Source organism: Phyllobates terribilis, unplaced genomic scaffold (genome assembly GCF_046119375.1).
Source record: "Phyllobates terribilis strain yellow unplaced genomic scaffold, ASM4611937v1 Scaffold_173__1_contigs__length_4020020, whole genome shotgun sequence".
Classification (NCBI taxonomy): Eukaryota; Metazoa; Chordata; class Amphibia; order Anura; family Dendrobatidae; genus Phyllobates; species Phyllobates terribilis.
In genome coordinates, this window is record NW_027362933.1 from 1,349,325 (window position 1) to 1,421,413 (window position 72,089).

At 47.0% G+C, this 72,089-nt stretch overlaps 1 protein-coding gene across 1 annotated transcript; it reads right to left on the reverse strand.

Annotated features, from left to right (window-relative positions):
• Positions 1 to 12,404: 12,404 nt before the first annotated feature.
• Positions 12,405 to 36,023, reverse strand: LOC141212398 (dynein axonemal heavy chain 12-like). The gene is made up of 6 exons (XM_073664937.1): positions 35,932 to 36,023; positions 24,246 to 24,430; positions 23,834 to 23,954; positions 22,416 to 22,698; positions 17,608 to 17,725; positions 12,405 to 12,990 (listed from the first exon to the last, which is right to left on the reverse strand). Exons 2-4 carry the CDS (start codon positions 24,384 to 24,386, stop codon positions 22,667 to 22,669), a joined length of 294 nt encoding a protein of 97 aa, XP_073521038.1. The 5' UTR covers positions 24,387 to 24,430; positions 35,932 to 36,023; the 3' UTR covers positions 12,405 to 12,990; positions 17,608 to 17,725; positions 22,416 to 22,666.
• Positions 36,024 to 72,089: the final 36,066 nt, after the last annotated feature.

A 72,089-nucleotide genomic window follows, 5' to 3' on the forward strand; every position in this document is an offset into this window, starting at 1 on the left:
CTTCCTGGGCTCCTGCACCTTCCTCACTAGTTTGGCTGCTACCATGCGCCCTGGTAAAACCATCTCCCCCACCCTCACATGCCTGCCGCCTTGGTGCTGCCGACCTTCTGGACCTTGCAGATGTTAGCCCTTCCGCATACAACTCCTCCTCCTCTACTTCCTCCACCTCCTCTTGTGCCACCACCTGACTCCGAATTCTGTTTAACATGTGCTCCAGCATGTAAATCACCGGAATAGTCATGCTGATAATGGCATCGTCAGCACTAAACATCTTCGTCGCCATTTCAAAACTGTGCAGAAGGGTGCATAGGTCCCTGATCTGAGACCACTCCTCCAGCGTGATTTGCCCCACCTCTGAATCTCGTTGGCCCAGGCTATACGTCAGAACGTATTGCACCAGGGCTTGTCGGTGCTGCCACAGTCGCTGCAACATGTGCAGAGTTGAATTCCACCGGGTAGGCACATCGCATTTTAGCCGGTGAAGTGGCAGGCCCAACGACTTCTGTAGAGATGTAAGTCGCTGAGCTGCGGGATGCGAACGGCGGAAGTGAGCACACAGCGACCGTGCCCTCTGCAGAAGGCCATCTAGTCTGGGATAGTGGGCTAAAAATTGCTGGACAACCAGGTTCAACACGTGAGCCATACAAGGCACGTGTGTGACATTGCCCCGGCGAAGGGCCGCACCCAGGTTTGCAGCATTGTCGCACACGGCCTTCCCTGGTTTCAGGTCCAGTGGAGACAACCATTCATGAAATTGGTTCTCCAGAGCTGACCACAACTCCTCAGCTGTGTGACTCACATTTCCCAGACATTTCAATGTAAAAACCGCCTGATGACGTTGAGCCCTACTGCCAGCATAGTAAGGAGGTGTGCAGGATCCCTTCTGCGCAGTTAGAAAGCTTGTGGCATGACCAGACAGGCTTTGGGTGCAGGTGGAAGACCGAGAGGAGGTTGAGGAGGCAGAAGCAGTGGTGGAACTTTGACATAAAGAGGATTGACGCACAACTCGTGGGGACGGCAAGACTTGGACAGCAGCCCCTTGTCCTGCTGTCACCATAGTTACCCAGTGCCCAGTCAGCGACATGTAACGCCCCTGTCCATGCCTACTCGTCCAAGTGTCTGTGGTGAAATGCACCCTGTCACACACAGAGTTTCTCAAAGAAGCGGTGATGTTGTGTGCGACATGCTGGTGGAGCGCAGGCACACCTTTCTTTGAGAAGTAGTGCCGACTGGGCATCTGGTACTGGGGCACTGCGACGGACATAAGGTCTCGAAAATCCTCTGTGTCCACCAGGCGGAAAGGCAGCATTTCTGTAGCCAAGAGCTTGCAGATGGTGAAATTCAACCTCTTAGCTTTCTCATGGCTAGGAGGAAATGGTCTTTTACTTGTCCACATCTGAGGGACCGAGGGCTGGCTATTGTGCTTAGACGGGGTTGATAAGGGTGTCCCCGGCAAACTGCCGGTCTGTGAGGAAGATGCAGGCGGACATGTTAGGTTGCCTTCATCCAAAGGTGGTGCTATCGATGTCGGACAGCGCTCAACACCAGCTGGTGTTACCACCTCCAAAGAAAATGATGACCTGCCAATCACGCTGGCTGTTGCGGGTAAAGAGGTGGCAGGTCTGCGCCCCAAAACAGGTGTGACTGCTGTCCCCCCAGTCACAGAGGATGAAGAGGCCGCGGATGCACAAGATATGGCAGACGGTGGTTGGCCCGGCCGGCTAGGCCGCATTGTAGCACACTGAGCTTCCCACTGCAACTTATGCTTCATGTCCATGTGCCGGTTCATGCATGAAGTACTCAAACTATGTATTTTTTGGCCTCTACTTAGCTTTTGCTGACAAATGTTACAGATAACACGAGTTGGGTCATCTTTATCGATCTGAAAAAATGCCCAGGCTATGCAAGGCTTAGCACCCATGCGACCTGAAGAGCCACCACGACTTGTGGTGAGAGGCAGAGTTGTGTTTGAGGATGCAGTTGTTGACGTGCTTCCAGTACTACGTCTCTGTCCAGGAAGGCGCAACCTGACCTCGTCGTCACTAGCATCTTCCTCCACCTCCTCTGCTGACCTCATCTCTTGGCTGACTGTGGGTTGACAGTAAGTGGGATCTCCGACCTCATCATCATCACCCTGTGCGTTATCACACCCGTTGTCCTCAGAGCCAACCTGTTCCTGCCCTGACAAAAAACTAAAGTTGTCGCTCCAATCAGGTATTTGAGTCTTATCATCGTCTTCCTCATTGTCTCCACCAACAGGAGTTACAGTTTGGGAATGAGGGTCTACATTATGGTCAGAACCTTCTGCGTCTGGTCCTGGATCCGACTCATAAAGATTCTGGGCATCAGTGCAGATCATTTCCTCGTCTGGATTCACAGAAGCGCTGGAGTCGACCTCTGATTCCCAGGCTATAGTATGAGTAAACAGCTCTGCAGACTCAACCATCTGTTCTACCTCATACTCAGACGGGCAGCTGGAGATTTGGGAGCTGTGAGGAAGCAAGTGCGATTTGGGTGACACCTTTGAGGACTGGAGTATTTGTGATGTTGAAGTTGATGTGGAGGAGAGCCCACTTAAAGGAGCACTTGATATCCGTTGAAGCACCTGCTGTTTTTGTGCCTCATCTGGAATTTGTAGCGATTGGCGTGGCCGTAAGAAAGGGATCTTATCACATTGTCCGCTAAAAGAAGTAGACATTTTAGTTTGGCTGGAAGATGGTCTTTCTTCTGCAGATGTTACTGTTGCTTTAACACCTACCCCACGGACACAACCTTTTTTCCCCTTCCCAACACGCCTATTCCCCTTTCCACCAGCAGCAGGCCTTTTTCCACTCATTTTGGTGGTTAACTAATTCACAACTCTGGAGTTGTTTGCACAAAAAAACAATGGATGGTAACCGAGCAGAGCTGAGTGGCCAAACTGTGGTATTAGGCCAAAACTATTGGCTGGGTTAGATGCAGAAAAAAATTATTTTGAATTTGCAACCTGATGGAGGTCAGTATAGATGGACTAATACAACAAGTCCCACACACAGCTAGAAGCCCAAATATTTTTTCAGAGGTACTGTAGATGCAGATAAAAATTAGTTTTAATTTGCAACCTGATGGAGGTCAGTATAGATGGACTAATAGAGAAAGTCCGACACACTACTAGAAGTCCAAATATTTTTTCAGAGCTAGATGCAGAAAAAAATTATATTCAGTTTGCATTCTGATGGAGGTCAGTATAGATGGACTAATACAACAAGTCCCGCACACAGCTAGAAGCCCAAATATTTTTTCAGAGGTACTGTAGATGCAGATAAAAATTATTTTTAATTTGCAACCTGATGGAGGTCAGTATAGATGGACTAATAGAGAAAGTCCGACACACTACTAGAAGGCCAAATATTTTTTCAGAGGTAGATGCAGAAAAAAATATATTCAGTTTGCAACCTGATGGAGGTCAGTATAGATGGACTAATAGAACAAGTCCCACACACTGCTAGAAGCCCAAATATTTTTTCAGAGGTACTGTAGATGCAGATAAAAATTAGTTTTAATTTGCAACCTGATGGAGGTCAGTATAGATGGACTATTAGAGAAAGTCCGACACACTACTAGAAGGCCAAATATTTTTTCAGAGGTAGATGCAGAAAAAAATATATTCAGTTTGCAACCTGATGGAGGTCAGTATAGATGGACTAATACAACAAGTCCCGCACACAGCTAGAAGCCCAAATATTTTTTCAGAGGTACTGTAGATGCAGATAAAAATTATTTTTAATTTGCAACCTGATGGAGGTCAGTATAGATGGACTAATAGAGAAAGTCCGACACACTACTAGAAGGCCAAATATTTTTTCAGAGGTAGATGCAGAAAAAAATATATTCAGTTTGCAACCTGATGGAGGTCAGTATAGATGGACTAATAGAACAAGTCCCACACACTGCTAGAAGCCCAAATATTTTTTCAGAGGTACTGTAGATGCAGATAAAAATTAGTTTTAATTTGCAACCTGATGGAGGTCAGTATAGATGGACTAATAGAGAAAGTCCGACACACTACTAGAAGGTCAAATATTTTTTCAGAGGTAGATGCAGAAAAAAATATATTCAGTTTGCAACCTGATGGAGGTCAGTATAGATGGACTAATACAACAAGTCCCGCACACAGCTAGAAGCCCAAATATTTTTTCAGAGGTACTGTAGATGCAGATAAAAATTAGTTTTAATTTGCAACCTGATGGAGGTCAGTATAGATGGACTAATAGAATGATGCTATGCCCAAAAGATTTTACTTCACTAGGTGCAGTAAAAAAATTGGTATTCTATACACAGGTGGTATATCTTGCAACACAGATAGGCTACTCCACTGACTAACACACTCTGCAATAGGCCAAAAAGGATTAGCTTTGCTAGATTCAGCCAAATGCTGTGAAAAAAACTTGCACAGCACTGGCACAGACCTGCCTGGCAAAAACTGATAGGAACTGATGTAACCTAGTCCTGAAAAGGACTCCAATTACAATTAGTCTTTACTCCCACAACCTATCTATTTAAGAGCACAGACCTCCCTGATAAAAGTCGTAGGAAATGCTGTAACCTAGTCCTTAAAAGGACTGCAATCACAACTATTCCCTACTCCCAAGCTATCTGTATATTTGTGCGAAAATTGGCTTGAAATTAACAAGGTATAGCGCACACAGCAACAGCGGTGCCGTCTAACACGCAGCTGCAGCAGTGAGAAAATGGTGGCGACGGGGAAAATGGCTTGGTCTTATAGGGCAAGGACATGTGACATACACTGCCAATGACACATGCCCTTGCTTGTGTGAAAAAAAGCACTTAGCTCCGTGTGTGCGCTGCTGATAGGCTGACAGATTGCACCGCCCCACTGTAAATGCGGGAAAGAGAAAAAAAAATGGAGATCTTCATTGTTCCTGCAGAGATCCATCCCCTGCCCCTCCCCCCGCCCCGCTGTACACTCAAACTGCGTATTAACATTAATTTTCATCATTACTGAGAAAAAATCCAGTTATGATTTTGGTGCACGAACAGTTATCGAACATAACCTCGAACAGCCGAATTTTTCTCAAATTGTTCGTGTTCGCCGAACGGCTCGAACACCGCCCAAAACAGCTCGAATTTGAGATTGGCGAACAGTTCGAGTAGAACAACGCTCATCTCTAGTCATAAGTATTCAGACCCTTTGCTCATATTTAAGTCACATGCTGTCCATTTCCTTGTGATCCTCCTTGAGATGGTTCTACTCTTTCATTGGAGTCCAGCTGTGTTTAATTAAACTGATAGGACTTGATTTGGAAAGGCACACACCTGTCTATATAAGACCTCACAGCTCACAGTGCATGTCAGACCAAATGAGAATCATGAGCTCAAAGGAACTGCCTGTTACGATGTTAGTAGATACCCTGAAGTCCAATGGCGTGGGCCAAAAGCAGAGACTGAGACAAGAGTAGTGTGAAAGTCTATTTTAAACTCAAGTGCAAAAGATCACAGCAAACAGTTTATGAAGGTAAGTTCATTCCAAACAATACTTCTTAGAACCTAATCTGTAAGGCACGGCCTTCATTACTATTAGGGTATGTAAACGTTAACGATAGTCCAAGTTTACTTAGGTACAGTAGTATGCAAACAGAAATAAGGATAGTAAGCAGACGTAGGCATTCCTCAGTTGATTGTGGACTCACGTAGTGCAGAAGAGAAGACAAACTGGAATATGGATCTGGATATTGAAGAATGCAGAAGGTGCAGCGGAGGAAACAGCGATGTCTTAAACCAGAATGAGGGAAATTATGCCAGAATGGGGACAATATGCCAGAGAGGGGCCCATGATGGGGGAAAATGTTATAGCATGAGGTCTGACCCAATTCCCAACTCCATTTGCTGAAATGCAGCCCCAAACTTACAGGACCCTTCACCGTGGTTATGCATCACTATTGACCACAGACACTCATTATTGTTCTGCTCTCCAGCCCTTCAGTGAACAAACTCCCTACAGTAACAACCACATTTTTCATATTTTGGCTCAACCGCGCACATCTTGCCAATCCCCCCCCCTCCTTCCCCGTTTTCTCTGTTTTAATGCAGTGACTCAGCGTCACTTGGCCTTGTTTTGATGTGGAAGATATGGCTTTTTCACCATAATTCTGCTATGAAGACCACTTCTGGCCAGTCTTCTCTGAACAGTAGATGAGTGAAGCTGAGTCCCACTGGTTGCTGCCAGTTCTGAGCTGATGGCACTGCTGGACATCTTCCGCTTTTGAAGGAAAGTAACCATAATGTGTCATACATCTGCTGCACTAAGTTTCCTTGGCCGACCACTGCATCTATTGACCTCAACCTTGCACATTTTCTTGTGCTTCTTCACTAGTGCTTGAATGACACATCTTGAACCCTCAATCTGCTTTGAAATTTGTGCCTTAGAGACCTTGCTGATGTAGTATAACTTCCTTGTGTATTCTTGCTCAGTCTTGCCATGGTGTATGACCAGACACCTGACTGCATTATTACAAAATCCCTGACTTTGCGCAGGTGTACCTAGAAGAATTGACGCTGTTTTAAAGTGAAAAGTTGGTCACACCAAATATTGATTGGATCTAGATTTTTCGTTTGTTCATTCACTTGTATTTTGTTAATTGATTAAATAGATCATTAACATTTCTATTTTTGAAGCATTCTTACTTTACAGCATTTTTTCTACACATTTCTAAAAATTATTTTTATGTGTCTTTTATTTGCTCATTAATAATCTGATATACCTTTTGGTATTTTATATGTCTGCCATCTTAGACCTCAGTTCACATTGTCTGGTTTTTTGACTTGTTTGCATTCTGTGCAATTTAAGGGTGTGGCATGCCCTTTGTTGAGCTGATTGGTATATATGTAGCTTACCACGGGCCTAGGTGGTCTGGAGTTGGGACCCGGTCCTATTTGTCTACCCTTTTATATGCATTACTTCAACTTTGATATACAGTAAGGTTTTTAATATAGGCAGTATAGGTACCGTCCCAATTTAGGGTCACCTTGCCGCTGGTGGGACGGCTTGTATACTTTTTTTGATCAAAAATAGTTCACTAAGTACCCTATATTTATTATGCAATTTTGCTTTACATTTATATATAATTATGGTAGGGTATGAGATATATTTTTGTCTTGCTTCTTTTTTGCTAGTGTGAACATGCCTCTGTTTCTTGTATGTCTGCCATCTTAGACCTCAGTTCACATTGTCTGGTTTTTTGACTTGTTTGCATTCTGTGCAATTTAAGGGTGTGGCATGCCCTTTGTTGAGCTGATTGGTATATATGTAGCTTACCACGGGCCTAGGTGGTCTGGAGTTGGGACCCGGTCCTATTTGTCTACCCTTTTATATGCATTACTTCAACTTTGATATACAGTAAGGTTTTTAATATAGGCAGTATAGGTACCGTCCCAATTTAGGGTCACCTTGCCGCTGGTGGGACGGCTTGTATACTTTTTTTGATCAAAAATAGTTCACTAAGTACCCTATATTTATTATGCAATTTTGCTTTACATTTATATATAATTATGGTAGGGTATGAGATATATTTTTGTCTTGCTTCTTTTTTGCTAGTGTGAACATGCCTCTGTTTCTTGTATGTCTGCCATCTTAGACCTCAGTTCACATTGTCTGGTCTTTTGGTATTTTGTGTATAGTTGTTTTTTTGCTGTTGGGGTAAATTGTAGGATATTGATTTCAGAGGGGTTTCCTGATCCTTTGATTGTAGGAATGAGTGGTATATATGTGCTAATAAATTAGGACAAACGTAGGAAATTTAGGAAAAAAATTGGACATATCGGCAGTAATAACATGCTGATTGTGATGTCATGAAGATGACTTGAATTTCCACCATTAAGAGAACAGCATTGCTGGTCATTTATATTAAGTAAATTGGATATTCATTCTTCTCGATTGTGATGTCATGAAGATGACTTGAATTTCAACCAATCAGAGATCAGCATGTTTCAGGTCACCCAGATAGAACAGTCCATGAAACATGAGTCACGGCCACTGTGAGGTCATAATGCTGATTAGAATTTCCACCAATCAGAAAACAGAATTGCCCAGAAGAACCACCCAGGAGGTATGAGTCATCGCCACTGTGAGGTCATAATGCTGACCAATCACAGAGCAGCCATGCCCAGATTTTCCACCAATCACAGAGCAGGCACCCCCAGATTTTCCACCAATCAGAGATAAGCAGTGGGTATAAATAGCAGCCACACCCAGATTTTCCACCAATCAGAGATCAGCAGTGGGTATAAATAGCTGCTGCCGCCTGCCCGGCTTAGCCTTGCACTGGTTGGGTCTCTCTCTTTTTCTCTCTCTTGGTATCTCCCGGTATCTCTCCCTCCCCTCTCTCTTCTCTCTCTCTCTCTTTGACCCAACGGCCCTCTTAAGGGCTACCCCAAATGTGTAAAAGATAGAACCAATATTTGTGTTGTTTGTCCGTTTTATGAGCCTTTGATTAACCCCTTCCCACTCTTTGCTATATATATATATATATATATATATATATATATATATATATATATATATTTATTATGTGCAGGTGGGCCTTAAAGGGATTTTCCAGGACAAACATTTTGATGGCTTATCCCCTGGTTAGCTCATTAATATCAGATTTGTGGTGGTCCGGCACACGGCACCTCCACTAATCAGCTGTTTGCAGCTTCGGCCGAGGTCAGATGTAAACAGTGTTGAGGAGCTGAAAAATCACTGATCTGTTCACTCTGTAGTGGCCGCTCCCTGGTGCTGCAGATCAGCTCCTATTACATGAATATTAGCTGATCTGCAGGACCCACAGTACAGTGAATGGAGCTGTGATGTTCAATCTTCACACTATTTACACTTGAGCGCTGCAATCAGCTGATGGGTAGAGCCGGTGCCGCGTGTCGGAGCCCCACCGATCTGATATTGATAACCCATCCCCAGGATAAATCATCATTATTATACTACTCATACATGAAGAAAGCGAGGTGGCACACCGATTTAATAAAATCTTCTTTTATTCCATTTCCATTAAAAATACAGGGAAGCTGCGCCTTTTGCGGACGACGGCCGTTTCGCGTGTCTATCACGCTTCTACGGGTCGAGGCATATGGTCATGGGGGTGTGCAGGGGTTAAAATACTCCCGACCCCACCCCCTGCACCAAACAGCCATACAAAATGTTACAACAAAAAATACATTAAAAACAACCACCCAGGAGGTATGAGTCATCGCCACTGTGAGGTCATAATGCTGACCAATCACAGAGCAGCCACACCCAGTTTTTCCACCAATCAGAGCAGCCATACCCAGATTTTCCACCAATCAGAGATCAGCAGTGGGTATAAATAGCCGCTGCCGCCTGCCCGGCTTAGCCTTGCACTGGTTGGGTCTCTCTTTTTTCTCTCTCTTGGTATCTCCCGGTATCTCTCCCTTCCCTCTCTCTTCTCTCCCTCCCCTCTCTCTTCTCTCTCTCTCTTTGACCCAATGGCCCTCTTAAGGGCTACCCCAAATGTGTAAAAGATAGAACCAATATTTGTGTTGTTTGTCCGTTTTATGGATGGAGCGAGACATGATGTCCCAGATGTGTCCCGGATTCAGGTCTGGGGAACGGGCGGGCCAGTCCATAGCTTCAATGCCTTCATCTTGCAGGAACTGCTGACACACTCCAGCCACATGAGGTCTGGCATTGTCCGGCATTAGGAGGAACCCAGGGCCAACCGCACCAGCATATGGTCTCACAAGGGGTCTGAGGATCTCATCTCGGTACCTAATGGCAGTCAGGCTACCTCTGCCGAGCACAAGGAGGGCTGTGCGGCCATCCAAAGAAATGCCACAGAACACCAGGATTGGCAAAGTCGCCACTGGCGCCCTGTGCTCTTCACAGATGAAAGCAGGTTCACACTGAGCACATGTAACAGACGTGACAGAGTCTGGAGACGCCGTGGAGAGCGATCTGCTGCCTGCAACATCCCTCAGCATGACCGGTTTGGTAGTGGGTCAGTAATGGTGTGGGGTGGCATTTGTTTGGAGGGCCGCACAGTTCCCTTTATTTTTTGAGCAGTGCATATACATATATAAAATGTTCCTCCCCCACCATGTGACATACTGCATACCTCATAGGGACAGCAGTCAGGAAGCACCAGTAGTACCAGCAGCTTCCACAGTACAATGCAAATGTAGCATTCTCAGCGTGTACTGACCAATGCTGTCCACCAGGTGGCATCCGCAGGAAATTACAGGGATGAGACAAGCACTGCATGACAGCCCCGCCCCAATCTGCCCTATACCAGACACGCCCCCTACCAACGCCCCACCCCCGCTGCCATGACAACCGAATTGTTTAATGGCAGAATGAGACCTTATATGAGCAAAGAAGTAGCGGCCGGAGAGCGGGGTCCGCACAGGTGAGCGCCCCCATAACACAGTGTATGTACTGCACGTCAGCTCTATGGCAGACTGTCACCTGTGCTGGATCCAGTACGTGTTACACTTATATCTGTACAGAGACACAGAGGACGCAGCGGGGCCCTGTCGCCAGATATATATATTTCTATATATTTGTGTGTGTGTATATATACAGTATATATATATATGTGTGTGTATATACAGTATATATATATATATATGTGTGTGTCTATATACAATATATATATGTGTGTGTCTATATACAGTATATACTGTATATGTGTGTGTGTATATACAGTATATATATATGTGTGTGTCTATATACAGTATATATGTGTGTGTGTCTATATACAGTATATATATATATGTGTGTGTGTGTATATATACACAATATATATATGTGTTGTGTATATATACAATATATATATATATATATATATGTGTGTGTATATATACAGTATATATATGTGTGTGTATATACAGTACAGAAAAAAGTTTGGACACACCTTCTCATTTAAAGACTTTTCTGGATTTTCATGATTTTGAAAATTGTACATTCACACTGAAAGCATCAAAACTATGAATTAACACATGTGGAATTATATACTTAACAAAAAAGTGTGAAACAACTGAAAATATGTCTTATATTCTAGGTTCTTCAGAGTAGCCACCTTTTGGTTTGATGACTGCTTTGCACACTCTTGGCATTCTCTTGATGAGCTTCAAGAGGTAGTCACCGGAAATGGTCTTCCAACAATCTTGAAGGAGTTCCCAGAGATGCTTAGCACTTGTTGGCCCTTTTGCCTTCACTCTGTGGTCCAGCTCACGCCAAACCATCTCGATTGAGTTCAGATCTGGTGACTGTGGAGGCCAGGTCAACTGGTGTAGCACCCCATCACTCTCTTTCTTGGTCAAATAGCCCTTACAAAGCCTGGAGGTGTGTTTGGGGTCATTGTCCTGTTGAAAAATAAATGATGGTCCAACTAAACGCAAACCAGATGGAATAGCATGCCACTGCAAGATGCTGTGGTAGCCATGCTAGTTCAGTATGCCTTCCATTTTGAATAAATCCACAACAGTGTCAGCAGCAAAGCACCCCCACACCATCACACCTCCTCCTCCATGCTTCACGGTGGGAACCAGGCATGTAGAGTCCATCCGTTCACCTTTTCTGCGTCGCACAAAGACACGGTGGTTGGAACCAAAGATCTAAAATTTGGACTCATCAGACCAAAGCACAGATTTCCACTGGTCTAATGTCCATTCCTTGTGTTCTTTAGCCCAAACAAGTCTCTTCTTCTTGTTGCCTGTTCTTAGCAGTGGTTTCCTAGCAGCTATTTTACCATGAAGGCCTGCTGCACAAAGTCTCCTCTTAACTGTTGTTGTAGAGATGTGTCTGCTGCTAGAACTCTGTGTGGCATTGACCTGGTCTCTAATCTGAGCTGCTGTTAACCTGCGATTTCTGAGGCTGGTGACTCGGATAAACTTATCCTCAGAAGCAGAGGTGACTCTTGGTCTTCCTTTACTGGGGCGGTCCTCATGTGACCCAGTTACTTTGTAGCGCTTCATGGTTTTTGCAACTGTACTTGGGGACACTTTCAAAGTTTTCCCAATTTTTCGGACTGACTGACCTTCATTTCTTAAAGTAATGATGGCCACTCGTTTTTCTTTACTTAGCTGCTTTTTTCTTGCCATAATACAAATTCTAACAGTCTATTCAGTAGGACTATCAGCTGTGTATTCACCTGACTTCTGCACAACACAACTGATGGTCCCAACCCCATTTATAAGGCAAGAAATCCCACTTATTAAACCTGACAGGGCACATCTGTGAAGTGAAAACCATTTCCGGTGACTACCTCTTGGCTACTTTGAAGAACCTAGACTATAAGACATATTTTCAGTTGTTTCACACTTTTTTGTTAAGTATATAATTCCACATGTGTTAATTCATAGTTTTGATGCTTTCAGTGTGAATGTACAATTTTCATAGTCATGAAAATACAGAAAAATCTTTAAATGAGAATGTGTGTCCAAACTTTTGGTCTGTACTATATAATCAAAAGATGTCAGCAGAACATCGGATGGAGTCAGTTTATTATCTGCAATGGAGCAGCTTAACATTGTATGTACCTTTGACATTGCTATGTAGTCCAAACCATCAGAGCAGTTAAAGACCACACACTGCACGGCCAGCGCCTTGGCCAAATCTTTGGTGGTCTCAGTTTTTCCTGTGCCGGCCGGACCTTCTGGAGCTCCACCAAGATTTAGATAAAAAGCACCGATCTACCAATGAAACATGAAAGAACTGGTATGAAATATCAATAATAATTGCTAATAAGTTTCATGCATCATACAAAAGTCAAAAACATTTCTGAGCATAACCCATCACATCATAGCAGAGTCCGCTAGCATCGGTCAGTAAGCGGAGTGATGACCAGGCGTGGGGAGCTGCCCAGGTACTCATAGGCGGACTTCACATTGCAGTTGATGATTCGCACTCTCGCATTCTCATTCTCCCAGTAATAGCGGAGTTGGGCAAGCCACCGGAAGTCTGTTCATGAGAAACTCCTGAGGAATGTAGGAAAAGATAGTCAACCTCTAAGACACTGCAGAATCACAAGGGAGAGTTTCTAAAGGGAAGGCAAATGCACATACATTATAGGACAAAACTCCTAGTCACCAAATTCTGCTTTTTTCATTTAGTCCCATTGCCCACGGTGTATAATATCCGGACTCTCAGCCCCCAGTTTATAAAATCCGGCCTCTCGCCTCCCCCGGTGTATAACATCCACCCCTCGCCCCTAGTTTAGTATAACATCTCTCCCCTCGCCCCCCGCCAGTGTATAAAATCCATCCCCTCAACCCCACTGTATAACATCCAACCCCAAGCGCTCCATTGCATAACATCTGGCCCCCAGGGTATAACATCCGGCCCCCAGCCCCGGTGTATAACATCTGTCCCCTCGCTCCCTCCCCCTGGTGTATAACATCCGGCCTCTCGCCCCCCCGGTGTATAATATCCGTCCCCTCGCCCCCCCCCGCCAGTGTATAAAATCCATCCCCTCAACCCCACTGTATAACATCCAACCCCAAGCCCTTCTTTGCATAATATCCGGCCCCCAGCCCCGGTGTATAACATCTGTCCCCTCGCTCCCTCCCCCTTGTGTATAACATCTGGCCTCTCGCCCCCCCGGTGTATAATATCCATCCCCTCGCCCCGGTGTATAATATCCGTCCCCCCGCCCCTGGTGTATAATATCCGTCCCCTCGCCCCTGGTGTATAATATCCGTCCCCTCGCCCCTGGTGAATAATATCCGTCCCCTCGCACCTGGTGTATAATATCCGTCCCCTCGCCCCTGGTGTATAATATCCGTCCCCTCACCCCTGGTGTATAATATCCGTCCCCTCGCACCTGGTGTATAATATCTGTCCCCTCACCCCTGGTGTATAATATCTGTCCCCTCACCCCTGGTGTATAATATCCGTCCCCTCGCACCTGGTGTATAATATCCGTCCCCTCGCCCCTGGTGTATAATATCCGTCCCCTCGCCCCTGGTGTATAATATCCGTCCCCTCGCACCTGGTGTATAATATCCGTCCCCTCGCCCCTGGTGTATAATATCTGTCCCCTCACCCCTGGTGTATAATATCCGTCCCCTCGCACCTGGTGTATAATATCCGTCCCCTCGCACCTGGTGTATAATATCCGTCCCCTCGCCCCTGGTGTATAATATCCGTCCCCTCACCCCTGGTGTATAATATCCGTCCCCTCACCCCTGGTGTATAATATCCGTCCCCTCGCACCTGGTGTATAATATCCGTCCCCTCGCCCCTGGTGTATAATATCCGTCCCCTCGCCCCTGGTGTATAATATCCGTCCCCTCGCCCCTGGTGAATAATATCCGTCCCCTCGCCCCTGGTGTATAATATCCGTCCCCTCGCCCCTGGTGAATAATATCCGTCCCCTCGCACCTGGTGTATAATATCTGTCCCCTCACCCCTGGTGTATAATATCCGTCCCCTCGCACCTGGTGTATAATATCCGTCCCCTCGCCCCTGGTGTATAATATCCGTCCCCACGCCCCCCGGTGTATAATATCCGTCCCCTCACCCCGGTATATAATATCCGTCCCCTTGCTCCTCAGTGTATAACATCCAGCCCTCGGACAGTATAACATCTAGCCCCTCGTACCCCTAGGGTATAACATCTGGCCCCTCGGCCTTGTATAACATTAAGACTCTCGCCCCCCACCAGTGTATAACATCAATCCCCACGCCCCCCGGTGTATAACATCCGCCCTCCCATGCTGTGTGCTGTTACTAACATATGACAGAACGGCTGGTGGTGCAGAGCTCTCTGATACCAGCGCGGTCCTGTAATAGGAGCCACCGGGGTAACAAGTCTGGATATTACATTTCTTCCCTCCTAAATCTTCCCCCATCACATGTGAGTGATATTATTAAGGAGTGGAAGGAACTGCAGCACCTCAGGAGACCCCGGAACATTACAGAGCGGGGTCACTGAGTGCTGAGGAGCAGAGGGCAGAACGCTCTCCTGACTCCATAACTGCAGAGTCCAGATCTACTTTGGTAACAACATCACCGCAAACACTGCGCCCCCGCCTGGAGCTTTATGGCCGAGCAGCTGCATGCAGCCTTACATCACCAAGCACGATGCCGAGCGTCGGATGGAGTGGTGTGAAGCCGCCACCACAGGACTCTGGAGGAGACCTGTTCTGTGCAGTGACGGATCACACTTCTCTATCTGGCATCTGATGGACGAGTCTGGATTTGGTGAATGCCAGGAGAACGTTACCCTATTAACTGCATTGTGCCCGCTGGGCAGTTTGGTGGTGGAGGTATGGCCTTGTTTTTAGGGGGTGGTCTAGGCCCCTTAGTTCCAGTGAAAAGATATCTTAATGCTTCAGCACAAGACATTTTAAACAATTGTAGCTTCCAACCCTAAGGGAATAGAAGAGCAGAACTGTTTCCCACACGTTCTCAACCTCAACCCCACTAAACACCTTTAGGATGATTAATTAGAACAAATACTGGAGAATGGCAGCATAAATATGTCACCGCCACATAGGGAAGAACAATGTCAGGCACACATCAATTACATTGCCATATGTCTGCTCAGGCTTAGAATGGCTGACCACTCGGAGAATGACATAATACCTACAAAGAAACCGAACAAAAGGTCATTAAAGGAAATGACATAAAACCCCTTTATTAGTCCATCCATGGTTATAGAACGACACTGCACAGAGGAGAGCACACACACCATTGATAGAAAATATTACAAACCGCACCTAGGCCATCCAAACCACTGACTATAAAGAAGATCAATTGTGGCAATGAGTCATATACAGGGGATGCCGACACCTACAGATGCCAAAACATTCCTATATAGTGACCACCATCTCAATATGCAGAAATGACTACTGCCCCATAGACGTCATTGTAAGTACACCCCAAGATTGCTTTACTGTGACAAGATCAATTGTGTCCTATGAAAACTCAAAGAAAAGAGGGGGGAACATAACATAGATATGGAAAGAACATAGGAATATGGTGAAATGTATGAAGGTGCTCGGCATACTGAGCTGTGATATCTGTAGAGGGACGGACTCCATATTAACATCCTGGATATGGATTAGAATAGGAGGCCATAAAAGCCCCTGTAGGTGTAATGTGGAGGGGGCACAATACCTTTCTCCATGTAGTGTATAATAAATAGAACATGGTATTGGAAAGTTTGCTGCCAGCCATGATGTTTGCACAAACCTGTTTCGATCATTTCTGTGACCACGTCACGAGCGTGCCCCTCTATGGTGACGAGAGCCCCCAATGTGCTGCGAGTCTGCTGGGACAATTTGCCTCCTCGCAAATTGCTCCAAATACCCAGATGTACCTCTATAAAACCCTGCTACAAACAGCATGGAAAACTCAATGCAGATGGATTCATTTTATGCTGGTATTATGGGAAATCCCATACAATGTCTTCCCTTATTGGTAGATATGACGAGAGTAGAGATGAGCGAATGGATTTGCAGGACTCTGGTCCAACAGTCCGGTCAGTATTCCACGGCCGCAGGACCGGAGCCCCGTGAACCGGCATCTCCGGCTCCTCTTTTGATGTCGATGTCATAGTTGTGGTGTGAGGCACAAATGACATCACGCCTGGCCGGCTAATCAAAAGAGGAGCCAGGGATGCCGGCATGTAAGAGGCGGTTAGCAAGGCTCCCATCCAACAGCCACAGACTACTAACCTGCTCTCTTAGACCAAGGTCCTGCAAATTTAGTTGCGCATCTCTAGACAAGATGCATGAATCAATGCAAAATCCCAACAATACTATGGAGCCTTTTGGGTACCTTCAAGATATTGAGCCGCTGTACAACTGCAACCCCCAGGAGAAGACCCCTGGGCAAGAACACTACATGGGCTCTTTGCAGTCTAATAACGTACTGTGAAATAAGCTGCTTGCATCTTTGGATGTGAATGTGGGTCCCCTTACCTCTGTTGCACCAATGGTATATCCCCCCCTGGAAACTCCTATAAGCTGCGTCTCTGGGTATGACAGTCTATTAGCAGGAGAACTCATGAAGTCTGTCTATGAATGTATATATATGTATTTCTCCCAGAAAATTATTACAATTACACGTTTTGTTGTTCACATGTTTATTTCATTTGTGTATATTGGAACAACACAAAAAGAAGATATTAGTCAACAATTTTGGTTCTCAAGTCCTCAGACAGTTCTCTTCTCCTCTTTCTGTTCTCCCTGCTTAGTGTGGCACGTAACAACGCAAAGACTGAGTCAACTTTGTATCAGGTTTCAGGTGTGATTTTCATATTGCCCGCACCTTTTACTTGCCACAGGTGACTTTGAACGAGCATCACATGCTTGAAACAAAATTGTTTACCCACAATTTTGGAAAGATGCCAACAATTTTGTCCGACCCATTTATGGGGTTTTGTGTGAAATTATATCCAATTTGCCTTTTTTTGTGTTGTTCCAATACATACAAAGGAAATAAACATGTGTATAACAGAAAATACACATGCAATTTTTTATGGAAAAATACTTCATTTTCTGGAACAACTTCAAGGGTGCCAACACTTCCGGCCATGACTGTTTATAGTGAAGCAACCTTGATCAGTAAAGGAGCTTATGCCGTACCTCCGGGCCACTGTCGATAGCTTCATGCACTTCACTTGTCCAGAACATGAGACACACAGAGCACGACCTGTCCCGGCCATTCCCTCACCCAGTCTTTTCTTGCAGTCGCAGGGTATGCCTTTTAAAAAAGAAAGTTAAATTACGTTGACAGAAGCATTTAAGAGAGGGACAACCTTACTAGTATTATCTAGCAAATTCATTTCTACCGATTGCAGGTAGAAGATCTGCTACCTGGCTCTATTGCAAGAGATACATCATCCACAAATCATTCACTGCCGCCAAATAATCTTATACAAATATAAAAGAACTAGATGGTGGCCCGATTCTAATGCATCGGGTATTCTAGAATAGGTATGCGGCCGACCGGGTGCAATCAGCAGAGCTGTGTTTAAATTTGGCGCCAAAATCGCTGATTGGTCGCGTTCGGCAACCGCGACCAATCAGCAAAGCGGTGTTTAAATTTGGCGGCAATATCGATGATTGGTCGCGGGCGGCGGCCGCGACCAATCAGCGAACCGTGTTAGTGAGGACTGGAGAGCGTGTTTAAATTTGGCACCAAAATCGCTGATTAGTCGCGACCAATCAGCCGAGCGGTGTTTAAATTTGGCGCCAATACTGCTGACTGGTCATGGCCGCCGACCGCGACCAATCAGCAGAGCGATGCAGAGCGGGGTTTAAATTCGGCGCCAAAATCACAGATTGGTCGCCGGCCGCGACCAAACAGCAGAGCATTCTTTAAATTTGGCGCCAAAATCGCTGATTGGTCGAGGCCGGCGACAGCGAACAATCATAAGAGCGTTGTTTAAATTTGGCGCCAATCTCGCTGATTGGTCGCGGATGGCGGCCGCGACCAATCAGCAGAGCGGCGTTTAAATTTGGCGCCAATCTCGCTGATTGGTCGCGGCTGGCGGCCGCGACCAATCAGCAGTGCGGTGTTTAAATTTGGCACCAAAATCGCTGATTAGTCGCGGCTGGTGGCTGCGACCAATCAGCAGAGCAGGGTTTAAATTTGGCACCAATAATGCTGATGGGTCTTTGCCGGCGACCGCGACCAATCAGCACAGCGGGGTTTACATTTGGCCCCAATGCTGCTGATTGGTCTCGGCCGGCGACTGTGACCAATCAGCAGAGCGTTGTTTAAATTTGGCACCAAAAACGCAGATTGGTCGCGGCCGGTGGTTGCGACCAATCAGCAGAGTGAGGTTTAAATTTGGCGCCAATACTGCTGACTGGTCACGGCCGACATCCGCGACCAATCAGCAGAGCGTTGTTTAAATTTTGCGCCAATACTGCTGATTGATCTCGGCCAGCGACCGCGATCAATCAGCAGAGCGTTGCTTAAATTTGGCGCCAATCTCGTTGATTGGACGCGTCCGGCGTCCGCGTCCAATCAGCACAGCAGTGTTTAAATGTGGCGGCAAGATCGGTGAATGGTCGCGGCCGCTATTTAAATGTGGCGCCCAAATCGGTGATTGGTTGCGGGCAGCGGACGCGACCAATCAGCAGAGCGGTGTTTAACTTTAGCGCCAAGATCACTGATTGGTCGGGTGTGGAGAGCGCGACCAATCAGCGAATCGTATTGGTGAGGAGCGGGGAGTGGAATCGTATTAGAGAGGACAAGGGAGCGCCCCTGCCTGTGCGGCTACTTCCGCTGCGAGAACCCGGGACATGAGCGGGCGCTCGGAGCAGAAGTATCCCGACCCGCAGCGCCGCTCCCCGGTCCTCCCTTCACACCCTAGCCGCTGATGTCCCCACAGTATCCGCAGGGTGTTACAAAGGTCCGGACATTTGTGTTCAAAATCGCTGATTGGTCGCTGGCGCTGCCCGCGACCAATCACCGATTTGGGCGCCAATTTTAAATATCGGCCGCGACCAATCACCGATCTTGGCTCCACATTTAAACACCGCTGTGCTGATTGGTCGCCGACGCTGGGCGCGACCAATCACCGATTTTGGCGCCACATTTAAATTTAAATAGCGGCCGCGACCAATTGGATGTCAGCACCGCTCCCCGGTCCTCCTTTCACACCCTAGCCGCATGGATGTCAGCGCCGCTGCCTGTGCGGATAGTTCCGCTGCAAGAACCCGGGACATGAGCGGGCGCTCGCAGCAGAAGTATCCGGACTCGCAGCGCCGCTCCCCGGTCCTCCCTTCACACCCTAGCCACTGATGTCCCCACAGTATCTGCATGGTGTTACAAAGGTCAGGACATCTGTGTTAAAAATCGCTGATTGGTCGCTGGCGCTGGCCGCGACCAATCACCGATCTTGGCGGCAAATTCAAACACCGCTGTGCTGATTGGTCGCCGACGCTGTGCGCGACCAATCACCAATTTTGGCGGCACATTTAAATAGCGTCCGCGACCAATCAGTACAGCGGTGTTTAAATGTTGAGCCAAGATCGGTGATTGGTCGCGGCCGATATTTAAATTTGGCGCCTAAATCGGTGATTGGTCGGCGGCAGCGTCAGCGACCAATCAGCGATTTTTAACACAAATGTCCGGACCTTTGTAACACCATGCGGATACTGTGGGGACATCAGCGGCTAGGGTGTGAAGGGAGGACCGGGGAGCGGCGCTGCGGGTCGGGATACTTCTGCTGCGAGCGCCCGCTCATGTCCCGGGTTCTCGGAGCGGAAGTATCCGCACAGGCAGCGGCGCTGACATCCATGCGGCTAGGGCGTGAAGGGAGCACCGGGGAGCGGCGCTGACATCCAATTGGTCACGGCCGCTATTTAAATGTGCCGCACAAATCGGTGATTGGTCGCCGACTTGGCCCGCAACCAATCACTGATCTTGCGGCCAAAGTTAAACACTACGGTGCTAATTGGTCGCGGACGCTGACAGCGACCAATCACCGATTTGGGCGCCACATTCAAATATCGGCCGCGACCAATCACCGATCTTGGCTCCACATTTAAACACCGCTGTGCTGATTGGTCGCCGACGCTGGGCGCGACCAATCACCGATTTTGGTGCCACATTTAAATAGCGTCCGCGACCAATCCGCACAGCGGTGTTTAAATGTGGAGCCAAGATCGGTGATTGGTCGCGGCCGATATTTGAATGTGGCGCCCAAATCGGTGATTGGTCGCTGTCAGCGTCCGCGACCAATCAGCACTGTAGTGTTTAACTTTTGCGGCAAGATCCGTGATTGGTTGTGGGCCAAGACCGCGACCAATCACCGATTTGTGCGGCACTTTTAAATAGCGTCCGCGACCAATTGGATGTCAGCGCCGCTCCCCGTTCCTCCCTTCACACCCTAGCCGCATGGATGTCAGCGTCGCTGCCTGTGCGGATACTTCCGCTCCGAGAACCCGGGACATGAGCGGGCGCTCGGAGCAGAAGTATCCCGACCCGCAGCGCCGCTCCCCGGTCCTCCCTTCACACCCTAGCCGCTGATGTCCCCACAGTATCCGCATGGTGTTACAAAGGTCCGGACATTTGTGTTAAAAATCGCTGATTGGTCGCTGGCGCTGCCCGCGACCAATCACCGATTTGGGCGCCAAATTTAAATATCGGCCGCGACCAATCACCGATCTTGGCTCCACATTTAAACACCGCTGTGCTGATTGGTCGCGGCTGATATTTAAATTTGGCGCCCAAATCGGTGATTGGTCGCGGGCAGCGCCAGCGACCAATCAGCGATTTTTAACACAAATGTCCGGACCTTTGTAAGACCATGCGGATACAGTGGGGACATCAGCGGCTAGGGTGTGAAGGGAGGACCGGGGAGCGGCGCTGCGAGTCCAGATACTTCTGCTGCGAGCGCCCGCTCATGTCCCGGGTTCTCGGAGCGGAAGTATCCGCACAGGCAGCGCCGCTGACATCCATGCGGCTAGGCTGTGAAGGGAGGACCGGGGAGCGGCGCTGACATCCATGCGGCTAGGGTGTGAAGGGAGGATCGGGGAGTGGCGCTGACATCCAATTGGTCACGGACGCTATTTAAAAGTGCCGCACAAATCGGTGATTGGTCGCTGTCTTGGCCCGCGACCAATGACTGATCTTGGCGCCAAAGTTAAACACTATTGTGCTGATTGGTCACGGACGCTGACCGCGACCAATCACCGATTTGGGCGCCAAATTGAAATATCGGCCGCGACCAATCACCGATTTTGGCGCCAAATTTAAATATCGGCCGCGACCAATCACCACAGCGGTGTTTAAATGTGGAGCCAAGATCGGTGATTGGTCGCGGGCAGCGTCGGCGACCAATCAGCACAGCGGTGTTTAAGTTTTGCGCTAAGATCAGTGATTGGTCGGGTCCGAAGACCGCGATCAATCATCGAATCGTCTTGGTGAGGACCGGGGAGCGGCGCTGCCTGTGCGGCTACTTCCGCTGCGAGAACCCGGGACATAGCGGGCGCTCACAGCAGAAGTATCCCGACCCGCGGCGCCGCTCCCCGGTCCTCCCTTCCGCATGGAGGTCAGCGATGCCGGCGGTCCTTCCGCTGCTACCGGCCGGGAGATGAGCGCCTCGCGGCGCTCATCTTCCGGCTGCATCTCCATCCCGCAGATGGGTCCGTCGGTCGGGTTCCTTCTGCTGTTGCCGGCCGGGAGATGAGCGCCTTGCGCCGGTCATCTCCCGGCTGCATGGCCGCTCAGCTCCGTCCCGCAGATGAGCCGCTAACGGCCGCCATCTTTTTTTAGAAATCCCCCGGCGCTGATTGGCCGCTGCCGGACCAATGAGCGACGCGGGATTTCCTGGACAGACAGACACACAGACAGACAGACAGACGGGATAAGACGATTATATATATAGACTAGATTAGTTCCAATTAATGCTTTTGGTCTGTAGGTAGATCCGTACCATTCGTGACCGAGCAATAACATCATGCACGCTCCTTAACATGACATCTTCCCCTTGGATGAGCCACTTCTCCACGGCCCCCCGAGCCTCGGAGGTGGAGATGGTCTGGATGAGCTCTACGCGTTCCCCCTCGGTGCTGTACATGGCTTTGATGTCCAGGTTAGGAAGGAGCTCCAGCTTTGCTATGCCTTCAAAGCCCTTCTTTAGATGTGGTTGGACCCGCAGAGGATCTTTAGTCTCAGAGAGAATTTCTAGCATTTCGTCGTTGGACAGGAAGAAAAAGCTAAAGCGAAAATGCACAATATGATAAAGATGTCATTAAAGTATTGGGTCAGGCGCCATTTGTATTAGTGTCTATGTGAGAAAATAGAAAAGCAAAGCTTTAAAGTAAAGATTCAGTCCCCATACACATTGGATTAAAATAGTTTAAACCTGACGATTGCAGCAGGACCGGCCTACCCACTGATGTGTATGGGGGTCTCCTGACTCTCCCCCGATAGAGGATGTCAGGGCCAGAAGGATCGGGCAGATGGGATTTCAATACCCGGTCTTTTGGTTCTCAGGGGAGATAACCCGCTGCCGGAGGTGTCCAGTACCGACTTTCTCCTCTCTCCCCATTAAAACCACATGACTGTTCAGCAGAATAGGTGGGAGTCAGGAGAAATAGCCAAATAACCATTCAGACCACGGGTATCTCATATGTCATGCGTATGGTTAGCTTAAAGGGGCTATCCAGCTTTGGGAACTTTTTTTTATTTAACTGAAATGTGTATTCCCATCTCCAGGATTCTACCCCAATATGTAGTATGCGTAATAATAATAATATTAGCAAATACCTCCAATTAGAAGTTTAGTATAGTTCTTCTGATTTGTTTTGTCGCTTACCCCATGTGCAGGGCATTGCAGTAGCTTAGGTTACGACCACTAGCAAATAACTGTCACTATATGAGTGGTCGTAACCATGGATACCGAAGCTACTGCAATGCCTTGCACATGGGGAAAGCGACATAGTGAATCAGAAGAACTATACTACACTTCTAATTGGAGGTATTTGCTAATATTATTATTATTACTACGCCTACTACATATTGGGATAGGATCTTGGAGATGGGAATACCCATTTAATTGCGAGTATTTGCGACAATTCAGTTTCATTAAAAATGTTGCACCGTTAGGCTTTTTGTTTCCTGCACATTCAGCTTTGATGTGATCTGTGGTCATAAATCGGCTAAGAGGAGCTGAAAAAAGACAGATTAAAAATAAGTCCAATAGCCAGCGCAACACAGAGCCAATAGAAGGCAAACAGTGCAAAATTATTAATGAAATCCAATTACAAAAATGATTTCAATGCGTTTAAATAAGAAAAAAAAATATTTAAGGAATATATACAATCATTGCAACAAGTGAAAGGACTATACCGTGGGAAAAAAGCCTCTTCTTCTCCAGATAGGCATTCAGCCCTTTCATGATTTTATCCAGAAGCACATTGCTGTCCTGAAGTTTCTCCAGAAGTCCGGTCAGAGAAGTGGCGCTTAAAACCTAAAACAAAGTAGATAGCCCATAAGTAAGATTCCATTATATAGTTATAGAGACTGAAAAAAGGTCACATTCATTGACTATTGTGCCAATAGTTTATATTAAAAGAAAAATTAGAACCTATTTGGATAGAAAATAGAAGATGCGGGAGGCTGGAGTCCAGGCAGTGCGGAGCCCCATAACCCGGGATCCTTGTGATGGAAGCATCAGGACACGGACTCTTGGAAAACATCAATCCTGGATGCAAGATGACCGTGCTTTCTTGTATCAGTCCACCATGAAGCATCCATTTACCTTCGGGTCTTTAACGCAATGTTTCATGATCTCTCTCCAGTTTCTGTCCACAGTCTGGAATAAGCGTCCTTCTTCAGGCATTTGCTGCATGATGTCCTCAGAAGAGAAGATTAAAGCCACTGGGTCGGCACCTTCAGCCATTCATCAATGGTTTCCTGGATCCTTATCAGTCGTTCCTCCCATTGCTTAAAGGAGGAGAGCAAAAAGTTAATTACACATAAAATGAAAAGGATAGAAAAAAAATGCTATCATTTTAGAAGATAAATTATCAATGGATATGAATTCTGAATTGTTGGACATTTGTAGGGAAAGTTTGGCGAGACTCCTTGATACCATCCCCTTTACATGTAAGCTGGAGCCGCATGTAACTTTAGCCTCGGAGATCCTAATGAAACCTTAGCTTCTGCTAATAAGCAAGTGAAGATTTACTGTGGGTGGGAACTCCTTAATCCCTTCAGGACCGGATAATTTTTTGTTTTGCATTTTTTCCTTCCCTTCTTCAAAAAGCCATACATTTTTTAATTTTTCCATTGATATAGCTGCAAGAGGCTATGTAATGTGCTGTAGCTTAACCCCTTCCCAACATATGACATACTGTTAAGCCATATGCCATGTTCCTGCAGATGTGCAAAATTTGGACCTGGGCCCCCACCAGCATGTTGGTCAGATGTATGGGCCCTTGTAGCATTCTAGATCCGATAATGATGCGCGTGTTCGTCCCTGCCTTGGATGTTTCCCATTGTAGCCCCATCCTATAATAATGTCTCTCATTCTAGGCCCCTTCCTGGTATAATGTTCCCCATCCTGCGCCCCTTCCTGTTATAATATCCCCGATCCTGGGCCTCTTCCTGTTATAATATCCACCTTCTGTGTATAATACCCCCCATCCTGAGCCCCTTTCAGCAATAACGTCCCAATCCTGGGCTCCTTCCTGGTATAATGTCCTTGGTCCTGGGCCTCTTACTGTAATAATGTCCCCCATCCTGGCCCCTTCCTGTAACAATGTCCCCAATCCTGGTACAATGTCCCCCATCCTATAACAATGTCCTCCATCCTGGTATCCTGTCCCCCATCCTAGGCCCCATTCTGGTATAATGACCTCCATCCTTGTGCCCTTCCTGGTGTAATGTCCTTCATCCTGGCCCATGTCATGGTATAATGACCCCCATTCTGGTATAATGCTCCCTATCCTGGGCCCTTTCCTTGTATAATGTTCCCCATCCTGGGCCCCTTCTTTATATAATGCTCCCCATCCTGGGCCCCTTCCTTGTCTAATTCTCCCCACCCTGAGCCCCTTCCTTGTCTAATGCTCCCCATCCTTGGCCCTTTCCTGGTATAATGTTCTGTCGTTCTTTTCTAATACATTAAATAAACAAAAATAAATGATTCTTCTTACCTTCCTGCGCTCCCACGACATGCGGCGTCTTCTTCTGTAGCTGATTTCAGTGTGCCGGTAGAGGCAGCGCATGACGTCACTTCCATGCGTCGCTCGTGACTGGCACGCCGACATCAGCTACCGGCCTTTGATTGGCTGGCGGCATGCATTGCAGCTCAGGGACCCGGTATGTCCCTGCGCAGCAATATACTTCAGCCGAATGTGCGTCCTCAGACTGTGGAAGTGCCATAAATATATGAGATGGGAATACCACTCTGCCACTGTGCGTTCCTTTATGCACTTTACCCTCCTTTTTGGCACTCTTTGTGGTAAGAGACTACCTTAAAAAATGTTTTATATGACATGTATCTGATTATTTGTGGGCAGGAGCATTATTTAGATGGATACCTGATGCATATGGCAAGTGTAAATCCAATGACTATGGAATACTTATGGATTACTTTTTGATATATTATTACACTCATTGGATTGTCTTGATATACTAACCTTATGCTATATTATCTATATTGCTCATGTCCCACTGTGACCATATGCGTGACCATATATGTATACTTTGTAACATATCTTGCTACATTGGTAATCTAATTAGTGTCTTTATACTATCCGTATTATGTCATTTCTCTTTTTACTATGTACGTTTTTTAACTTGATGGAATAAAAATTTATATTTTTTACGCCAATTAACTCTTTCTTCTCCTATGTACCCATGTGTTTCATGAGTTGGCTCAGTTTGGCAAATCTGGGATATATTTCCCCCCGGATATGCCAACTTTACCCCTATAGGGTCTATTTAGTTGTATCACTCTGAGTCTATGTCTGATCCAGAGATACAATAATGAACATGAATCCTTATATATCACGGATCTTGCAGCCGCCTTTACCTGCTTGGACATAAGTGTTACATAGTTACATAGTTTAAAAGGCCGAAAAAAGACAAGCGTCCATCCAGTTCAGCCTATTTCTTGTGCACTGCAGCTATTCCGCAGCGTTGATCCAGGGGAAGGCAAAAAAAAACCATGCGGTATAGGCCAATTTACATCATTGAGGAAAAATTCACTTCCCGACTCCAATCTGGCAGTCAGATTAAATCCCTGGATTAATTAACTATCACTAAGCATAAGATGTAATTTTATTGTTCTCAAGAAAGGCGTCCAGTCCTCTCTTGAACTCATTAAGTGAGTTGGACATCACCACTTCCTCTCCCAGAGAATTCCAGAGTCTCACAGCTCTGACCGTAAAGAATCCCCTTCTATGCTGGTGCAGGAACCTCCTTTCCTCCAGACGCATAGTGTGCCCCCTCGTCTTTGTCACCATCCTTGGTATAAACAGGTCATGGGAGAGATCTCTGTACAGCCCCCTGATGTATTTATACATGTTTATGAGGTCTCCACTAAGCCTTCTCTTTTCCAACGTAAATAGGCCTAATTTGGACAACCTCTCTGGGTATTTTAGTCCCTCCATTCCCTTTATTACCTTAGTCGCCCTCCTTTGTACCCTCTCTAGCTCCAATATGTCTTTCCTGAGTACCGGAGCCCAGAACTGTGCACAATATTCTAAGTGCGGCCTTACCAGCGCTTTACACAGAGGAAGAACAATGTTCTCATCATATGCCCCTATTCCTCTTCTGATGCATGCCATGACTCTATTTGCCTTCGCAGCTGCTGCCTGACACTGGGCACTCCAATTTAATTTGCTGTTAACCAAGACGCCCAGGTCCTTCTCCATGTCAGATTTCCCCAACGGTTTCCCATTTAATATGTATGGGTGACTGCTGTTTTTCTTTCCCATGTGCATGACCTTACATTTATCGGCATTGAACCCCATTTGCCATTTTTTGGCCCAACTCCCCAATTTATCTAAATCTTCCTGTAGCTGTGCCCTATCCTCATCTGTATTAACTACGTTACAAAGTTTAGTATCATCTGCAAATATTGCTATTTTACTATGCAACCCTTCCACTAGATCATTAATAAATATATTAAATAATATAGGGCCCAAGACAGACCCTTGAGGCACCCCGCTAGTCGAGACGCAGTTATAAAAGGAATCCAATTTGTCCGCATTAATCAACTGCAGGGCATCTTGATTGGCAAATAGATTGATCACTTTGGGGTACCAAGTGTTCAGCAACTTTTCTTCTGTCTTGGCACAAGCCAAGGATCCACTGTTCCTCAGGGATTCACATTCTACAGGACCCCTGGACCCGACAAAGAATAAAGCACTTTATCATATTAAACCTGACAGGGCACACCTGTGAGGTGAAGACCATTTCCGGTGACTACCTCTAGAAGCTCATCAAGAGAACGCCAAGAGTGTGCAAAGCAGTCATCAAAGCAAAAGGTGGCTACTCTGAAGAACCTAGAATATAAGACATATTTTCAGTTGTTTCACACTTTTTTGTTAAGTATATAATTCCACATGTGTTAATTCATAGTTTTGATGCCTTCAGTGTGAATGTACAATTTTCATAGTCATGAAAATACAGAAAAATCTTTAAATGAGAAGGTGTGTCCAAACTTTTGGTCTGTACTGTATATATCCACCCATATACAGTATACATATACACACATATACAGTATACATATATACACACCCATATACAGTATACATATATATACACACATATACAGTATACATATACACACCCATATACAGTATACATATATACACACATATACAGTATACATATACACACATATACAGTATACATATACACACATATACAGTATACATATATACACACATATACAGTATACATATATACACACCCATATACAGTATACATATATACACACATATACCAGTATACATATATACACACCCATATACAGTATACATATATATACACACATATACAGTATACATATATACACACATATACAGTATGCATATATACACCCATATACAGTATACATATATACACACATATACCAGTATACATATATATACACCCATATACAGTATACATATATATACACACTTATACAGTATACATATATACACACCCAGTATACAGTATATATATATATATACACACCCATATACTGTATATATATATATATATATACACACCCATATACAGTATACATATATACACACATATACAGTATACATATATACACACCCATATACAGTATACATATATACACACATATACCAGTATACATATATACACACCCATATACAGTATACATATATATACACACATATACAGTATACATATATACACACATATACAGTATGCATATATACACCCATATACAGTATACATATATACACACATATACCAGTATACATATATATACACCCATATACAGTATACATATATATACACACTTATACAGTATACATATATACACACCCAGTATACAGTATATATATATATACACACCCATATACTGTATATATATATATATATATATACACACCCATATACAGTATACATATATACACACATATACAGTATACATATATACACACATATACAGTATACATATATACACATATATACACACATATACACACACATACCAGTATACATATATATATACACACGCCCATATACAGTATACAGTGGTGGCCAAAAGTATTGGCACCCCTGCAATTCTGTCAGATAATGCTCAATTTCTTCCTGAAAATGATTGCAATCATAAATTCTTTGGTATTATTCTCTTCATTTAATTTGTCTTCAATGAAAAAAACACAAATAGAATTGTCCTAAAGCCAGATTGGATATAATTCCACACCAAACCTAAAAAAGGGGGTGGACAAAAGTATTGGCACTGTTTGAAAAATCATGTGATGCTTCTCTAATTCGTGTAATTAACAGCACCTGTAACTTACCTGTGGCACCTAACAGGTGTTGGCAATAGCTAAATCACACTTGCAGCCAGTTAACATGGATTATAGTTGACTCAACCTCTGTCCTGTGTCCTTGTGTGTACCACATTGAGCATGGAGAAAAGAAAGAAGACCAAAGAACTGTCTGAGGACTTGAGAAACCAAATTGTGAGGAAGCATGAGCAATCTCAAGGCTACAAGTCCATCTCCAAAGACCTGAATGTTCCTGTGTCTTCCGTGCGCAGTGTCATCAAGAAGTGTAAAGCCCATGGCACTGTGGCTAACCTCCCTAGATGTGGACGGAAAAAAAAATTGACGAGAGATTTCAGCGCAAGATTGTGCGGATGGTGGATAAAGAACCTCGACTAACATCCAAACAAGTTCAAGCTGCCCTGCAGTCCGAGGGTACAGCAGTGTCAACCCATACTATCCGTTGGCGTCTGAATGAAAAGGGACTGTATGGTAGGATACCCAGGAAGACCCCACTTCTTACCCCGAGACATAAAAAAGCCAGGCTGGAGTTTGCCAAAACTTACCTGAGAAAGCCTAAAACGTTTTGGAAGAATGTTCTCTGACCAGATGAGACAAAAGTAGAGCTTTTTGGGAAAAAGCATCAACATAGAGTGTACAGGAAAAAAAAAGAGACATTCAAAGAAAAGAACACGGTCCCTACAGTCAAACATGGCGGAGGTTCCCTGATGTTTTGGGGTTGCTTTGCTGCCTCTGGCACTGGACTGCTTGACCGTGTGCATGGCATTATGAAGTCTGAAGACTACCAACAAATTTTGCAGCATAATGTAGGGCCCAGTGTGAGAAAGCTGGGTTTCCCTCAGAGGTCATGGGTCTTCCAGCAGGACAATGACCCAAAACACACTTCCAAAAGCACTATAAAATGGTTTTAGAGAAAGCACTGGAGACTTCTAAGGTGGCCAGCAATGAGTCCAGACCTGAATCCCATAGAACACCTGTGGAGAGATCGCAAAATGGCAGTTTGGAGAAGGCTCCCTTCAAATATCAGGGACCTGGAGCAGTTTGAAGTGACCGCGGGCAAGGCCGCGCATTGGTATCTATGATCTGGCCCAGCAAGATCCCCACACACAGACTCTATCTTGACAACCGTATCTTTACTCGCATACATTTTTAACACAGCAAAGAAAAAAAAACAATAAATGACAACCGTAAATATGCACAGTAATAACGTGTACTGATAAGCTGACCCTCACTGTCCCTACTCACACGTTACCAGTCCTTTACTCCAGAAGGATGTGTCCCCCGTCGCAGGCCTGTCTGTCTTTGCAGGAAGGCGTCCCAGCCGGAAAAAAAACAGGAACAGCAGAATTCGCGGAAACAAAGGAAGGGATACTTCGGCCTCTCGCCAGAGGTCCCGCTTACAGTCTCTCTGATCCGGATAGAAGCTCTGGTGGGTCCCCTTATGTAGTCCACACTCCAGTAGCAGGGAGTGTAACAGCTGAATCCTTCAGCAGTGCAGGAGCTGGGGAAGGCTCCGAGGATATGGTGTCAGATAGAAGAAATCACGTTGAGAGTCTCTCCTGCGCCACACACGAGGGCCTGCACACCGTCCTGGCTCTTTTCACAGACCACAGCAGACTCTGCGCGCGCTTTTTCCTGCTTCCCACTTTGGTCACGTGACTCTCTAGGGCGGGACACAGGAGGCTCAGTCTTTTTCTCTGTCATCACACCCTGCGCAGGTGCAACCTCTGGCCACAAGGTGGCAACATCATCCTGTGTAATCACTTCTGTAACAGGCTCTATATCAATTATCACAGAACAGCCAGAGACGGCCAGCTCACTACAAGTTTGCCAAAGAAGAATGGTCTACAATTCCAGCAGAGCATTGTAAGAAACTCATTGATGGTTACCGGAAGCGGTTGTTCGCAGTTATTTTGGCTAAAGGTTGTGCAACCAAGTATTAGGCTGAGGGTGCCAATACTTTTGTCCGGCCCATTTTTGGAGTTTTGTGTGAAATGATCAATGATTTTATTTTTGCTTCATTCTCTTTTGTATTTTTTCCTTGCAAGCAAATTAAATGAAGATAATAATACCAAAGAATTTGTGATTGCAATCATTTTCAGGAAGAAACTGAGTATTATCTGACAGAATTGCAGGGGTGCCAATACTTTTGGCCAGCACTGTACATATATATATACACACACATACAGCATACATATATACACCCATATACAGTATACATATACACACATCTACAGTATACATATATATACACCTATATACAGTATACATATATACACCCATATACAGTATACATATACACACATCTACAGTATACATATATATACACCTATATACAGTATACATATATACACACCCATATACAGTATACATATATACACAGTATAGATATACACACACATATACAGTATACATATATATACACACACATACAGTATACATATATACACACCCATATACAGTATACATATACACACCCATATACAGTATACATATATACACACCCATATACAGTATACATATATATATACATACAGTATGCATATACACATATACAGTATACATATATATATATACATACATATAGAGTATCTATAATATAACGCTACAAGCGTCCCTCTGTCTGAAGCCTTTATAGTCTGCGCTAGTGCGACACGCCTGCACAGTCTGGCTCCAGACTGAAGAACGCATGGAGCCGTTACAGGTAAGAGGAGTGTATGGTGCAGGAGATCACGGTATGCTTATACACTGAACACATACCGCGATCTCTGGCGCCATACTTACATACTTACCTGACCGGGATGAGCGCTACCGCGGCGCTTCTGTTCGGTCCGGAGTCCGGGGGAAGAGGGAGGCATTGAAATCGGCACATGCGCATAGCGCTATCCGGCGCCATTTTACTGAAGACACATTTGCAATGTGTCTTCAGCAAAATGGAGCCGGACAGCGTGGTATGAGCACACGCGTACTTCGGCGCCGCACTCCTCCCCCGGCCTCCAGCAGAACGGGAAACAGCGCTGGAGCACAGGGAAGAAAGGTGAGTATAAGTGTTTATTTTCTTGTATTTGTGTGTAGCATGATAGGGATGAGGGGTGCCATACATACCAGGATTGGGGGGTGAGGGGTGCCATACATACCAGGATTGGGGGGTGAGAGGACCATACATACCAGGATTGGCGGGTGAGGGGACTATCCATACCAGGATTGGGGGGTGAGGGGTGCCATGCATACCAGGATTGGGGAGTAAGGGGACCATGCATAACAGGATTGGGGGTGAGGGGACCATGCATAACAGGATTGGGGGTGAGGGGTGCCATGCATAACAGGATTGGGGGTGAGGGGTGCCATGCATATCAGGATAGGGATGAGGGGTACCATGCATACCAGGATTGGGGATGTGAGGGGGTACCATAGATACCAGAATAGGGATGAGGGGGTACCATGCATACCAGGATTGGGGGTGAGGGGTACCATGTATACCAGAATTGGGGGGTGAGGGGACCATGCATACCAGGATTGGGGCTGAGGGGTGCCATGTATACCAGAATTGGGGGGGACCATGCATACCAGGATTGGGGATGAGGGGTGCCATGCATACCAGGATTGGGGAATGAGGGGTGCCATGCATACCAGGATTGGGGAATGAGGGGTGCCATGCATACCAGGATTGGGGGTGAGGGGTGCCATGCATACCAGGATTGGGGAATGAGGGGTGCCAAGTATACCAGGATTGGGGGTGAGGGGTGCCATGCATACCAGGATTGGGGGGTGAGGGGTGCCATGTATACCAGGATTGGGAGGTGAGGTGACCATGCATACCAGGATTGGGGAATGAGGGATGCCATGTATACCAGAATTGGGGGGTGAGGGGACCAAACATACCAGGATTGAGGGGTGAGGGGACCATGCATACCAGAATTAGGGGGTGAGGGGTGCCATGTATACCAGGATTGGGGAATGAGGGATGCCATGTATACCAGAATTGAGGGGTGAGGGGACCATGTATACCAGGATTGGGGGATGAGGGGTGCCATGTATACCAGGATTGGGGGTGAGGGGTGCCATGCATACCAGGATTGGAGAATGAGGGGTGCCATGTATACCAGGATTGGGGGGTGAGGGGACCATGCATACCAGGATTGGGGGGTGAGGGGACCATGCATACCAGGATTGGGGGGTGAGGGGACCATGCATACCAGGATTGGGGGGTGAGGGGACCATGCATACCAGGATTGGGGGGTGATGGCTGCCATGTATACCAGGATTGGGGAATGAGGGGTGCCATGCATACCAGGATTGGGGAATGAGGGGTGCCATGCATACCAGGATTGGGGAATGAGGGGTGCCATGTATACCAGGATTGGGGGTGAGGGGTGCCATGCATACCAGGATTGGGGGGTGAGGGGTGCCATGTATACCAGGATTGGGAGGTGAGGGGACCATGCATACCAGGATTGGGGAATGAGGTGTGCCATGCATACTAGGATTGGGGGGTGAGGGGTGCCATACATACCAGGATTGGGGGGTGAGAGGACCATACATACCAGGATTGGCGGGTGAGGGGACTATCCATACCAGGATTGGGGGGTGAGGGGTGCCATGCATACCAGGATTGGGGGGTAAGGGGACCATGCATAACAGGATTGGGGGTGAGGGGACCATGCATAACAGGATTGGGGGTGAGGGGTGCCATGCATAACAGGATTGGGGGTGAGGGGTGCCATGCATATCAGGATAGGGATGAGGGGTACCATGCATACCAGGATTGGGGATGTGAGGGGGTACCATAGATACCAGAATAGGGATGAGGGGGTACCATGCATACCAGGATTGGGGGTGAGGGGTACCATGTATACCAGAATTGGGGGGTGAGGGGACCATGCATACCAGGATTGGGGCTGAGGGGTGCCATGTATACCAGAATTGGGGGGGGACCATGCATACCAGGATTGGGGATGAGGGGTGCCATGCATACCAGGATTGGGGAATGAGGGGTGCCATGCATACCAGGATTGGGGAATGAGGGGTGCCATGCATACCAGGATTGGGGGTGAGGGGTGCCATGCATACCAGGATTGGGGAATGAGGGGTGCCAAGTATACCAGGATTGGGGGTGAGGGGTGCCATGCATACCAGGATTGGGGGGTGAGGGGTGCCATGTATACCAGGATTGGGAGGTGAGGTGACCATGCATACCAGGATTGGGGAATGAGGGATGCCATGTATACCAGAATTGGGGGGTGAGGGGACCAAACATACCAGGATTGGGGGGTGAGGGGACCATGCATACCAGAATTAGGGGGTGAGGGGTGCCATGTATACCAGGATTGGGGAATGAGGGATGCCATGTATACCAGAATTGAGGGGTGAGGGGACCATGTATACCAGGATTGGGGGATGAGGGGTGCCATGTATACCAGGATTGGGGGTGAGGGGTGCCATGCATACCAGGATTGGAGAATGAGGGGTGCCATGTATACCAGGATTGGGGGGTGAGGGGACCATGCATACCAGGATTGGGGGGTGAGGGGACCATGCATACCAGGATTGGGGGGTGAGGGGAAAATGCATACCAGGATTGGGGGGTGAGGGGACCATGCATACCAGGATTGGGGGGTGATGGGTGCCATGTATACCAGGATTGGGGAATGAGGGGTGCCATGCATACCAGGATTGGGGAATGAGGGGTGCCATGCATACCAGGATTGGGGAATGAGGGGTGCCATGTATACCAGGATTGGGGGTGAGGGGTGCCATGCATACCAGGATTGGGGGGTGAGGGGTGCCATGTATACCAGGATTGGGAGGTGAGGGGACCATGCATACCAGGATTGGGGAATGAGGTGTGCCATGCATACTAGGATTGGGGGGTGAGGGGACCATACATACCATGATTGGGGGGTGAGGTGTGCCATGCATACCAGGGTTGGGGGGTGAGGGGACCATACATACCATGATTGGGGAATGAGGTGTGCCATGTATACCAGGATTGGGGGGTGGAGGGACCATGCATACCACAATAGGATGGGGGCAGCACAAATACCAGGATGGGAGACCATATACCAATAAAAATGCTCGCCACCCGGGCGTAGAACGGGTTCAATAGCTAGTACATATATACACGCATATATACAGTAATACAGCATATACATACACATATATATACTGTATATCCCCCCACACACACACATATATACAGTAATACAGCATATACATACACATATATATACTGTATATCCCCACACACACACATATATACAGTAATACAGCATATACATACACATATATACTGTATATATACACACACACACATATATATATATATCTGGCGACAGGGCCCCGCTGCGTCCTCTGTGTCTCTGTACAGATATAAGTGTAACACGTACTGGATCCAGCACAGGTGACAGTCTGCCATAGAGCTGACGTGCAGTACATACACTGTGTTATGGGGGCGCTCACCTGTGCGGACCCCGCGCTCCGGCCGCTACTTCTCTGCTCATATAAGGTCTCTCTTTCTGCCATTAAATAATTCGGTTGTCATGGCAGTGGAGGCGGGGCGTTGGTAGGGGGCGTGTCTGGTATAGGGCAGATTGGGGCGGGGATGTCATGCAGTGCTTGTCTCATCGCTGTAATTTCCTGCTGATGCCACCTGGTGGACAGCATTGGTCAGTACGCGCTGAGAATGCTCACATGGTGGGGGAGGGGCAGCTTATATATGTATATACACAGTCACAATGCAGTTAGGGTTATGTTCACACAGTGTTTTTTTAAACGTTTTTTTCCACATTATAAAACTCAGTGTTGTCAGGAAAAGCATTGCATGTATTTTTGATGTATGCCTCATACAAAATACATTTTTGAAGATTTTTTTTAATCTTCCATCCTATACTCGGGCACTGGCTGTATATTGTTGAGGCCCCGGGACTTGCTTAGATCCGCTGGGTGGCATTGCCAGCTACATTGCAGTAAATGGGTGACCTGAAATCCCACATTCATCCTGTGACCAGTTAGGGACTGTTTTTTCTTAAAGAAGGGGCTCGAGTTATTAATCCCAGACAATCCATTAATGGAGTTTCCAGTAGTATAATAATGATGATTTATCCTGGGGATGGGTTATCAATATCAGATCGGTGGGGCTCCGACACGCGGCACCGGCTCTACCCATCAGCTGATTGCAGCGCTCAGATGTAAATAGTGTGAAGATTGAACATCACCGCTCCATTCACTGTACTGCGGGTCCTGCAAGTCAGCTAATATTCATGTAATAGGAGCTGATCTGCAGCACCAGGGAGCGGCCACTACACAGTGACCAGAGCTGTGATGTTCAGCTCCTCAACACTGTTTACATCTGATCTCGACCGAAGCTGCAAACAGCTGATTAGTGGAGGAGCCACGTGCCGGACCCCCACAAATCTGATATTAATGAGATAACCAGGGGATAGGCCATCAATATGTTTGTCCTGGAAATTCCCTTTAAGGCCCACCTGCACATACTATGTATATAATATATATATATATGGCAAAGAGTGGGAAGGGGTTAATCAAAGGCTCATAAAACGGACAAACAACACAAATATTGGTTTCTATCTTTTACACATTTGGGGTAGCCCTTAAGAGGGCCGGAGAGAGAGAGAGAGAGAAAGAGAGAGAGAAAGAGAGAGAGAGAGAGAGAGAAGAGAGAGAGAAGAGAGAGAGAGAGAAGAGAGAGAGAGAGAAGAGAGAGAGAAAGAGAGAGAGAGAAGAGAGAGAGAAGAGAGAGAGAGAGAGAAGAGAGAGAGAGAAGAGAGAGAGAGAAGAGAGAGAAGAGAGAGAGAAGAGAGAGAGAAGAGAGAGAGAGAGAGAAAAGAGAGAGAGAGAAGAGAGAGAGAAGAGAGAGAGAAGAGAGAGAGAAGAGAGAGAGAAGAGAGAGAGAGAAGAGAGAGAGAAGAGAGAGAGAAGAGAGAGAGAGAGACCAAGAGAGAGGAAAAAAAAGAGAGACCCAACCAGTGCAAGGCTAAGCCGGGCAGGCGGCAGCGGCTATTTATACCCACTGCTGATCTCTGATTGGTGGAAGATCTGGGTGTGGCTGCTCTCTGATTGGTGGAAAATCTGGGTGTGGCTGCTCTGTGATTGGTTAGCATTATGACCTCACAGTGGCGATGACTCATACCTCCTGGGTGGTTCTTCTGGGCGGTTCTGTTTTCTGACTGGTGGAAATTCTAATCAGCATTATGACCTCACAGTGGCCGTGACTCATGTTTCATGGACTGTTCTATCTGGGTGACCTGATACATGCTGATCTCTGATTGGTGGAAATTCAAGTCATCTTCATGACATCACAATCAGCATGTTATTACTGCTGAGATGTTCAGTTTTTTCCTACATTTCCTACGTTTTGTCCTAATTTATTAGCACATATATACCACTCATTCCTACAATCAAAGGATCAGGAAACCACTCTGAAATCAATATCCTACAATTTACCCCAACAGCAAAAAAACAACTATACACAAAATACCAAACGATATATCAGATTATTAATGAGCAAATAAAAGACACTATCACATAAAAAGAATCTTTAGAAAGGTGTAGAAAAAATGCTGTAAAGTAAGAACGCTTCAAAAATAGAAATGTTAATGATTTATTTAATCAATTAACAAAATACAAAGTGAATGAACAAACGAAAAATCTAGATCCAATCAATATTTAGTGTGACCAACTTTTCACTTTAAAACAGCGTCAATTCTTCTAGGTACACCTGCGCAAAGTCAGGGATTTTGTAATAATACAGTCAGGTGTCTGGTCATACACCATGGCAAGACTGAGCAAGAATACACAAGGAAGTTATACTACATCAGCAAGGTCTCTAAGGCACAAATTTCAAAGCAGATTGAGGGTTCAAGATGTGTCATTCAAGCACTTGTGAAGATGCACAAGAAATAGTGCAACGTTGAGGTCAGTAGATGCAGTGGTCGGCCAAGGAAACTTAGTGCAGCAGATGTATGACACATTATGGTTACTTTCCTTCAAAAGCAGAAGATGTCCAGCAGTGCCATCAGCTCAGAACTGGCAGCAACCAGTGGGACTCAGCTTCACTCATCTACTGTTCAGAGAAGACTGGCCAGAAGTGGTCTTCATAGCAAAATTGTGGTGAAAAAGCCATATCTTCCACATCAAAACAAGGCCAAGTGACTCAACTATGCATTAAAACAGAGGAACCAGGGTGTAGAAAATTGGCAGGATGTGCTCTGGACGGTTGAGTCAAAATATGAAAAATGTTATTACAGAAGAGATTTTGTTCACTGAAGGGCTGGAGAGCAGTACAATAATGAGCGTCTGTGGGCAATAGTGATGCATAAGCACGGTGGAGGGTCCAGTAAGTTTGGGGCTGCATTTCAGCAAATGGAGGTGGAAATTGGGTCAGAATTATTGGTTCCCTCAATGCTGAGATATAGAGGCAGATACTTATCCATCCTGCAATATCATCAGGGAGGTGTCCGATTGGATCCAAATGTTTTCTTCAGCAGAACAACAACCCCAAACATACAGCCAATGTCATTAAGAATTATCTTCAATGTAAAGAACAAGGAGTCCTGGAAATGATCTGGTCCCACCTAGTGGAGTAACTAGAGTCTGATAGGCCCCCACCGGCATGTTGGTCAGATGTATGGGCCCTTGTAGCGTTCTGGATCCTATAAAGAAATATGTGTTCTCTCCCTATGTAGTAATGTCCCCCATCCTGGCTCCTTCTTGTAATAATCTCCCACATGCTGGGCCTTATGCTATGACATTTTCCCCCACCTGTGCCCCTGTCTGGTAATGTCCCCATTCTGGCATCATTTACTTCATTCTGGTTTAATGTCCCCATCCTGGTATAGTGTCCCCATTCTGATATAATGTCCCCATTTTGGTATAATGTCTCTAACCTGGTATAATATCCCCCATGCTGGTGTAATGCTCCCAATTCTGCTATAATGTCCCCAAAGCTGGTATAATGCCCCACATCCTGGTATGGTATCTCCAGTTCTGGCATAATGTCCCCCATGCTGCTATAATATCCCCCATACTGGTATAATATCATCATTGTGATGTAATGTCCCCATTCTGATATAGTGTCACCCATCCAGGTATGGTGTACCCCATTCTGGTATAGTGTCCCTTATTCTGGTATAATGTCCCCAATTCTGGTATAATGTCCCCAATTCTGATATAATGTCCTCATTCTGATATAATGTCCCCATCCTGGTATAATGACCCCCCATCCTGGTATAATGACCCCCCATCCTGGTTTAATGACCATCATACTGGTTTAATGCCCCCCATCCTGGTACAATGCACTCCATTCTGTTACAGTGTCTCACATTCTGGCATAATGACCTAATTCTGGTATAATGTACCCATTCTGGCATAATGTCCCCCATCCTGGTATGGTATCTACTGAGATGCCATCCTGGGGATGGGTTATCAATATCAGATAGGTGGGCTCCCACACGTGGCACTGGCTCTACCCATCAGTTGTTTGCAACGCTCAGATGTAAATAGTTTGAAGATCTGAACATCACTGCTCCATTCACTGTACTGTGGGTCCTGCAAGTCAGCTAATATTCATGTAATAGGAGCTGATCTGCAGCACCAGGTAGCAGCCACTACACAGTGACCAGAGCTGTGATGTTCAGCTCCTCAACAATGTTTACATCTGACCTCTGCCGGAGTTTCAAACAACTGAGTAGTGGAGGTGCCACGTGCCGGACCCCCACAAATCTGATATTAACTCCTTACTGATGTCAGGCGTAATAATATGTACCTGCGACCTGGGCCTATTGGACCAGGTGCGTATTATTATGCCTTGGCGATCGCACCCATACAGAGGCTGTGCTGGCGCGATCGCTGCCGGGTGTCAGCTGATTCTCACAGCCAACACCCGATGCTTTGTGCCAGGAGTGGGGCCGCACCGCTCCCTCGAAATGTTGCGAACTAAGTCGATCGCAGCATTCCGGGAGCAGGGGGGAGGTAAGCGCGACTCTCTTACCTTGAATCAAAAACTGCACTGTGAGCACGGGGTCCCGATCGTTGCTATGATGACCCGATGTCGTCATGACAACATCCGGGTCACCAGAAAGTTACTTTGATCATGCGCAGTGCACAATCAAAATAACTTGTGTGTGTGCAGCGCTGACAGGCTGCATGCATAGAGATGCTGCTGCTGCATCTCTATGCTGTACAAGCGATCGGCCTGCAAAAAATGAAAGTCCCATAGTGGGACAAAGTGTAAAAGTAAAAAAAAGTGTAAGAAAGTGAAATATATATATATATATATATATATATATATATATACACATAATCAAAATATTTGGGTATATATATATATTGTATATGTGTGTGTATATATATGTATACTGTATATGTGTGTATATATACAGTACAGACCAAAAGTTTGGAAACACCTTCTCATTTAAAGATTTTTCTGTATTTTCATTACTTTGAAAATTGTACATTCACACTGAAGGCATCAAAACTATGAATCAGCTGTGACGCCTCTTACTCGAAAAAGCCCTTTTCTTTACCCTGGGAGATGGGGGACTCGGAGTCAGGTCCTGTGATGGAGAGATGGGGTGTAGCCGTGGCCCGGACCCGACCCGTGCTCAGGGCCGTCACAGTAAAAAAAGAGATGGTGTATGCTTGTCCGGGTTGAGTGGCTGATTAACGACTACGCCACCGGTGGTACCTGGTGAAGGGCCACCAGCGCCGCTTCAGTCCGCTGAGGCATGGTGTTATGGCGGTCAAAGTTATTACTACTCCCCACAGGCGGAGCGTGGCCTCAGGGCAGAGGGACAGGATGGAGGGGGTAGTAGTGAAGGAATGCGGGCTCCGCGTCTCGTGGTGTGGCGCAGAATGAACAGTCCGGAGGCCGTAGGGGTGAACTTCCAAGGCTTTACTCACATAGATGGCATGAGGAAGGTGACTCCCTGCTCCCCGCGGAGTCCTTCGGTCACCAGAGACGGGGGTCCGACAACCTCCGAGTAAGTCCAGCATTCAGTCGGGACACTACACCAGAGTGTTCCTGAACTACGGGCCTAATCCTTTCCTGTCAGTGTGTGTGCAAATAGGCCGGGTCTCCCTCTGAGCTCCTCTCAGAACAAGGGCTCGGGTGGCAGCTCCGCTCCGTCCGGTACCCGGTGGGATCCTCAGGGCCTACCGGGCTTCCCCGACCAGGACATGGAGTAGCAAGGTCGGGTGTCGGGGGTAGGTACCCCTCTTGCAGCCGGACTCCCTCTGAATATATCAGGTTGGCGAGGACAGGTGGCGTACACCGCTCCGTCTGCATCCTGCCTGGGATCCATTTGCTGTGGAGTCACACTCTTAAGCTCCAGGCCTTCTTGGTCATGGTCATTGGCCGGGTTGAGACATTCCCCGTCTGCAACTTGCCTCTCGTCCCAAGACCAGGGTACGAGGGCCGTGTCTCCGACCTCTGCAGGCCCACACAGGGTCCACTATCAGAGTGGGAGAGCACAGTAACACACAGTATTTAACAGCACAAAGACCAAAACCAAAGATGGCTTTTTATTAAATATGAAATTTAAAGTGTAACTAACTTGTAGGTCCTCCACCCACACCCACTAACTGGTTCCCCTCACTCTTGGTTCCCCAGTCTCCCTGTAACATACTAGCCCCCTCTGGTGGAGAAGTGTGGTGTTGGATGCAAAGATTGGGTCACGACTATCACACTGTTCTTACCTCAGAGGAGGAACACTACACTCCATTAAAGAAGTGCAGCATCCCTGTGGCGGTCGAACCCTCAGGGGCGCCACACAACACATGTGGAATTATATACTTAACAAAAAAGTGTGAAACAACTGAAAATATGTCTTATATTCTAGGTTCTTCAAAGTAACCACCTTTTGCTTTGATGACTGCTTTGCACACTCTTGGCATTCTCTTGATGAGCTTCAAGAGGTAGTCACCGGAAATGGTTTTCACTTCACAGGTGTGCCCTGTCAGGTTTAATAAGTGGGATTTCTTGCCTTATAAATGGGGTTGGGACCATCAGTTGTGTTGTGCAGAAGTCAGGTGGCTACACAGCTGATAATCCTACTGAATAGACTGTTAGCTGCTTTTTTCTTGCCATAATACAAATTCTAAGCAAAGAAAAACGAGTGACCATCATTACTTTAAGAAACGAAGGTCAGTCAGTCTGAAAAATTGGGCAAACTTTGAAAGTGTCCCCAAGTGCAGTTGCAAAAACCATCAAGCGCTACAAAGAAACTGGCTCACATGAGGACCCCCCAGGAAAGGAAGACCAAGAGTCACTACTGCTTCTGAGGATAAGTTTATCCGAGTCACCAGCCTCAGAAATCACAGGTTAACTGCAGCTCAGATTAGAGACCAGGTCAATGCCACACAGAGTTCTAGCAGCAGACACATCTCTTCAACAACTGTTAAGAGGAGACTTTGTGCAGCAGGCCTTCATGGTAAAATAGCTGCTAGGAAACCACTGCTAAGGACAGGCAACAAGCAGAAGAGACTTGTTTGGGCTAAAGAACACAAGGAATGGACATTAGACTAGTGGAAATCTGTGCTTTGGTCTGAGGAGTCCAAATTTGAGATCTTTGGTTCAAACCATCGTGTCTTTGTGCAACGCAGAAAAGGTGAACGGATGGACTCTACATGCCTGGTTCCCACCGTGAAGCATGGAGGAGGAGGTGTGATGGTGTGGGGGAGCTTTGCTGGTGACACTGTTGGGGATTTATTCAAAATTGAAGGCATACTGAACCAGCATGGCTACCACAGCATCTTGCAGCGGCATGGTATTCCATCCGGTTTGCGTTTAGTTGGTATCACGGTCTCCACACTTTCCTTGTCTGCTAGGTTACTATTGTGTGGAGGCTGTCAGTCTGTTTTGGGTTTGCTGGGTTGTTTCTGCAATCATCTGTGTTCACTTCCCTTGATTAGTCTTCTACTTAAGCATGCTAGCTCCTTCACCCAGTGTCAATTGTACATTTGGTATTACCTGTGTAGGACTGATCTCTCTGTGCTCTGTGCCTGACCCCGCCTGACTATTTTCCCTTACCTGGATTTTGACCATTTGCTTGTTATCTGACTACTCTTTTGTCTGCTCCCTTTGTACTGCGCCATCTTCCTGGACTTGACTTTGGATTGTTTGACCTCCCTATTTTTATCTAGTAAGTAGCTCTAATATTATATTTCTTTCAGTAATATTAGTCTTTTCTCTCCTCTTCTGAGACTGTTATTTCTGTAGTGACTCGCGTCACAGTTGGACCATCATTTATTTTTCAACAACACAATGACCCCAAACACACCTCCAGGCTGTGTAAGGGCTATTTGGCCAAGAAGGAGAGTGATGGGGTGCTACGCCAGATGACCTGGCCTCCACAGTCACCAGAACTGAACCCAATCGAGATGGTTTGGGGTGAGCTGGACCACAGAGTGAAGGCAAAAGGGCCAACAAGTGCTAAGCATCTCTGGGAACTCCTTCAAGATTGTTGGAAGACTATTTCCAGTGACTACCTCTTGAAGCTTATCAAGAGAATGCCAAGAGTGTGCAAAGCAGTCATTAAAGCAAAAGGTGGCTACTTTGAAGAACCTAGAATATAAGACATATTTTCAGTTGTTTCACACTTTTTTGTTAAGTATATAATTCCACATGTGTTAATTCATAGTTTTGATGCCTTCAGTGTGAATGTACAATTTTCATAGTCATGAAAATACAGAAAAATCTTTAAATGAGAAGGTGTGTCCAAACTTTTGGTCTGTTCTGTATATGTATACTGTATGTGTGTGTGTGTGTATATATATATATATATATAATATATGCTCTGTCCTCAGTGGCTAGCGGTACACTGCAGGGCGCGGACCTGCGCACCGCAGTGTGCTGCCAGGACCTGCGGTGAAGTCAGCGTTCACCTGATGGTCACGTGACCATCAGGTGATCAGTGCCGTCAGCGATCACCTGATGGTTACGCGACCATCAGGTGATCAGTGAAGTCAGCGGTCAGCTGATGGTCGCGTGATCATCAGCTGATCAGTGCTGGCAACAATCAGCTGATGACCACGTGACCATTAGCTGATTGCTGACGCCGGTAATCAGCTGATCAGTCTCATGTCCGATCAGCTGATGTTCAACCTGAGAACATTTGCAAGAATGTTCCCATGGTGGTAAACTCACAGGGGCTCATCAGCTGATCTTCAGCTGATGAACCACAGTGACCCCCTGAAGCACTGTATTCTGACTAGGGGTGATTTTACACCCCTGTCAGTATACATTAAAATACTTTATTCTGGCCGTGTTTTTATTGAAAAAGCGCCGTTCACTTTACTACACGGTTAGTATTGGGGATCTTATGCGCCATTTCTGGGACTGCTGAGGGGTGATATTAATAGCCGCGAAGGGGGCTAGTATTCATGACCCCTTCCCTGGCTATTAATATCAGCCCACAGCTGTCTAGTTTAGCCTTTGCTGGTTAGGTTTTATAGGGGGACCCCATGTCAATTTTTTTCTGGGCTGCTCCTGTAATCTAGTCAGTTAAGGCTAAACAAACAGCTGTGGTTTGATATTAATAGCCAGGGAACATTGTTGGCTAATGGAGCCTTCTGCGGCTACTAATATCAGCCCCCACAGGTGGAGGTCCTGGGGAGAGGTCTTACATTTTCTCCAACTAATGCTTTCAACTTCTTCACAGGGATAAAAGATCTACACCTATTTTCTCGCAAATTGGTATTGAAGAAGTTGCATCACAAGAGCCCGGAGGTTATGGATGCAGCAGTGACTGAGAGAGAAGCATTGAGATGTTTGGAAGAACTGGCAGAGGAACACTGCAATCCTTCACGAGGTGGGTTCCCTCAATCTATTATGCCGAAATCTACAAGGTTCCCCCCTTATCTCTATGCCCTGCAGTAGAGATTTTCACCAAACTTGTCACTGAAGATTTCCTTAGATTACCAACAAAACGGAAATTTGATAATCTCACATATAACCATCGCCGAGCTTTACAACAGCTTCAGGAACTCAGTGACGTGGTTATCAAGGGTGTAGATAAGGGGGGCAACATTGTTATTTGGCCTATCAACAAGTATGAGCGGGAGGCTTTCCGCCAATTGAGAGACCCCAATACCTATGTTAGATTGCCCTCTTGTCTTTTGACCCACTTCACTGCTAGGCTGCAGGACATCCTAACCCAGGCTCTGGAGTGCTCAATAATCTCCAAAAAGGTTTATGAGGGCTTGACAGTGGCCTTCCCCAGGATCCCGACCTTTTACCTTCTACCCAAAATCCACAAAGATCCCGTCGACCCTCCAGGGTGTCCGATTGTGTCTGGTATTGGGGGACTATGTGAACCCATATGTAGATTTATTGATCACTATTTAAAACCCTTAGTGACCAATTTACCATCATACATCAAAGACACAACGGACGCCCTTACTAGGGTCGACGGTATCACGGTGGATGAGGGGACTCTCTTGGTCACTGCCGACGTTGAAAGCCTGTATACCAGCATTAACCACACTGATGGTTTGAACGTGGTGCGTCTCTTTCTCGGAGCCTCCGACCTGGATAGTCCCTTGTGTGAACTCATCCTTGAGCTGATGGAATTTGCCCTGACTCATAACTTTTTTGTTTTCAAAGATCAATTTTATCTCCAGAAGCGTGGCACAGCCATGGGGGCGGCCTGTGCCCCCTCATATGCCAACCTCTTCCTAGGGCTGTGGTAAAGGGAAATCTTTGATGGGGATACAATCCCTGCTGCCCACCATGTGCTGTGCTGGCTGAGATATATTGATGACATTTTATTTTTGTGGCGGGGCTCTATACAGCAGCTCGGAGAGTTCATGGACTGTCTTAACATGAATCAATATAACATCAAGCTGACCTATATACATGACACTAAGAGGGTGGACTTTCTGGACATATCCCTGTGTGTCGACATCCATGGGGGCCTGCAGACGGACGTGTTCAGAAAGCCCACCTCGGTCAATGCTTTGATTCATGCGGGATCTGCCCACAGTCCAGCCACAATTGGAGCTGTCCCGGTCGGACAGTTCCTGAGGATGAGGCGCATCTGCTCTACTGAACAGAGCTTTCAGCGTCAGGCACAGGACCTTAAACAGCGCTTCCTGCAACGTGGTTATAGTCGGAGATGTATTAGGAGGGGGTATGATAGAGTATGTAAGACTCCTCGTACTGTCCTCCTGCATCCGAAAATACGATCTTCGGATAGGGAAGAAACCATACGTTTCATCTCCACCTATAACCACGAATGGGATAGCATGAGAGCCATCCTTCAAAAACATTGGAGTATCTTGATGGTGGAGCCCTCCCTGAGGGGACACCCGGGGTCTCTTCCATCAATGACACCAATGAGATGTCGGAATCTTGGCAACATATTGACCAAGAGTCACTACGTTGCACCGGTAACGCGACCCTTTGGCTCTGGGGGCCCTATTAAAGGCAATTATAAATGTGGACACTGTGTGGCCTGTCCAAATGTTTTGCGGTACACCAGCTTTTGTTCAGCTGATGGCCACAGAACATTCGATATCAGACACCATATTTCCTGCGGTACATCCAACATCATTACTATGCCACGTGTAGCTGCCCCATGATCTATGTTGGTTTAACCACAAGGGAACTACGGGTTCGCACACGTGAGCATATTTGTGACATTGCAGCAGCTACCTCGGCGAGCGATCTAGCTCAGCTAAAAACAATACCACGGCACTTTAAATTGAAACATAACTGTAATCCCTGCTCTTTCATGGTGCGTGGTATTGATGCAATACACATGGGGATACGGGGTGGTAATGCCAAAAAGCTATTGGCTCAGAAAGAGTCACAATGGATTGTACGATTAAACACTGTGACACCTTATGGCTTGAACGAATCTCTGAGCTTCTCTCCATTCTTATAGCCACAATCTATGCATTTCTTATTTGGAGCTATATAATCTCCTTACACATGCATATATTGGGTGGTTGTTCATTATTTATATTTTATTTTTTCATTTTATTTTTCATTCTGGTTTTTATCTGTGGCCTTTCTATTTGTGTTTTCTTTTTGGTTTCAGGAGTGTATAGATTTGGCTGCTTCCCTAACCCAATTTGATTTGGCGAATTCTGTGATCACATCCATTATGGGATATATGTCCTGATGAGAGCATTACAAATTAGAATACACACCTATGCCGGGATGATGCTGCTGAATATGGCTAATCTCTATTACTCTGTAGTGGCATTTGTATTATTACTGTTTCATCCCTGTATTGTTATACTGTTATACTCTCTCATGGCTGCTCCTAGTCGTTGTCCCCGTTCTTCTCCTTTCTTATATCTACAATTGGCAGTGCCATTCACTGACGTGATGTGCGCGTGCGTGTATGATGGGGGAGATTGCGTCGCGCGCTTGCCTGGCTGTCTCCATGCCTCTCTGCGCCTGCGCGAACCTTTTTGGTTCGCGCTTGCGCAGTAGCGGCTTGACGGCCGGGTCGTGCGCGGTGCGCCCCTCTCGCCCGCGCGCATGCGCCGTTACAGCTTTACTTCATGTCATGTGATTTGCGGGACACGCCCCCGGTTTAGCTGGCTACTTCCGGGTGCGCGCCCCGCATCACAGCTGCATGTATTTTCGCTAGTATCAAAGGGATATGGACATATATATATATGCCTTGGGGGCGCCATACATCTATCACCCGCCCTTGAGAAAGCGGTTTTACCGCGAAACGCGCATCAGGCTCCATGCTACCACCACACTCTCTTCTCTCCCCCTCCTCCCCTCTCTGACTGTGAGAGCTTTCTACAAGTAACATACTTCTCATTATATATTTTGCCCTGGTATTAGGTAGATGTTGGTGCGCCCCCTTGACATATGGCAATGCTTTTCTCTGTTACATTAAGAATACTCCTTTACCCGACACAAGTGACAAGTGGAATGCTTTTATTATATATAGCACATTCATTGCTTCCACTATTTATGATTCATGTTTTGCCTTGGGCTAGTGTGCAATCCTATCTATATCAAAGGGCTAAAACCATTGTCTTATTAGTGCATATATTTGAGTATTAGTATGTTCCTACTCAGTCATCTTTTACCTACAATTTGTCTGGTCTAAATACCTATTTTTCTATATATGTTTAAATAAAGATACTTTTTTGCAATGATATGCTGAGCTTTCCTCCTTTTTTTGATATGATGTTTTCAGCGTGCTTTTGGACGGATGCTCGCCATTTGGCTGGCTATCCGCCCACCTTTTTGTAGCTATTGTGTGGCTTTTTTCTGTATTATTAATATCAGCCCCCAGCGGTCGGCTTTCCCTCTGCTGGTTATAAAAATGATGCGGGAGCCCACACCATTTTTTTTTTCTTAGGCTCTGTGCCCATAATTCAGACGTAGCAGCGCTTTGGAAGCAAAGTTTTCCTGCGTCCAAAATGCTGCATTCTATTGAACACAGGTAAATCCACATGTGTTCACTGAACCATGCTGATTTACCGCATTCAATACATTCTGGTGGTCAATTTTCTGTTGCGGAGACTAGCGACTCCGCAAGAGAACTTGACATGCTGCGGTCCTGAAAGACGCACCGCATGTCAGTGTCCACGGGTGATTCGCAGCCTCTGATGCACGCATAGTGGACGTGGGATTTCTAGAGATCCCATCCACTATGCTGTAACATCTGGACGCTGCGGGTTTGACGCTGTATAAACACGCCGCATCAAACCTGCAGCGGCTCCTGATCGTGGCCACGAACCCAAACTCACACGCTAGTCTCTGCTGCAGATTTTGACTGACCTGAAGTGTCATTATATGTGGTGGATTCACATGTACTGACAACAAAAGTGCGGCGTTAGAACATCACGTTTTGGATGCAACATAAATACGTTGTGTCCAAAGCGCTGCTGAGTGCTGATCGGGGGATGTAGCGGCTAACAAACCAGCTGTGAGATGTTATTTAATGGCCAGGGACCATGTTTGCCTAATGGCACCTTCCCAGGCTAAAATTAGCATCTCACACAAGTCGCATAAATTACATGAATAGAAATGCTAATGAAGATTGATTGAATGGGACTAGCTGACACCCAGCTCTTTTGTTTAGTGATGTCAAGGTGTCAATTAGACCTTTTCATGACCAAACTTTAATTTAAAAAAGCATAGACACAGTGTAAACACTTTATCTGAAATGCAACAGACCCATTCTTTAATCATTTAAATGAACCAGTATAAACACCCAAGTTCTTATGGTAATCCAAGAGCTTAAGCAATGTCCCACCACCTTTATTTAGCTCCAAAAAGCATTCATTGATGTACAAAAACACTTAAAAAAGCGCATGTAAATCCGCATGCCTTTTACTCTGTCGCCTCTTTGGGGGACACAGGACCTTGGGTGTTATGCTGCTGTCCACTAAGGGAACACTATGCATAATCTGAAAAAGATTAACCGTGGCTCCTCCTCTGCAGTATACACCCCTGGACGGCATCAGCCTTCTCCAGTTTTTGCTTAGTGTCGCATAGGAGGCACACCTAAAACTTTTACTCCGTTTTCTCCGACGGGATTACAGATGAAGAAAAGTGGGTCTACTGCGAGACTCCCGGCATGGCTCCTTCCTCGGCCTCTTATTACGAGGTGCACGGTTGAAGTCGAGATGGCTATTCCCCATGTCGCTCCTTCCCCAGCCCCTCGGGTGCTGGTTCGAAGTCGAGACCCCCCTCCTTCCCCAATTCCTTTTGGTTTCTGGGTTGAGGTCGAGGCGAGGATATAGCCCCCTGACGGTGACAGCAGCACCTCCCTAATCCCCACCCTGGGGGTATTAGGTTGAAACGCCTCAGGTAGGGCCTGTACAGGCAGCAGCTCCCAGCAGCCAGCACACTACGGCTCAATCCAGGGACCCCAGTCCTGCTGCGGGCTCCTGTTGGGGCCAGGGGGTGTGCAGGCAGGCATGACACAACAGAGGCACAGGCCTCCCTGCGCCCTGTTTCTGCGGCAGCACCAGCTCTATGGTGCCTCAGGGGGACTCTTCACAGGGCCCCCCCTTCCGCTCATACCCCACCGCTATCCTGCCTTTAAATCCGGAGGGGTCCGGTTCAGATCCGTCCCCCTCCTGGACTTCCGCGCCAGTCTGGAGTCCCTTTGGGCATCAGGCATCTAATTTAGGCCGCGGCTTCGGCCTAGCCGAAGCCACCACCTCCTCTCCCCGGCCCGCCCCCCCGGATGACAAATTTGACACTCTACAGTGTCATAGAGGGGGCAGATCGAGACTGAAAGGGCGCGATTTCACACAGTTCTGCCGCCCTTTTCAGCTCTCAACCCCACTTCTTTCTTAACTTTACTCCGGCGGCCATTATCTGCTGCAGGATAAGGGAAGACCAGCCAGTCTCCGGGGGGCACAGGACTGTGGATCTTCGGCGCTGGAACTACGGACACACTGGTGGGATAAGATCACAGCTTGAGTTCTTCCTCGGCTGTGAATCCATTATTCCTTATAGGCTCCTCTGCATAGCCAACCCTGTAGGGCCCTCTGCATAGCCACCCCAGTGCACTATGCCTGGCTCAAGGTCCAAGAGAACCAGGCAGGACTGCTATTATGCACTCTGTACAGCCTGCAGCAATACTCTCCCCAGTGGCAGCACGTACCCGTGCTGCCAGGACTGCATCCAGACTACTGTGCCAGAGCCCCAAGAAGCCCCTGTCAATGCTTCGGTGTCTAATTCCATGCCGGAATGGGTCACTCAGATGTCGCAATCTATGACGCAGTCTATAGATAACCTAACCTCCACATTGCTTCAGGCTCTGCAGAGTCATGCCTCGGCTATGAACGCTACCCAGCAAAGGGAAGGCTCGACTCAGGGACATGACGACCCGGGCACATCCACGTCTAGGTCACGACGCAAGCGGACCCACAGGTCACGTTCATCTGCGTCATCCTATAGCACACGGTCATCCCCTTCTAGAGAGAGACACCGTAGTTCCAGGTCATCTAGACCGTCCCCTACCAGGGACAGACAATGCAGTTTTCCACAGCGATCCCCGACCAGACCTCCACCCCGGTTCACCCAGCAGGAGATGCCTTAGCGATACACAGGATTCGGAAGGCATCTGTAATTCCGACTCAGACAAGGAAACTGAAGGGTCCCTGATCCCAATTCCCCCTAGCAATACAGCGCTAGTTGAGGACGTAACCTCGTCCATCCATCGGGTGCTGGACATTTCTGATCCGCCCCCGGAGGCACCACAACACAAGATTTCCTTTTGAAGGAGTTCTGAAGCCGCCTAAGGTCTTCTTTGACCACCCAGAGTTTAAGTCGATCCTTAAAAAGCAGTTCTCACAGCCTGAGTAGAAGTTTACTAATCGCAAATATCTGGAGGCGCGGTACCCCTTCTCACAGGAGGCCACCAAGGAATGGACAGATCCACCCGAAGTGGATCCCCCAGTCTCTAGGCTAGCAGCACAGTCACTCCTTTACAAGCTGGCCTCCAAGTATCTGCTCCTGAGCTGTTGGACCAAGCGGTTCAAATAGCAGTTGTAGCAGATTGCACGTTTCATGCAGCTCTGGATTCTGCAAGGGGTGCAGCGGGGATAGCATCAAACGCCATCAATATTCGGTGTATCCTCTGGCTGCGGGAATGGAAAGCAGATGCAGCCTCTAAGAGGTCCCTCACGCACCTCCCGTACCTCAGTGGTCGACTTTTTGGTGAATAGTTGGACACGATGATATCCAACGCCACCGGGGGTAAGAGTACCTCTCTCCCCCAACTGCAACCCAAACGCACTTACAAGAAGAGTAACCAAACTCGATTCCGATCCTTTCGGAACTCTTCGTGCTGGTCCGTCTCGAGGCCAGCACAAAATAGCAACCACTCCCCACACAGGGACAACTCACGGTCGACTCAAAAGTCGGACAAGACCTGGCAGTCAAAAGCAGGCTAGTCAAAGTCCAAAGGAGGAAAATCTCAGACTTCCTCCTCATCATGACTCATGGACTCCGGAAGACACCCCACCTATAGGTGACCGACTTTTGCTTTTTCATCAAGTCTGGCTGCCTATTACAGAAGACAGGTGGGTCAGGGAACTAGTGTCTTCGGGATGCAAAATAGAGTTCACTTCCAACCCACCAAACAGACTCTTTCTTTCTGTTCCCCCAAAACCGCCAGCCAAGGCTCGTGCCTTCCGCCAAGCGGTCTTCTCGCTTCTTCAAGCATGAGTCATATTACCGGTCCCCGCGGCCGAGGGTTCTACTCCAATTTATTCGTAGTCCCCAAGAAAGGAGGAGGCATACGGCCCATACTGGACCTAAAACAGCTCAACAAATATGTACGGGTACGTCACTAACGCATGGAGTCCCTTCGGTCAATCATTGCGTCCATGGAAAAGGGAGAATTTCTCGCCTCCATAGACATACAAGACGCATACCTGCATATACCAATTGCACCTCCCCATCAGAGATTTCTCAGGTTCGCAATCGACCAGGACCACTACCAGTTCGTGGCTCTCCCGTTCGGACTTGCCACGGCTCCCAGAGTGTTTACCAAAGTCATGGCAGCCACCATGGACGTCCTGCACTCCAGAGGCATAGTAGTCGTTCCATACCTGGACGATCTCCTTATCAAGGCTCCCACCTTCAAGGACTGCGAGCTCAGCGTCTCAATCACAATCGACACTCTGAGTCGCCTGGGCTGGTTAGTCAACCTACAAAAGTCATCACCAACCCCGAGTCAGTCTCTGACCTTCCTGGGAATGCTACTCAACACCTTCAGGGGTCTAGTGCTCCTTCCCAAGGACAAGGCACTGCCTCTCCGTCTAGAAGTTCGCACTCTCCTCAGCAAACCCCCTCGATCTCTCCGGTTTGCCATGAGAGTCCTTGGCAGGATGGTGGCGGCAATAGAAGCGGTCCCATTTCCCCAGCCTCTCCAACTAGCCATCCTCAAGTCATGGGACAGGAACCCTTTTTCTCTCGACAGGGAGTTCCAGCTGACGTCGTCAACCAGGAGGTCCCTGCACTGGTGGCTCAAGCCAACCTCACTAACAAAGGGGAAATCCTTTCTCACGGGTCAATGGAAGGTTCTGACCACCGACGCGAGCCTGACGGGTTGGGGTGCGGTGCACCTACACCACAGAGCACAGGGCAAGTGGTCCCCAGCGGAAGCGACCATGCCCATCAACATCTTGGAAATTCGTGCCATCCTTCTGGCGTTGAGAGCCTTCCATTTCTTACTGGCAGCCTCTCACATTAGAGTACAGTCGGACAATGCCACGGCTGTGGCATATGTGAATCACCAAAGGGGGACCCGCAGTGCCCAGTCGATGCGAGAAGTGACACACATTCTCCACTGGGCGGAAGACACAGGTTCGATTCTCTCTGCGGTCCACATTCCGGGGGTGAACAACTGGGAAGCAGACTTCCTCAGCCGGCAAGGAATGGACTCGGGAGAGTGGTCTCTCCATCCCGAAGTTTTTAGACAGATCTGCCATCGCTGGGGGACTCCGGACGTGGACCTAATGGCATCCCACTTCAATGCCAAGGTCTCCAACTTCATGGCCAGAACACACGACCCGTGGGCGCTAGGAGCGGATGCCCTGGTTCAGGACTGGACCCAGTTCCAGCTCCTGTACATTTTTCCACCTCTCCCCCTGATATCCAGAGTCGTGAGGAAGATCAAGCAAGAGGGAGTTCCAACCATCCTAATCGCACCGGACTGGCCCAGACGTACATGGTATGCCGACATCGTACAGCTCACAGCAGACGTCCCCTGGCATCTCCCCGACCGCCCGGATCTTCTGTCATAAGGCCCGTTCTACCACCAGAACTTAGGGGCCCTCAAATTGACGGCGTGGCCATTGAGACCTGGGTTCTAACCCAGTCAGGGTTCTCGCCGGACGTCATTGGAACCATGATCAGGGCACGGAAGCCAACCTCTGCTAAGATTTATTACCGTACCTGGAAAGCCTTCTTTACCTGGTGTGAATCTCGTGGCCAGACCCCATTCCCTTATTCCCTCCCCAGGGTACTTGGGTTTCTACAATCGGGTCTGGAGGCCAGACTGTCCCTGGCCTCCCTTAAGAGCCAGGTATCAGCTCTCTCAGTGCTTTTTCAAAGGTGCATTGCTAACAAGCCACAAGTAAGGACATTTCTTCAGGGGGTTTCACGATTGGTTCCCCCCTACAGACGACCACTAGAAGCGTGGGACCTCAACCTGGTGCTGACAGCATTGCATGAAAAACCCTTTGAACCCCTTAGGGAAGTCCCACTCTGCTTCTATCCCAGAAAGTGGTTTTCCCGGTGGCAATCACCTCGCTACGCAGGGTGTCTGAACTAACAGCACTCACCTGCAGATGGCCCTTCCTGGCTTTTTACCAGGACAAGGTAGTTCTCCATACGGTCCCATCCTTCCTTCCGAAGGTTGTGTCCAACCTCCACCTCAATGAGGAAATTTCACTGCCATCCCACTGTCCGGTCCCGGTTGATAGAGTGGAGAATGCTCTGCATACGCTTGACCTTGTCAGGGCATTGCGTATCTATGTGTTTAGGACTGCGCCCTTACTGAAATCTTATTCTTTTTTCCTTCTTCTGGAAGACGGTCGCAAGGGTCTGCCAGCTTCCAACGCTACCCTTGCCAGGTGGATCAAATCCACCATACAAGAGGCCTTCCGCCTCAAATTCTCCTCTTCCAGCAGGTATTACGGCACACTCTACACGTGCGGTTGGACCTCCTGGGCCATTCGGCACCAGGCTTCGGCACAACAATTGTGTAAGGCAGCCACCTGGACTAGCCTACACACGTTTACCAAACACTACAGGGTTCATACCCAATCCTCGGCAGATGCGAGCCTGGGTAGGTGTATCCTGCAGGCGGCGGTGCCCCAATTATAGGGGCCTGTCTACACAATATTTGTCCATTGCTTTCCACCCAGGGAATGCTTTGGGACGTCCCATGGTCCTGTGTCCCCCAATGAGGCAACAGAGTAAAGGAGATTTTTGTGTGCTCACCCTAAAATCTCTTTCTCTTAGCCTCTAATTGGGGGACACAGCTCCCACCCTGTTGCCCGTTTCGGGCCGTTGTTATGTTGAGTTCTCATATTGTTTTTTTTTTTTGAGCTCGTACATAGTTATATGAAAAAGTTTGGGCACCCCTATTAATCTTAAGCTTAATGTTTTCGAAAAATTGGTGTTTTTGCAACAGCTATTTCAGTTTGATATATGTTATAACTGTTGGACACAGTAATGTTTCTGCCTTGAAATGAGGTTTATTGTACTAACAGAAAATGTGCAATCTGCATTCAAACAAAATTTGACAGGTGCATAAGCATGGGCACCTCACCAGAAAAGTGATATTAATATTTAGTAGATCCTCCTTTTGCAAAAATAACAGCCTCTAGTCGCTTCCTGTAGCTTTTAATGAGTTCCTGGATCCTGGATGAAGGTATTTTTGACCATTCCTCTTTACAAAACAATTCCAGTTCAGTTAAGTTTGATGGTCGCCGAGCATGGACAGCCCTCTTCAAATGATCCCACAGATGTTCAATGATATTCAGGTCTGGGGACTGGGATGGCCATTCCCAAACATTGTAATTGTTCCTCTGCATGAATGCCTGAGTAGATTTGAAGCGGTGTTTTGGATCATTGTCTTGCTGAAAGATCCATCCCCTGCGTAACTTCAACTTTATCACTGATTCTTGAACATTATTGTCAAGAATCTGCTGATACTGAGTGGAATCCATGCGTCCCTCAACTTTAACAAGATTCCCGGTGCCGGCATTGGCCACTCAGCCCCAAAGCATGATGGAGCCTCCACCAAACTTTAATGTGGGTAGCAAGTGTTTTTCTTGGAATGCTGTGTTTTTTGCCGCCATGCATAACGCCTTTTTGTATGACCAAACAACTCAATCTTGGGTTCATCAGTCCACAGGACCTTCTTCCAAAAAGAAATTGGCTTCTCCAAATGTGCTTTTGCATACCTCAGCCGACTCTGTTTGTGGCGTGCTTGCAGAAACGGCTTCTTTCGCATCACTCTCCCATACAGCTTCTCCTTGTGCAAAGTGTGTTGTATAGTTGACCGATGCACAGTGACACCCTCTCCAGCAAGTTGATGCTGCAGCTCTCTGGAGGTGGTCTGAGGATTGTCCTTGACTGATCTCACCATTCTTCTTCTCTGCCTTTCTGATGTTTTTCTTGGCCTGCCACTTCTGGCCTTAACAAGAACTGTCCCTGTGTTCTTCCATTTCCTTCCTATGTTCCTCACAGTGGAAACTGACAGGTTAAATCTCTGAGACAGCTTTTTGTATCCTTACCCTGAACAACTATGTTGAATAATCTTTGTTTTCAGATCATTTGACAGTTGTTTTGAGGAGCCCATTATGCCACTCTTCAGAGGAGATTCAAACAGGAGAACAACTTGCAAGTGGCCACTTTAACCCCTTAATAACATCTGACGTACTAATACGCGTCTGTGCCCTGGGACTTAAGAGTCAGACCCGTATTAGTACGTCATATCTTTAATGCGGCACCGCGACTTAAGTCGCGGTGACAGCATTAAAGTTACGGTGCCATCTTACCTCCTGGTAGATGGCGTCATCATCCCGGGGGCTGTCGCCGCCCCCCCCCACCAGCGATCGCTGTGATTGGCTGTTCAAATCTGAACAGCCAATCACAGCATTTCTCACTGTTTCCGGCAATGTGATTGCCGGAAACAGTGATCTGCAGCCTAGGATCGGTGCTCCTATGAGCACCGATCCTAGACTGTTGCTAGGACACCCCAGCCCTGGCCCCGGACTGCTATCATCGGTGCGATCGCCGATCACATCGATCGCACCTATCGTAGCGCGACCGCGCGGTGACAGGGCGGTCATGGGGCGGTGACCGGCTTGTGACCTGCCTGTCACCGCCCCATGACCCCCTGTAATGTGATTCAATCCCCCAGACTGCTGTGATTGGAGCGATCGATGATGACATCGATTGCTCCAATCAGAGTACCCTCATCCACCCCAATCCCCCTCTTCCCACTCCCCTGTTTTCTTACCCCTCTTCCCACTCCCCTGTCTTTTTACCCCCCTTCCCACCCCAATCCGCCTCACCCCAGTGTCCCTGTTAATTCTTTTGCTTCTGATCTCCAGCTCCAGTACTGGTCTCCTGCTCCGGGCTCCTGGTCTCCTGCTCCGGGCTCCTGGTCTACTGCTCCTGGGCTCCTGCGCCGGGCTCCCGGTCACCAGCTTCGGGCTCCCGGTCAACAGCGCCGGGCTCCTGGTCTCCTGCACCGGGCTCCTGGTCTCCTGCACCGGGCTCCTGGTCTCCTGCTCCGGGTTCCTGGTCTCCTGCTCCGGGCTCCCGGGCTCCTGCTCTGGGTCTTCTGTTCCAGTCCTGCTGACCCTTTGGTAAGTCCATCTCTGATCTCCCCTCATCCACCCCAATCCCCCTCTTCCCACTCTCCTGTCTTTTTACCCCTCTTCCCACTCCCCTGTCTTTTTACCCCCCTTCCCATCCCAATCCGCCTCACCCCAGTGTCCCTGTTAATTCTTTAATTCTTTTGCTTCTGATCTCCAGCTCCAGGACCAGTCTCCTGCTCCGTGCTCCTGGTCTCCTGCTCCGGGCTCCCGTCTTCCTGCTCCGGGCTCCCGGTCTCCTGCTCCGGGCTCCCGTCTTCCTGCTCCGGGCTCCCGGTCTCCTGCTCCGGGCTCCCGGTCTCCTGCTCCGGGCTCCCGTCTTCCTGCTCCGGGCTCCCGGTCTCCTGCTCCGGGCTCCCGGTCTCCTGCTCCGGGCTCCCGTCTTCCTGCTCCGGGCTCCCGGTCTCCTGCTCCGGGCCCCCGGTCTCCTGCTCCGGGCCCCCGGTCTCCTGCTCCCGGTCTCCTGCTCCGGGCTCCCGTCTTCCTGCTCCGGGCCCCCGGTCTCCTGTTCCGGGCCCCCGGTCTCCTGCTCCGGGCCCCCGGTCTCCTGCTCCGGGCTCCCGGTCTCCTGCTCCGGGCCCCCGGTCTCCTGCTCCGGGCTCCCGGTCTCCTGCTCCGGGCTCCCGGTCACCAGCGCCGGGCTCCCGGTCACCAGCGCCGGGCTCCTGCTACGGGCTCCCGGTCCTGAAAGAACAGAGAGGACTTTGGTAAGTAATCTGATCTCCCCTCCTCCAACCCAATTCCCCTCTTCCCACTCCCCACACATTTGTGCGCACATCCAGCAGCCGCCGAGTATTGATCGGTGGCATAGTTCACCAATCCACACTCGTGCTCGCTGTTTGCACCACATACAGTATTTCCTTTTTCCACACACTCTAAATAAAGTACTGACACACACACACTCTCAAAGAATTGACACACACGCACCACATACATAACAAACAATGTACTGCTCATCCCAAACTCATTATTCAGCGGAGGAGGCTTACGCTATTCTTGCCTCCGACACTGACAGTGAGGGTGAGGATCCCACATTTCTTTCTTTTTCCGACTCCTCGTCGTCTTCCTCCTTCTCTTCTTCCTCCTCTTCCTCAGGTTCTGCTGGCCCGCCCCGCCGTCGTCGCAGGAGAGATGTTCCAGCGCCCCCCACTACTGAGCCTATATGGACTTCGCCCCCCGAAAATTATGAGCCGCTGATTCCTGATTTCGTAGCGGAATCAGGAATCAAGTTTGACACCACCGGCCTCACAGAAATAGAGTTTTTCAAAGTCTTTTTCTCTGAGGATTTTATAAATCTCATGGTGGGCCAAACTAATTTATACGCTCATCAATTTTTAGAACAAAACCCCTCTTCACCATTTTCTAACTGGTCTCCTGTAGACGCAGTAGAAATGATGACGTTTTGGGGCCTGGTCCTTCTTATGGGGAACTTGAAGAAGCCCGAGCTTCGGCAATACTGGAGTGTTGACGTTTTGTATAACACTCCAGTGTTCCGAATGGTCATGCCCCGGACACGTTTTCAGGCCATCTACAAGTTCTTGCATTACCAAGATAATGCAAGGTGTCCTGCATGCGATGACCCGAACTTTGATCGTCTTTTCAAAGTTCGGCCGGTCATCGAACACTTCAACAACAAGTTTGGTGAAGTGTACGTGCCCCAAAGGGACATTTGTGTGGATGAGTCCTTAATTTCTTTTAAGGGGCGGCTTGGATTCCGGCAGTACCTGCCCAGTAAGAGGGCAAGGTATGGGATCAAGCTGTATAAACTTTGTGAGAGTACCTCAGGATACACTCACAAGTTTAGAGTTTATGAAGGGAAGGACTCCCGGATTGAACCCCCTGAATGCCCCCCTGTTCTGGGAGTGAGTGGGAAAATTGTGTGGGACTTGGTGCACCCACTGCTTGATAAAGGTTATCACTTCTACGTGGATAACTTTTATACAAGTATCCCGCTCTTCCAGTCCCTCTCTGCGCGACGTACCGCAGCCTGCGGTACTGTCCGCAAAATTCAGAAAGGCCTCCCAAAGACGCTAATTGGGCAGCTGCTCAAAAGGGGTGAGAGCAGAGCCCAATGTAGCGACCACCTGTTGATGGTCAAGTAGAAGGACAAAAGGGATGTCCTTTTCTTGACCACCATACATGGTGATGGCAGCACACTCAGCACTGTACGAGGTTCCACTACACAGGTCGTCAAACCAGACTGTGTAGTGGGGTACAACAAGTACATGGGGGGAGTTGATCTCTCTGATCAAGTCCTCCAGCCATACAGTGCTTTGAGAAAGTCCAGAGTGTGGTACAAGAAGCTGGCCGTGCACATTGTACAGATGGCAATGCACAATGCTTTTCTTCTGTCACAATGTGCAGGCCAGACTTCTGCGTCGTACCTTCAGTTTCAGGAAACAGTTATCAAGGCCCTGATATTTGGCAGCAGTGACAGAGAGGGCCCCAGTACTTCTGGAATTGAAGGACCAAGAATTGTACCAGGCCAGCATTTCCCAGGGCAGATCCCTCACAGCGGAAAAAAAGGAAAGTCACAAAAGAGGTGCCGAGTGTGTTATAAAAGTGGAATACGCAAGGACACCATTTATCAATGTGACACCTGCCCTGACAAACCTGGCCTGTGTATGAAAGACTGCTTCAAAAGGTACCATACTTCGATGACTATTGAATTAATTTATGAAGTATGACAACCTGACGAACACTGCACAGCTGACGTAGTGTTCGTCAGGTTGTCATACATCAGTTGTGTAGTGTTCGTCAGATTGTCCTACACAACTGATGTATAACACTACATTACAAATTCAAAAATCAACTAACACTACCAAAAAGGGGGCACTTGTTAGGCATTTCACTGTTTAGGCACATCAAGGGCTCTGAGAACATGACATGACGCCCGCAGACCATTCCATCAAAGTCTGCGTTCAAAAGCGTCACTCCTTCCATTCCGAGCCCTTACATGCGCCCAAACAGTAGTTTTTTTCCAACACATGGGGTATATGAGTACTCAGGAGAAATTGCACAACAACTTATGGGGTGCAATTTCTCCTAGTACCCTTGTGAAAATATTTTTTTTTGCATTTTTGTGGAAAAAATGTTTTTTTTTTTATTTTCACAAGTCAACATTATGATTTTCTGAGAGGCACCTGGGGGTTCAATGGGCTCACCACACATCTATATAAGTTCCCTGGGGGGTCTAGTTTCCAAAATGGGGTCACTTGTGGGGGAGCTCCAATGTTTAGACACACAGGGGCTCTCCAAACGCAACATGGTGTCCGCTAACAAATTGGAACCATGTCGCGTTTGGAGAGATCCTGTGTGTCTAAACATTGGAGCTCCCCCACAAGTGACCCCATTTTGGAAACTAGACCCCCCAAGGCACCTATCTAGATGCATAGTGAGCACTTGGAACCCCCAGGTGCTTCACAAATTGATCCATAAAAATGAAAAAGTGTTTTTTTTTCACTTATTCAATTTTACGAATCAATTTGTAAAGCACCTGAGGGTTCCAAGTGCTCATTATGCATCTAGATAGGTGCCTTGGGGGGTCTAGTTTCCAAAATGGGGTCACTTGTGGGGGAGCTCCAATGTTTGGGCACACAGCGGCTCTCCAAATGCAACATGGTGTCCGCTAACAAATTTAACGGAAAATCGGCTCAAATTGTTAGCGACACCATGTTGCGTTTGGAGAGCCGCTGTGTGCCCAAACATTGGAGCTCCCCCACAAGTGACCCCATTTTGGAAACTAGACCCCCCAAGGCACCTATCTAGATGCATAGTGAGCACTTGAAACCCCCAGGTGCTTCACAAATTGATTCGTAACAATGAAAAAGTGAAAAAAAAAACACTTTTTCATTTTTATGAATCAATTTGTGAAGCACCTGAGGGTTCCAAGTGCTCACAATGCATCTCGATAGGTGCCTTGGGGGGTCTAGTTTCCAAAATGGGGTCACTTGTGGGGGAGCTCCAATGTTTGGGCACACAGCGGCTCTCCAAATGCAACATGGTGTCCGCTAACAAATTTAACGGAAAATCGGCTCAAATTGTTAGCGACACCATGTTGCGTTTGGAGAGCCGCTGTGTGCCCAAACATTGGAGCTCCCCCACAAGTGACCCCATTTTGGAAACTAGACCCCCCAAGGCACCTATCTAGATGCATAGTGAGCACTTGAAACCCCCAGGTGCTTCACAAATTGATTCGTAACAATGAAAAAGTGAAAAAAAAAACACTTTTTCATTTTTATGAATCAATTTGTGAAGCACCTGAGGGTTCCAAGTGCTCACTATGCATCTAGATAGGTGCCTTGGGTGGTCTAGTTTCCAAAATGGGGTCACTTGTGGGGGAGCTCCAATGTTTGGGCACACAGGGACTCTCCAAATGCAACATGGTGTCCGCTAACAAATTTAACGGAAAATCGGCTCAAATTGTTAGCGACACCATGTTGCGTTTGGAGAGCCGCTGTGTGCCCAAACATTGGAGCTCCCCCACAAGTGACCCCATTTTGGAAACTAGACCCTCCAAGGCACCTATCTAGATGCATTGTGAGCACTTGGAACCCTCAGGTGCTTCACAAATTGATTCATAAAAATGAAAAAGTGTTTTTTTTTCACTTTTTCATTGTTACGAATCAATTTGTGAAGCACCTTGGGGTTCCAAGTGCTCACTATGCATCTAGATAGGTGCCTTGGGGGGTCTTGTTTCCAAAATTGGGTCACTTGTGGGGGAGCTCCAATGTTTGGGCACACAGGGACTCTCTAAATGCAACATGGTGTCCTCTAACAAATTTAACGGAAAATCGGCTCAAATTGTTAGCGACACCATGTTGCGTTTGGAGAGCCGCTGTGTGCCCAAACATTGGAGCTCCCCCACAAGTGACCCCATTTTGGAAACTAGACCCCCCAAGGCACCTATCTAGATGCATTGTGAGCACTTGGAACCCTCAGGTGCTTCACAAATTGATTCATAAAAATGAAAAAGTGTTTTTTTTTTCACTTTTTCATTGTTACGAATCAATTTGTGAAGCACCTGGGGGTTCCAAGTGCTCACTATGCATCTAGATAGGTGCCTTGGGGGGTCTAGTTTCCAAAATGGGGTCACTTGTGGGGGAGCTCCAATGTTTGGGGACACAGGGGCTCTCCAAACGCAACATGGTGTCCGCTAATTATTCAAGCAAATTTTACAATCAAAAAGTCAAATGGCGCTCCTTCCCTTCCGAGCCCTGCCGTGCGCGCAAACAGTGTTTTTTCCCCAAATATTGGGTATCTGCGTGCCCAGGGGAAATTGCACAACAATTTTTGAGGTCCATCTCTTCTTGTTACCCCTGTGAAAATAAAAAAATTGGGTCTAAAGTAACATTTTTGTGAAAAAAGTTAAATGTTCATTTTTTTCTTCCACATTCAAAAAATTCCTGTGAAGCACCTGAAGGGTTAATAAAGTTCTTGAATGTGGTTTTGAGCACATTGAGGGGTGCAGTTTTTAGAATGGTGTCACTTTTGGGTATTTTCTGTCATAAAGACCTCTCAAAGTGACTTCAAATGTGATGTGGTCCCTAAAAAAATGGTTTTGTAAATTTTGTTGGAAAAATGAGAAATCGCTGGTGAACTTTTAACCCTTATAGCTCCCTAACAAAAAAAAATTTTGGTTCCAAAATTGTGCTGATGTAAAGTAGACATGTGGGAAATGTTATTTATTAACTCTTTTGTGTGACATATCTCTCTGATTTCAGGGCTCAAAAATTCAAATTTTGAAAATTGCAAAATTTTCAAAATTTTTGCCAAATTTCCATTTTTTTCACAAATAAACGCAAGTGATATCGAAGAAATTTCACCACAATCATGAAGTACAATATGTCACGAAAAAACAGTCTCAGAATCAGGGGGATCCGTTGAAGCGTTCCAGAGTAATTACCTCATAAAGTGACAGTGGTCAGAATTGTAAAAATTGGCCTGGTCATTAACGTGCAAACCACCCTCGGGGCTTAAGGGATTAAGTAGCTTTTCTCATGATTGCATACACCTGCCTATGAAGTTCAAAGCTCAATGAGGTTACAAAACCAAAAAAAGGGCTTTAGTAAGTCAGTAAAAAGTAGGTAGGAGTATTTAAAACAAGAAAATGATAAGGGTGCCCATACTTATGCACCTGTCAAATTTTGTTTGAATGCAGATTGCACATTTTCTGTTAGTACAATAAACCTCATTTCAAGGCAGAAACATTACTGTGTCCAACAGTTATTACATATATCAAACTGAAATAGCTGTTGCAAAAACACCAATTTTTATAAAACATTAAGCTTAAGATTAATAGGGGTGCCCAAACTTTTTCATATAACTGTAGTTGCCTTCTTATAGGCATGGTTATGTTATCCATGTTACGTTCCTCCTAATGCTTTTGCACAAAACTGGAGAAGGCTTATGCCGTCCAGGGGTGTATACTGCAGAGGAGGAGCCACGCTTAATCTTTTTCAGATTATGCATAGTGTCGCCTCCTAGTGGACAGCAGCATAACACCCATGGTCCTGTGTCCCCCAATTAGAGGCTAAGAGAAAGAGATTTTACAGTGAGTACACAAAAATCTCCTTTTTTCTGCCAGGGAGAGGCAAAAATGCTCAGGAAATTTCTGCTTCAAATCCTGATAGTGTGCACATACCCTTAAGAGGAATTCGACCCTCCCTTCCTGCTATGAACATCATGCTGAGCAGGCTGCAGGGAGACTAATGCAAAGGAAATATCCCAGGTGGATGCTGAACAGGGCTAATGACATAGTGGAGAACAAACAAAGGGTTAATATGCTGCAGGACTGCAAAACAGATATGCCTGGCATTTTAACTGGAATGTGAATTTTTTTATGGAACGCATTTAATAAAGACAAGTTTTTAAGAAGGAAGTCTGGACGTTGGATTTATCCGTTTACCCAAATTTTATTTATGGTACAGTATATGTTTTATTTTTTGTAGATTATTTTTTCATTTAAAAAAAATATTTTGATTATGTGTATATATATATATATATATATATATATATATATATATATATATATATATATATATTTTTTTTTTTTTTTTTCACTTTCTTACACTTTTTTTTACTTTTACACTTTGTCCCACTATGGGACTTTCATTTTTTGCAGGCCGATCACTTGTACAGCATAGAGATGCAGCAGCGGCATCTCTATGCTATGCAGCCTGTCAGCGCTGCACACGCACAAGTTATTTTGATTGTGCACTGCGCATGATCAAAGTAACTTTCTGGTGACCCAGATGTTGTCATGACGACATCGGGTCACCATAGCAACGATCGGGACCCCGTGCTCACAGTGCGGTTTTTGATTCAAGGTAAGAGAGTCGCGCTTACCTCCCCCTGCTCCCGGAATGCTGCGATCGACTTAGTTCGCAACATTTCGAGGGAGCGGTGCGGCACGACTCCTGGCACAAAGCAACGGGTGTTGGCTGTGAGAATCAGCTGACACCCGGCAGCGATCGCGCCAGCACAGCCTCTGTGTGGGTGCGATCGCCAAGGCATAATAATACGCACCTGGTCCAATAGGCCCAGGTCACAGGTACATATTATTACACCTGACATCAGGAAGGGGTTAATATCAGATTTGTGGGGGTCCGGCACGTGGCACCTCCACTACTCAGTTGTTTGAAACTCCGGCAGAGGTCAGATGTAAACATTGTTGAGGAGCTGAACATCACAGCTCTGGTCACTGTGTAGTGGCTGCTACCTGGTGCTGCAGATCAGCTCCTATTACATGAATATTAGCTGACTTGCAGGACCCACAGTACAGTGAATGGAGCAGTGATGTTCAGATCTTCAAACTATTTACATCTGAGCGTTGCAAACAACTGATGGGTAGAGCCAGTGCCGCGTGTCGGAGTCCACCGATCTGATATTGATAACCCATCCCCAGGATGGCAGCTAAGTAGATACCGTACCAGGATGGGGGACATTATGCCAGAATGGGGACATTATATCAGAATTAGGTCATTATGCCAGAATGTGAGACACTGTAACAGAATGGAGTGCATTGTACCAGGATGGGGGACATTAAACCAGGGCGAGGGACGTTAAACCAGGATGGGGACAATATATCAGAATGGGTACAATATACCAGGAATGGGGACATTATATCAGAATGGGGACATTATATCAGAATGGGGAAATTATAACAGAATTGGGGACATTATACCAGAATAAGGGACACTATACCAGAAAGGGGTACACCATACCCGGATGGGTGACACTATATCAGAATGGGGACATTATATCACAATGATGATGTTACACCAGGATGGGGGACATTATATCACAATGATAATATTATACCAGTATGGGGGATATTATAGCAGCATGGGGGACCTTATGCCAGAATTGGAGATACCATACCAGGATGTGGGGCATTATACCAGCTTTGGGGACATTATAGCAGAATTGGGAGCATTACACCAGCATGGGGAATATTATACCAGGTTAGAGACATTATACCAAAATGGGGACATTATATCAGAATGGGGACACTATACCAGGATGGGGACATTAAACCAGAATGAAGGAAATGATGCCAGAATGGGGACATTACCAGACAGGGGCACAGGTGGGGGAAAATGTTATAGCATAAGGCCCAGCATGTGGGAGATTATTACAAGAAGGAGCCAGGATGGGGGACATTACTACATAGGTAGAGAGCACATATTTCTTTATAGGATCCAGAACGCTATATCTCAGCATTGAGGGAACCAATAATTCTGACCCAATTTCCACCTCCATTTGCTGAAATGCAGCCCCAAACTTACAGGAGCCTCCACCGTGCTTATGCATCACTATTGCCCACAGACGCTCATTATTGTTCTGCTCTCCAGCCCTTCAGTGAACAAAATCTCTTCTGTAATAACAACATTTTTCATATTTTGACTCAACCGTCCAGAGCACATCCTGCCAATTTTCTACACCCTGGTTCCTCTGTTTTAATGCATAGTTGAGTTGTGGCACCCCAGGGGTCTGGTTTCCACAGTAATAGCAATATTACGTCTGTGAGCAAGTGGGAGGTCTCCTGGTCAGGAATCCTATGCATGCCACACCTCCTGCCCAGTCCTGGGAGGGGAAGAACTTCCCCTATATAAAACTGGGGCTGAGGCAGGGTTAGAGTGAGAAGAGAGAGAGAAGAAGAGGAGTCCCAGACAGAGACATAGTCTGGTCTGGAGAGGAGCAGCTATAGGAAAGAAAGATCAGGAGCTCAGTGGGAGCAGTGCTAAAAGGAGTCAGGGGCTGGAAGCTGTAGAGCTCTCCCTGATTGAAGAATTATCACCGGACCCGGAGTCCGAGGCTGTGGGGACTAATCCTTACCCAGCAGCAGAAACCGACCGGCAGGGGATTTCAGGTCCTCTGGCCCAGAAACCCGAAGGCACGGTCACACGCGTGGGACCAGCACCGCCGTCGTGGAACGGAAGCTACCAAAAGGCCCCGAGTCACCGGCCATATGGGTGAGCACCACACGGTACACTCAGGGACGTGGGCTACTTTTACCCGCCTCTAGCAAGGTAGCCAGAAGAGTACAATTAGTTGGGGTGGCCTACAACTCCGCCTGGCCAGGGGAGATCCCACCTGCTCACGGACTGACCAGGCCCCGACCACTAGCCAGTACTCCGGGAGGGTCTACCTTTGTCACCAGTAAAGACCCTGAACTACACCGCACCGTCTCTGAGTGGTTCCTGCTACCTGCATGCTCTCCTGCTACCCCCATCATTCACGTCGGCTGCCCTGAGGCCATACCCCTCCCGTTGGGGGTTATACCATCTACGCTGCACAATCGTACCACCGGCCTCAGCGGTCTGCCCTGCAGCGGCGGCCTCATAGCCGCATTCAACGGGTGGCGTAGTCGAACATTCTAACATCTACTGCTAATACTGCCGCTCAGTTTGACTCCCTGGGCACGGACCGGGTCCCCGCCACGAGACTACTACCCCTATCGGATCCGGCTCCGGGTAGGCTCCCGCGTGCGCAACGCTGCGCGACTCAGGCCCAGGGGCGCGTCAGAGTCACTTGGCCTTGTTTTGATGTGGAAGATATGGCTTTTTCACCACAATTCTGCTATGAAGACCACTTCTGGCCAGTCTTCTCTGAACATTAGATGAGTGAAGCTGAGTCCCACTGGTTGCTGCCAGTTCTGAGCTGATGGCACTGCTGGACATCTTCCACTTTTGAAGGAAAGTAACCATAATGTGTCATACATCTGCTGCACTAAGTTTCCTTGGCCGACCACTGCATCTACTGACCTCGACGTTGCACATTTTCTTGTGCTTCTTCACAAGTGCTTGAATGACACATCTTGAACCCTCAATCTGCTTTGAAATTTGTGCCTTAGAGTCCTTGCTGATGTAGTATAACTCCCTTGTGTATTCTTGCTCAGTCTTGCCATGGTGTATGACCAGACACCTGACTGTATTATTACAAAATCCCAGACTTTGCGCAGGTGTACCTAGAAGAATTGATGCTGTTTTAGGCTATGTGCCCACGATGCAGAAATGAAGCAGAAAATTTCTGCAGCATTTCTGCATCTCCCTGGCAGAAAAAACGCATGCAGATTGTGCATGCGTTTTTCCTGCAGAATACATGCGGATCCACATGCGGATTCACATGCGTTTCCGCATGCAGATTGACAAGCGCTTTCCAGGCGATAGCATCACTTGGAAAGTGCTTGACAACTAGGTCACACTGTATAAATCCATGCAAACAGCATGGATTTATACAGTGTGAACCATAAAAATGAAAACAAATAAAGCTATACTCACCCCCGAGGCCCCGGCGTGGCTGCAGCGCTCGTTCCTCTCTGCTTCCTGGATGCCGGCATATCGCGAGACAGAGCGGTGAAGGGCCTGCGGTCACATGACTGTGACGTCGCCGCAGGTCCTCAAGCGATGCCGGCATTCAGAGAGAAGCCTTCGGAAAGGTGAGTATAAACTTTATTTATTTTATTCTTTTTTTACAGGTACAATGGTACCCAGGTCTGGAGGAGAGTCTCCTCTCCTCCAGAACTGGGTACCATCCGCACATAGAGACGCATAGAAGCCGCTTGTACAAATGTACAGTCGCGGTTTCTATGCGTCTCAATGCAAGTCAATGGCGGGAGTTCCGCTGCGCTTCCGCAAAATTAAATGACATACTGCGGATTTTTGTACGCAGCATAAACGCTGCGGAAAAATCCGCAGCATGTGCATAGAACATGCGGAATCCCCTTGGGGACCATGGGGGGCCGATAACCTAGCGTTTAACAAGCGTTTACGCTGCGGAAATTCTGCAGCATAAACGCTTGAAAAATGCTACGTGGGCACCCAGCCTTAAAGTGAAAAGTTGGTCACACCAAATATTGTTTGGATCTAGATTTTTTGTTTGTTCATTCACTTGTATTTTGTTAATTGATTAAATAGATCATTAACATTTCTATTTTTGAAGCGTTCTTACTTTACAGCATTTTTTCTACACCTTTCTAAAAATTATTTTTATGTGATTGTGTCTTTTATTTGCTCATTAATAATCTGATATACCTTTTGGTTTTTTGTGTATAGTTGTTTTTTTGCTGTTGGGGTAAATTGTAGGATATTGATTTCAGAGGGGTTTCCTGATCCTTTGATTGTAGGAATGGGAACAATATACCAGGAAGGGGGACATTATACCAGTATGATGGTCATTAAACCAGAATGGGGGGCATTATACCAGTATGATGGTCATTAAACCAGAATGGGGGGCATTATACCAGGATGGGGACATTATACCAGAATGGGGACATTATACCAAGATGAAGGACACTATATAAGAATGGGGACAATATATCAGAATAGGAACAATATACCAGGAAGGGGGACATTATACCAGAATAAGGGACACTATACCAGAAAGGGGTACACCATACCCGGATGGGTGACACAATATCAGAATGGGGACATTATATCACAATGATGATGTTACACCAGGATGGGGGACATTATATCACAATGATAATATTATACCAGTATAGGGGATATTATAGCAGCATGGGGGACATTATGCCAGAACTGGAGATACTATACCAGGATGTGGGGCATTATACCAGCTTTGGGGACATTATAGCAGAATTGGGAGCATTACACCAGCATGGGGGATATTAATAATCTGATATATCTTTTGGTATTTTGTTTATAGTTGTTTTTTTGCTGTTGGGGTAAATTGTAGGATATTGATTTCAGAGGGGTTTCCTGACCCTTTGATTGTAGGAATGAGTGGTATATATGTGCTAATAAATTAGGACAAAACGTAGGAAATTTAGGAAAAAACTGAACATCTCAGCAGTAATAACATGCTGACTGTGATGTCATGAAGATGACTTGAATTTCCACCAATCAGAGATCAGCATGTTTCAGGTCACCCAGATAGAACAGTCCATGAAACATGAGTCACGGCCACTGTGAGGTCATAATGCTGATTAGAATTTCCACCAGTCAGAAAACAGAACCGCCCAGAAGAACCACCCAGGAGGTATGAGTCATCGCCACTGTGAGGTCATAATGCTGACCAATCACAGAGCAGCCACACCCAGATTTTCCACCAATCAGAGAGCAGCCACACCCAGATTTTCCACCAATCAGAGATCAGCAGTGGGTATAAATAGCCGCTGCCGCCTGCCCGACTTAGCTTTGCACTGGTTGGGTCTCTCTTTTTTTCTCTCTCTTGGTATCTCCCGGTATCTCTCCCTCCCCTCTCTCTTCTCTCTCTCTCTCTCTTTGACCCAACGGCCCTCTTAAGGGCTACCCCAAATGTGTAAAAGATAGAACCAATATTTGTGTTGTTTGTCCGTTTTATGAGCCTTTTATTAACCCCTTCCCACTCTTTGCCATATATATATATATTATATACATAGTATGTGCAGGTGGGCCTTAAAGGGAATTTCCAGGACAAACATATTGATGGCCTATCCCCTGGTTAGCTCATTAATATCAGATTTGTGGGGGTCCGGCACGTGGCTCCTCCACTAATCAGCTGTTTGCAGCTTCGGCAGAGGTCAGATGTAAACATTGTTGAGGAGCTGAACATCACAGCTCTGGTCACTGTGTAGTGGCCGCTCCCTGGTGCTGCAGATCAGCTCCTATTACATGAATATTAGCTGACTTGCAGGACCCGCAGTACAGTGAATGGAGCGGTGATGTTCAGATCTTCAAACTATTTACATCTGAGCGCTGCAATCAGCTGATGGGTAGAGCCAGTGCCGCGTGTCGGAGCCCCACCGATCTGATATTGATAACCCATCCCCAGGATAAATCATCATTATTATACTACTGGAAACTCCATTAATGGATTGTCTGGGATTAATAACACGAGCCCCTTCTTTAAGAAAAAACAGTCCCTAACTGGTCACAGGATAAATGTGGGATTTCAGGTCACCCATTTACTGCAATGCAGCTGGCAATGCCACCCAGCGGATCTAAGCAAGTCCCGGGGCCACAACAATATACAGCCAGTGCCCGAGTATAGGATGGAAGATTAAAAAAAAATCTTCAAAAATGTATTTTGTATGAGGCATACATCAAAAATACATGCAATGCTTTTCCTGACAACACTGAGTTTTATAATGTGGAAAAAAACGTTTAAAAAAACACTGTGTGAACATAACCCTAACTGCATTGTGACTGTGTATATACATATATAAGCTGCCCCTCCCCCACCATGTGAGCATTCTCAGCGCGTACTGACCAATGCTGTCCACCAGGTGGCATCAGCAGGAAATTACAGCGATGAGACAAGCACTGCATGACAGCCCCGCCCCAATCTGCCCTATACCAGACACGCCCCCTACCAACGCCCCGCCTCCACTGCCATGACAACCGAATTATTTAATGGCAGAAAGAGAGACCTTATATGAGCAGAGAAGTAGCGGCCGGAGCGCGGGGTCCGCACAGGTGAGCGCCCCCATAACACAGTGTATGTACTGCACGTCAGCTCTATGGCAGACTGTCACCTGTGCTGGATCCAGTACGTGTTACACTTATATCTGTGCAGAGACACAGAGGACGCAGCGGGGCCTGTCGCCAGATATATATATGTGTGTGTATATACAGTATATATGTGTATGTATATCCTGTATTACTGTATATGTGTGTGTGTGTGTGTATATATACAGTATATATGTGTATGTATATGCTGTATTACTGTATATATGTGTGTGTGTGGGGGGATATACAGTATATATGTGTATGTATATGCTGTATTACTGTATATATGTGTGTGTGTGTGTATAT

Coding starts and splice junctions, on each gene's coding strand:
- LOC141212398 (XM_073664937.1), bottom strand. CDS start 24,386: ATGGCTGAAGGTGCCGACCCAGTGGCTTTAATCTTCTCTTCTGAGGAC. Junction 23,955..24,245: donor ATTGCGTTAAAGACCCGAAG/GTAAATGGATGC, acceptor ACTTTGTTTTAG/GTTTTAAGCGCCACTTCTCT. Junction 22,699..23,833: donor GAAGAGGCTTTTTTCCCACG/GTATAGTCCTTT, acceptor TTTTCGCTTTAG/CTTTTTCTTCCTGTCCAACG.